Genomic DNA, 71,717 nt, shown 5'->3' on the forward strand with positions numbered 1-71,717 from the left:
CTGAGCAGAGAGCCCCACGAGGGGCTTGACCCCAGGATCCTGAGATTATGACCCGAGCTGAAGGCAGAGGCTTAACCTACTGAGTCACCCAGGTGTCCCATATTCTCAGTCTTTACCAAGAACAGAATTTCTATTCCAACAAAACAGAGAAATCACCTCAATGGCCAAAAGCAGCAACTGTCCAGATGAAATACACAGCGAGCCACCTCCGTAATTTAAAATTTTCTAGTAGCCTCAGGAAAGAAAGAGTAATAAGATACAGGTAAAATTAATTTGAACAGATTTCATTAACCCAATCTGTCTGAAATAACATCATGGCCACATGCTGTCAATATAAAACATGATTAATGAGATATTTTCTATTCTCTTCTTCATACTAAGAGTTCAGAACCTGGTGTGGGTTTGATACCAACAGCACATTTCAGTCAGAAGTCACCAGGTTTCAACTGCTCAGTAGCCAAGGTGGCAACTGGTTGGACATCCTTGAGTCTGTTTCCCTCTTTTTGTCATCCTTTCTTGTGTCTGTGGATGCCCTGCTTGGTCTCCATTGGTTCTGCATTTCTCCCCAATAGCTTTCATCTTAAGGGTCCCCCTACCCACGAGGGCGCCTGCGTGGCTCAGTGGGTTAAAGCCTCTGCCTTCGCCTCGGGTCATGATCTCAGGGTCCTGGGATCAAGCCCGGCATCGGGCTCTCTGCTCAGCGGGGAGCCTGCTTCCCCCTCTCTCTCTGCCTGCCTCCCTGCCTACTTGTGATCTCTGTCTGTCAAATAAATAAATAAAAATCTTTAAAAAAAAGAAAAAAGCCTACCGTGAAATGAAAGTATCTGAGTGACAGAGTATGCGCCACCATGATGGTTCTCGCTAAACCAAGAGCCATGACCTCCGACCAGCTCACCGTGATCACCTGCACGTCCCCTTCGCCTTCTATCTGCTCTCGTTTTCCTTTCTTCCCTTCCAGGCCATGCCCCCTTTGGGGCACCCAAAGTAGAGCAGGAAACCTCTTTCTGGATCTGCAGCTGTCTTAGCATCCAGATTGGGACAAATCAGTGACTTTAAACCTCAGTAAATTCACTTGAAAAGCAGGAAGAACCACAGTTGCAGTCACTGCCCACTGGAGGGATGTTGCAAGGGTCCTAGAAGTCCGGCTGACAGTGATTCTTTGCTTTGACTGTCTCCTCCCCATTCCTCGGCTTCTCCATCCTCCGTCCCAGCTGCCATGTGTCCCTTGTCTTCCTCAGCTCCCGAACCCCTCCCCATTCCCCAGCTCCACAGCGGCACTCTGGGGGCGAGGACGAACAGCCAGGTCCCAACAGTAGGAGCCCAGTGGGTGGGAGCCCAGAAAATGGCTGATGGTCTGGGGGAGGAGAAAGACTCCCCAGTCTTCTGTCCATTAGAAGAAGAAGTTTCTGCTCCAGAACAGAATCCACTCCAAAAACCCAAAAGGGAGAGTGAACCCTTCAGAAACAACTTTCACCACTGACTCAGAGTTGTGAGACCACCCCCCAGCCATATCTTTATGAGAACAAGGCAGAAGGGCGAGGCTAGGTCTTCACAGGCTGGCCACTTGGTGTGGAAAACCAAGTCCTCCTCTTGTGTCCACAAGTCCCCAGATCCTTCCCAACTAGAAACAGAAAGATGAGATTCTAACCCGAGGCAACTGCCTCTTTAACCCTGAGCTCTTAGTCATCAAAACATAGGCAGGGGTGCCTGGGTGGCTCAGTGGTTTGGAGCCTCTCTCTTCGGCTCAGGTCATGATCCCAGGGGTCCTGGGATGGAGCCCCACATGGGACTCTCTGCTCAGCGGGGAGTCTCCTTCCCCCTCTCTCTCTGCCTGCCTCTCTGCCTACTTGTGATCTCTGTTTGTCAAGTAAATAAATAAAATCTTAAAAAAAAAAAAAGGCAACCAAAGAATAAAATAAAACATAAAGCCAGGGGCACCCAGGTGTCTCAGTCAGTTAAGCATCCGATTTCAGCTCAGGTCCTGATCTCATGCGTTGTGGGACTGAGCCACGCATCAGGCTCCACACTCAGTGGGGAGTCTGCTGGAGATTCTCTCTCCCTCTCCCTCTGCCCCTCTGCTCTCTCTCTCTCCCTCGCCCCTCTCTCTCTCAAATAAGTGGATTAAAAATTTTTTAGTAAATAAAAATAAGTGGATAAATTTTTAAGATTTAATTTATTTGACAGAGAGAGAGATCACAAGTAGGCAGAGAGAGAGGGGGAAAGCAGGCTCCCTGCTGAGCAGAGAGCCCCACGTGGGGCTCGATCCGAGGACCCTGACATCATGACCCGAGCTGAAGGCAGAGGCTTAACCCTCTGAGCCACCCAGGTGCCCCAGATAAATCTTTTTCAAAAAAGCATAAACTCATACTGAGGATAGGGGAAAACAGGCCCTTTTCACATGCCTGGTGAACAATAATTTGGCAAAACCTATCGTAAGTCCTGAGACTTTGCATATCTTTGAATTCAGCAATTCCCCTGGAACTGAAGGACTGATACAAACTGCAAGGATGTCTACTACAGTATTATTTATAATAATGGGAAGTTATAACATACACATCTGACAGTAGAATTTGTTAAATCGTGCTACATCCATGTATTATCCCACAGCCACTAAAAAATATTTAATACTATGAGAAGTTCCTGACATATTAAGTGCATTGTGTAGCTCCAGCCTTCCTCAGAGCTATAGGTTCAAATACCTAGTTGTCTACCTGACACATGGAACATGTCCAGATAGGACTTGACTGTCGAGCCCAACCTACTCCACCTCTACTCCCCATATTTCAAATCGAGGTACCACCAGTCACTCTGTTCTTAAGCCAAACGCCCAGGCATAATCCTCCAACCTTTATTTTCCCCATATCTGATTCACAGGCACCTCCGTCCACCTGACCTTCTGGATCCAGCCACCTGCCCCATTCCCCCAACCAGCATAACCGTCCAAAGCACAGTCACTCCTGGCTTTGGTTTCCACACTAACCTCCCAAATTGTCTCCCTGCTCCCATTCTTACACCCCACAGTCTATTTTCCCTGCAGCAGTCTGAAAGATCTTTTAAAAACATAACTCAGGGGCACCTGGGTGGCTCAGCGGGTTAAGCCTCTGCCTTCGGCTCAGGTCATGATCCCAGGGTCCTGGGATCGAGCCCCTCGTGGGGCTCTCTGCTCAGCGGGGAGCCTGCTTTCCCCTCTCTCTCTGCCTGCATCTCCGCCTAATTGTGCTCTCTTTCTCTCTGTCAAATAAATAAATAAAATCTTTTAAAATATAGATAGATAGATAGATAGATAGATAGATAGATCAGTCACCTCCCTGTTCGTGCTTAGAACAAAATCCAAGTATCTTATCAAAGTCTTTTATGATCAGGGCCCTGCTTCTGTCTCCCACGGTGCCCTCACCCCTTCCCTGCCCACCCACTCCACTCCAACCACAGTGGTCTCCTTGCTGTTCTATTAACATTCCAAGCACGTTCCCACCCAAGAAATTTGCATCCGCTGTTCCCTCTTCCTGGTGCATTTCCCAGATAGGTCTCGGCTTGCTTCCTCAAGTCAGTAAAACCTCCTTGAGGGGGGCCCTTTGCAGATGATGCCATGACCCTCCCTCTTTCCCATGCTATTTTGGTTTTATTTTGGGTTTGGGGGGGAGGTTTTCCCATAGCAACGCTACCTTGTTACATTAGATTGTTCACTGGCCCCTCTGAACCACACCTCCTAGAATATATGCCCTTAGATAGTAATTTCTACACTGACTCTGGGCTTACCCACTTAACCTGCTTTGGCAAATGGGACACCGGCCAAGGTCATGGAAGCAGAGCCCTGAGAGGGGCTGCGCGACAGGGTGTATTGTCTTGGAACACTGTTGCTTCCACCAGGGAAGGAATCTGCCTGTCCTGCTGGAAAGACCATGGGGAGGGAAACCAAGGCACCCCGACCAACCACTGGCCATGTGAGCAAGGCCGTCTTGGACCGTCCAGCACAGCTGAGCCGCCCAGTGATGGCAACCACATGAGTGATCCAGGAAAGATCAGCAGAACTAGGCCGTCCACCCTACAGATCAGAGATCAGCAAGCTACCTATCGTCCATGGGCCAAATCTGACCCACCACCTGTTCTCGTAAGTCCCCAAATCTCAGAATAGTTTTTACATTTTTAAATGTAAAAAAAAAAAAAAAAGTAGAAAATAATGTTTCTAGGACATGGGAAAATTATTTCAAGTTGGGATTTCAGGGTCCATAAATGATACCGCACGGGGAAACGTTCATTTGTGGATATAGCTCATCCATGGCTACTACGCGGGACAAGAGCAAGGCTGAGTGGCTGTGATGGGCCGTGGGTGTGCGTCACCCACAAAGCCTAAACTATTTACTCTCTGTCCCTTGACAAAAAAGACTGTCAGGCCCTGCTTGCAGGCTGCCATCGGACTAACCTTTAAACAAATTTTTATCGTATTTACTCCGAAACCTTTGAAGATTTCTACCTCCATCCTCAAAGGAGGGAAGCTTTGTCAGTCTGACTCCCTTGTCCTTAGTCAGATCTCAAGAGCTTGTGATCTAAATTCATTTCCTTGGACACTCTATCAGGGACTCTCCATTCTGGACCCACTGGTCTCCCTGAAGCCCCACGAAGGCATCAACTGGCACGAAACGCCTTCAGCTTGTTGTCTTGCTGCAGGCTCTCCCAACCTACTGTGATCTAAGCCTTTCCCCATCCTTCTCTCCATTCAGGGTCCCCAGCTCCCCAACCAAGAAAGCTACCCTAACTGCTCTGCCAAATGTTTCCCTGGGTGTATTCTATGGAACATCAGACCCAAGGGATATCCTTGGAAAAAGGACCCAACCCTCTCTTGGAGTCACCATGCCCATAGTTAGTATAGTAAGACTCTGAGAAGACTCTGAGAAGTCTGTTTCCCTTTGTTTAACACAACCTTTCTCGGGTGTTAGCACCCAAGGAATTCATCTTGTCTTCAGAGTACTGGTTGACCACCAGCATCTAGCACAGTGCCTAGATCACTAGTATGTGCTAGAAGAATGGAAAATGCTACCAGACCACAGAACTAAGGTTGCACAGAACATACTTTGAAAATGCTGCTCAAACTCTTCCTTCTCTCCCTCTGATCTGAGCTGTTCCCTTCCATGTCATCTAGCCCACACCACATAATGCTAATCATATCATCATCATAACTATGATTTATTCAACCCCTGCGGGCTGTGCTAGAGATAGCACTAGACCCTTGAAAATGTCCTGTCTTTCAGTCCTCATAACCACTGAAGTGGGTAATGTTATCTTTTTTTGCCATTGTGCCAAAAATTAAACCATGGGTCAGAAAATTTAAATTACTAGCCCAAGATAAAGTAAAGCAGAAAAGCTACAATTTAAAACTGTATTGGTCTCACTCCAAAGCTCATGGCCTTTCTTCTCTGCCAGAATACCTCCTGATAACATGCCATGGCCAGTCCTGTTGGCTGTCCACCCAACGTCCCTTCTTGACAGAACCTTGACTGTGTATGGAGTGACAACAGGTCAACCAAGGCAATGGACCACGACCCATCTAAACCACTCACGATGCTGTTCCCGCTTCCCCACCTCCCAGCATTGCAGCTGGGACTACCTATCCGACCAAGTTTCGGCCAATAAGACATTCTTAAACATCACTGGGTGGCTCAGTGGGTTAAGCCTCTGCCTTCAGCTCAGGTCATGATCTCAGGGTCCTGGGATCGAGCCCCGCATTGGGCTCTCTGCTCAGCGGGGAGCCTGCTTCCCCCTCCTCTCTGCCTACTTGTGATCTCTCTCTCTCTCTGTCAAATAAATAACTAAAATCTTTAAAAAACAAAATAAAACATCATCTGTGGGTTAGGTAGCAAGAGGTATTCTGGGGAAGCAAAAAAGAAAAAAAAAAAAGACATGAACCCTTTATATCTGCACACTCCTCACCTGGCGCCCCCCATCCCTACCTTGAACCTGGGTGTGATGGCTGAAGCTTGCAACCATTAGAAAAAGGCCACTGACAGCTCAAAGAGACGACAGCCCCGACGTTACTATCTTACTTGAGCCAACTCAAGCAGCCACATCCCTCCAGACTTGATGCCACACAAGGAAAAGAAGCCACTGTTCCCTTGAACATGTGGTTGCAATTTCCATTTCATGCAGTTTGAAAATATTCTTCACAGACCCACATGCTGCCCTCCCGTATCATTTGCTGTTTGGACTTGATCATTATTTCTCACACCTATACTGTGAGCCTTGTCTCCCTAATCATGCAGGACCCTTCTGGAAGGCTCAGTCCACGCTGTATATTTTTGTTGTCATGGGGTCATAGGCATGCTACCAAATTTTGCTTATTATCATAGTTTTCCAGGACATTCCATGTACTGCTTACTTCAGTGTTTGTGAGCAGGGAGTTCTCACCATCAAACTGCAGAAATATGTCCTAATCGGTGGGTATTCCTCAGAGTGTCAATGTGAAAACATGCATCGAAACACTTGGACTGTTTCTTAAATGCAGATTCCTGGGCCTTCCCTCTCCCCCGGCCCCCGACCCCCAGTCCCACCTGAATTAGAACCTCTGGGGTTAGAGGCTGAGAAGGCACATTTTTAATAAGTTCCCTTGGGCGGTTTTGATATACAGAAATATTTGGTTGATAAAGAACCTTGGTCCAAAACCTAGGCGAGGTTTGGCAAGATTTGGCTGTACCAGGAGTCACCAGCGCTTCCTCGGTGCCCCCCCCCCTCGCCCCAGGGACCCGGGAGAAGCATAGAGCTGGCAAGACTGCTGGAGACCCTTCCCTGCACAATATGTGTAAAGCAGTGGTGGGCATGCTCTTTGGTGTCCTGGGACCAGGAAACTGACAACCAGATGCGCTCCAAGTAATTGCAACCTCTTGCAACTCCACCCCCGGTTTTCAAAGAAAACCACGGTGCAGGAAAGAAGCCACAGAGGCCAGGGTCCACTGGGACCATCGTCATCATTCCAGAAGCTATCAGAGGATGGGCCATGTTGAGAAGAGTTGAAAACTAAACCAGGGGAACTTACACAGGGATACATAAATGAGCACTTGGGACTCCTGACTCAAAGGACCAAAGAGGACTGAGGTGGCCCTTTTGGGTTACTTATTTATTTACTGCCTGCCGTTCTGTGAGTTCACTGCTCACACAGAGACAGAAAGGTGGGCCAGGGCATCCCACACTTTTTCTTGCAGCCACAAAGTCCTAGCCTAGACTATTCTCCCAAAACTCCGAGAAAGCAACTACCTGGTCTCCCAACAGAGTCCCCACTCCTCTGATCCCTCTTGACACGTATTTTATTTCATTTCTGAGGATCATTTTCCCACATGACACGTGCACACAGACATGTATTCTAGGGGACCAAACAGCATATCACACACACACACACTCTCTCTCTCTCTCTCTCTCCTTTCAAATTGATGACCTTCCAAACAGCCAAAGTTAAAATCATGGGGCGGGGGGGGGGGGGAACAACTTTAAAGTGAATCAGAGAGTGGAACTTATCCAGGCAGGAACGGGGGCACAGGGCTCAAAGATTCAGCAGGGACGGAAAAGTTCGGGCCTTGGAAACTCCTGGAGTAGAAACATAGGGAACCTCCAGCACCACACATGCCCACTTCTCCAGAGGGAGAACCCCTTTCCTATGCTCCCAGCCTGCACAGCCACTACCCTCAGCAAAGGCCAGCTAATGGGAGTTCCCAAATTTAATTAAGCCATGCATACAGCTGTTTTGAGGGAGAAGTAGAGGAACCCTTCAGATGTTTCCAACGACGTGGATGCCCAGTGGTTACGTGCACACCAGACATTTTCTAAAGCTCCTGAAACCTTCCTCCTTTGACCAAGCTGCCTTGGGAAGAAATAATTTCTGCCATCTTCTTTCTGAGTAACTTTGCATCCAACCCCATCCCCCAAAACTGCTTCAAACTCGCCCTCAAGTTCTGTTGGAGACAATGTTACAACTCGCCAGAGATGACTCCTCCTCCGACCCCTTTCCCCGCGGTCCCACCACGGATTCAAGAGTATTTTCCCATACCGCTTGCGTGTGCCGATGCAGGCACATTTTCTCTTATCTTTTTACACGTTTCAGGCCTGCAACAGCTCCCTGCATCAAACGGTTTGATTGGAAACTCAATGGGGATTTTTTTTTCCTCTTTACCCCTTGACATGGATACCACTGAACTAAAACAAAAACAAAAACAAAAGAACAAAAACAAAATCCAAGGGGCAAAAGCGAGCCAGGGAAGGAGGCTGAGCGCTGAAGAGGTCTGTATTTATAGGCAGCCCCATTCTGCGAGCAAAAACCACCTTTGACCACCTGCAGAATGCGCAAGGTCACGTGGGTTCTCTGCAGCGCCTTAATGCCTTACCCAGCACTCAAGCCCCCGTGGCATATAAACAAACCCACAAGCGGAAAAAAGAGAGAACTCCCTCCTCGGAGGGGAAGCGAATGATAATAACAGCCGCAAGAATAATAATACATAAGGAATCACAATTACTACTACTACTACCACCACCCAGCCAAGCGTAGACGACAGCGGTACAGTAAAGGGACACCCAGGGCAGGCTTTGCAAAGAAGATAAATCACAGAAAACCAAATCCTGCCCACCTCGATACCTTCCCACACCCTCCCGCCCCCCAACAAACAGAATCAAAGGAAAGGGGGGTTGTGGGGAGCAAGGAGAGGGAAGGAAAGATTGCTTTTTTTTTTTTTTCCACAGGCAACACCTACCTCCAGGGTCCGGATCTCTTTTTGTGTGAGGTCGTTGGAGGTGGCACATTTGGTCCTAAGCCCTTCCAGGTTGGAGATGCTCAGGTCTATCATGTTTTGGACCAACTCGCACTGCTGTAAGGCTTTTTGCAAACTCAGAGGCTGCTGCTCCTCGCTTTTCGTCATGTTTTCCTCATCCATCGCTTGCTCGGCAAGCCCCCTTCCCCTCCTCCTCCTCCCAGAGAGAAAAAGGGGGGGGGGGGCGTAGAGGTAGTCTACCACTGCGACTTCTCAACAATGTCTCATGAAGAAGAAACCCAACATCTCACACAGGGTTGAGGGGGTGGGGTGGGAGGAGGGGACAAGAGCCAAAATTTATTATTTTATTTTGGGGTATCAAGCAGACTCCATTCGAATGTCTCCTCTTTTTGAGTCTCTGGTCCCTGAAAAGGAGAGATGCTGTTTCTCCGAAGCAAACCAGGTGATGTGATGCTGTCTGTACACTTAGGGAGGAGGAGGAGGAGGGGGAGGAGGAGGAGGAAAAAGAGGAGGAGGAGGAGGAGGGAGAGGAGAGGAGAGGAGGAGGCGAAGGAAAACAGCGCTCACTCTTTACACACCGGCTCCGTGAAGGACAAATGTATATATTTTTGGCTGGCTGGCTTTTATGTCAAAAAAAATCTGCTTTGCCCCCCTCCCAATTGCAGTGACAGGGCATTGTCCACCGTTTGGAGTGCTTTAGCGCGTCCTCAAGATGCTGTCTGCATTGCTCCCGCGGCTGCGGCGGCGACTGCGGCTGGCTGCTGTCTCCTCCTCGCGCTGCTGCTGCTGCTGCTGCTGCTGCTGCTGCTGCTGCTGCTGCTGCTGCTGTTGCTGCTGCTGCCGCCGCCGGGCTCCGGGGGTGACGGCTGCTGCATTCGCTCCTGCCTCGCTCCACACCGACATCTTGCCTGTCAATCAAAGGGCGGGGGGGAGCGAGCGCCGGCGAGGGATGGAGAGCGAGCGAGGGACCTGCGGGGAGCGGGTTGGTGGAGCGGCGCCGTGCGCGCAGCCGCCCCGGCCCGGCGCGCCAGGGACCCGCCGGAGGAGGCGGCCGCAGCGCGCGCAGGCTCGCGCACCTGCCCGCCGAGGGGCCGGCGGCCGGCGCGGGCCGGGGCGAGGGGAGGGGAGGGGAGAGGGGAGGAGGGGGGAAGGGGAGCGGAGGGGGGGCGGGATTCGCGGGGATGCGGAGCTCGTGTGGCGGAGTGCAATTACTACCGGGCGTGCGTGCGAGCCGGCGGGCGGGAGTGCGGGGGAGGCGCGCGCGGCGGGGGAGCCGGCGGGGAGTGTGCCCCGGCGCGGGGGCGGCGGTGGGGGGAGGGGGGTGGGGGGGCCACTACTACGGCACGCTCTCGCGAGACGAGGCCGGAGTGCTGCTCAGCAGGTGCGCTCCGGCTGGGAGCAGGTGTGCACCCAACTTTCTTTTTTTTTTTTTTTTTAAGATTTTATTTATTTATTTGACAGACAGAGATCACAAGTAGGCAGAGAGGCAGGCAGAGAGAGAGAGAGAGAGGGAAGCAGGCTTCCTGCAGAGCAGGGAGCCCGATGCGGGGCTCGATCCCAGGACCCTGAGATCATGACCCCAGCCGAAGGCAGCAGCCCAAACCACTGAGCCACCCAGGCGCCCCTGCACCCAACTTTCAAACCCTTAGTGCGTGCTGGGGAAACGTCAGCGTGAACCTGGGCACGTCCTCTCTGGCTTTCTGGCTCGGGGATGTGTGTGTGTGTGTGTGTGTGTGTGTGTGTGTAAAACGAAACAAACCTGATCATCTTTCGTGAGCCCTGCGTGTGTGCGTCTGTCTCTCTGTCTCTTGTCCTTTCTTGTTACTGGAGAAAAATAGAACAAATCTGATAATCTTCCATGAGCTCTAGGCTGCTGCTTCCCAGGGTGCGTGCGTGTGTGTGTGGTGTGTGTGTGTGTGTGTGTGTGTGTTCCTTTGTCCTTTCTTGTTACTGGGGCAAAGTAAAACAAACCATGAGCCTTAGGACGCTGCCCAACCCCGGAATTGGTACCCCGGCCTGCAGTTACCCAGAGGGGTGGCTTTTCCATTTGGAGGGGGAAAGGGGCTTTGCCTTAATCTGACTGTTATGCCCTAGGTGTCCTGCACTATCTGATCCCCACCTACCTAAAGGACCTTAGGCCAGCAAACTGTGGCTCCAGAGCTAAGAATGGTTTTTATATTTTTAAATGGTTGGGGAAAAAATCAAAAGATTTTGTGATGTGTGGGAATTATAAAAAAATTTTAATTTCAGTGTCCATACACAAAGTTTTATTGGACCACTGCCACAGTGGTCCACAGACATTTTTCTATGTCTGTTTACTGCTGTGTTGTCACAGCAAAAGTGCGTAGTTGCAACAGGCACTGTATGACTTGTAAAGCCTAAAATATGCGTTTTATGGCCCTTTCCAGAAAAGTCTGCCCACCCCTGACCAAATCACCAAACATATTTTTGCCTCAGAGTTCTTTGCTCTCTATATCCACTCTGCCCAGACCACATTTCCCTCAAATTCTCTCCTGGTTGGTTCCTTGTCACTCAGTGTCGACTCAAATGTCATCCCAGAGAGCCTTCGTCTTCCTGATCATCTTAACTACTGGCAATCCCAATACCCACTGCTCAAAGGATGTGTTCAGGATAATTAGCAAAAGGCTCCTCTTTCTCCCGGTGAACAGAGCTCCATGCCAGGCAACTGGGTTTATGGAGCAGAGTGACTCAGAAAACATGGTAAAATATGTGTCCCTTAAAGGAAGCCACTTGAGGGGCACCTGGGTGGCTCAGTGGTTTGGGCTGCTGCCTTTGGCTCGGGTCATGATCTCAGGGTCCTGGGATCGAGCCCCGCATCGGGCTCCCTGCTCCGCAGGAAGCCTGCTTCCCTCTCTCTCTCTCTCTCTGCCTGACTCTCTGCCTACTTGTGATCTCCGTCTTTCAAATAAATAAATAAAATCTTTAAAAAAAAAAAAAAAAAAAAGGAAGCCACTTGAAAAGTAAAGAGAACGACAGCCAGTGATGGCAAGCTTTTTTTTTTTTTTAAGACTGTGGACCATGAGGTTTTACAGCTCATATAGAGCTGAATCAGCATTTTCTTTTCTTTTTTTTCTATTTCTTTTCTTTTTTTTTTTTTTTAAGATTTTACTTATTTATTTGACAGACAGAGATCACAAGTAGGCAGAGAGGCAGGCAGAGAGAGAGGATGAAGCAGGCTCCCTGCTGAGCAGAGAGCCCGATGTGGGGCTCAATCCCAGGATCCTGAGATCATGACCTGAGCCGAGGCTTTAACCCACGGAGCCACCCAGGCGCCCCAGAATCAGCATTTTCAAAAGCCCTCTGTCGATGAGAAACTCAAGTGAGTTCTCTATGTCCTAGTCTTTTGAACTAGGAAGTTCATGGATTCCAATTCTCTGGTAAAATTCACTTTTCAACTCTTTTCTCCTTCTTTGGCTTTGCGTCTCTTGAACATATTAATCATGGTTATTTATTTACTTATTTATTTAAATTTATTTGACAGACAGAGACACAAGTAGGCAGAGAGAGAGGAAGGGAAGCAGGCTCCCCGCTTCACAGAGAGCCTGATGTGGAGCTCAGTTCCAGGCCCCCAGGATCATGACCTGAGCCGAAGGCAGAGGCTTTAACCCACTGAGCCACCTAGGTGCCCCAATCATGGTTATTTTAAAGCCCTGATTTTATTTCAGGGCTTTGATCACCTGCACACTCTGTTTCTATAGCCTGTTTTCTATTTGTTTTCAGGGATTTGTTCCTGTCTCTTGGCAGACCTTGTAATTTTTGTTGCATGCCATACAACATCTGTATATGAAAAATATATACCAAGTCTCTGGGTGATCTCCAGGAGTCCTGGAGAGGGCTCACCGTTTCTTTGCAACCAGATGGCATGGGGACTGAGCACTTTAATGCAGTCAGGGGCTGAGCTGGGTGGAGGCAGGGCTGCAGTTTTTTGTTTTTTGTTTTTTGTTTTTTTTAAAGATTCTTATTTATTCATTTGACAGATAGAGATCACAAGCAGGCAGAGAGAGAGGGAGGAGGAAGCAGGCTCGATGCAAGGATCAATCCCAGGACCCTGGGATCATGACCTGAGCCGAAGGCAGAGGCTTTAACCCACTGAGCCACCCAGGAGCCCCAGGGCTGCAGTTTTTATAAGACTCCTATGTAACTCTGGTTCCCACCGCTAAGGCTTTGCCTTTCAGAGATTCCAAATGAGAACTTTAGGTCTTCACTGAGGTCCTTCCCCTGGTCCTGTGCTCTAATCTTTGTGGCCGTAGCATGGGAAGAATGCTGGATACACTGCTTTTCTTCAGGGGCTTTCTGTTTGGCTTCTAGCCTCTTGGCCTGCACTGTGGCAGAATTGCCAAATATCTTAAGAGGAAAACCACTTTTCTACCTTTCCCTTCTCTCTAGGATAGTCCCTAATTTTGTCTCTCCAGCCCTAAGACACCACCAGAATTCTGCCGGTTTCTCTGGCCCCCAGCAGCAGCATCCTTGCCTGGGAAAAGTCTAGATTTCAAGGCCCAAATTTGCAAATGCCCCAGGGAAAAAGTGGCTGCAGTTTGTCCCCCCACGTCAACGTTCCAGAATCTTGGCCCCTCTAGTTCTGGTTGCTTTGGCAGCTCTCTGCACGCCTTTAAGTAGGTGATGATGATGATGATGATGATTTGACTTGGCTTTCCTAGTTGTTCTCGGAGGAAGCAGAAGTTTTAAAAATGGAGGTAGCCCATAGTTCAGAAGTCATCAACAGGCAGGGCTGTAAGCAGCACACAAAGGCATTCCGTTTGCCCCCGCTTTCCCCATCTGATCACCACCAGCATGTCTTTCCAATTAGTTGCAAGAGTGGACAATTGTTACACTTCATATCCATCCAGCCCCCTTGAAGACCTTCCCTGTGTTTGAAAATGCCCACCTTATGAGTCCCACCTCTCCGTAAGAGAAACCAAAGCACTCTTCGAGAACCTTCCTTGCAACCAAGTTTCATGTGATCTGGACTCTACCATTCCATGCATCACATGAGATTTTATACTTGAAAGCGAACGACAAAGAGGAGCCTGCCTATCTGATAGTGAGCGTGGCAGCCAGTGCGTCGGTGTCGGGCTGTTCGGCCCCTGTGTAAGCATGGGATCTGTGCTGAGGGGCATGGCCTGGCATTCACAGGGGCCGTCTGATGGAGCGGTGTGGGCATCACTCCCAGCTGGACAGTCCGAGCCTAACCCTCTCTTCCTGGAGATTCCTGGAGATTCCGCCACCTGTCTTAGGCTGCCTTGGCTAACATAACAAAATACCATGGTTGGGTGGCTTCCATGACAGAAATTTATTTGTCTCCCAGTTCTGGAGGCTGGAGATAGTGGTGCCGGCACATTCAGGTTCTGATAAGAGCCCTCTTCCTGGAGGTCAGAGGGCGTCTTCTTGCTGTGTCCACACAGCAAGTCCACACAGCTCCCATGGTTCCTCTTCTTATAAGGCCATCGCTCTTTTGAATTAGGGCCTCACCCTTTGGCTTCACAAAACCCTAATGACCTCCCAAACATTGTAAAGGTCCATTGAGGGGGTTAGGGCTCGAGCGTGTGAATTTGAAGGGGACCCAATTCAGTGCAGAGTACCCCCGTTAAACCACTTGTACTTGATCCACCTGGAGTAGTACACTGTGTCCTTTGCAACAAAGAACCCTATATTCTTACCAATAATGTTGACATCAGGAGACACTTTCAAAAATGGATCTGGGAAAACAGAAAGATGTGGCCTCATTGGGCAACAACTGGTAGATCTGAGAGATAGCTGTCTCTCTCCCTGGGACACAGACTCTCCAGTTCACCATGGACCCCACCTAACCCCCCCCCCACCTAACCCCCTTCATTCATTGTATCTCCTGCCTGGCCCCTGTTGGCATGTGCATTGGTTGCCCCTGGGATAGCGTACAGTGGTTTGCACCCCAGAGCAACAGAAATCTTGCGGATATCAAGGTCGGAGAACAGGAGCGGACGGCTGCACGTTGTGCTATGGTTGCTGGGACTTCATTCTGGAAAGTGCTCGGCACTTTGGATGCTGCATGTCTCACAGCGCCTTTATCCCCCCCCCCTTTTTTTTTAAGATTTTATTTATTTATTTGACAGACAGAGATCTTAAGTAGGCAGAGAGGCAGGTGGGGTGGGGTGGGGTGCGGGGAGCGGGCTCCCCGTCGAGCAGAGAGCCCGATGCGGGGCTCGATCTCAGGACCCTGGGATCATGACCTGAGCCGAAGGCAGAGGTTTAATCCTCTGAGCCACCCAGGCACCCCCCTCACAGTGCCTTTAACAATAGTGGAAATAAATTCTTCTTACTGGGCTATGAAAGGATCTGAGCTTGGAAATATCACATCAGACCCCATAGCTCTGAGTTTCAGCTGTAAGAACAGGCCATATTAAAAGTGCAGTCCAGTCCGATCAAAACTGTACTCTCATATGCGGTTTAATACCTCTTGCCCACCCCCTCAGCTCTGATCCACAGGTGGCTCAGGAATCTGCAGTGGAGATGAGCGCAGGTGTGTCCTCTCCTGTCCCTTCCCAACTCACCTTGCCGGAGCATAGGAGCAGGAGAGCAAGAGGAAAAGGGACCCTTTGCTGAGAATGGGTATAGTTCTCTTGGGTGTCAGATGCCCCCCACTGCTTGCCTTGGCCTGACAAGGGCTGGTTGCACTGGGAGATCTTTGGAGAACCCTGTCGGGACCTTGTGAGCGCTCAGTGCATTGCTGGGTGACCTCTTGCACACCTCGTTTCCATTCAGACCCTGGGAAGCACCCCCACATTCTTTTTCTGAGGTCCTGGCTGAGTCCTCTTGGGTGAGTCAGGATGACTCAGACCTACACACATATTCGGGCCCCTGGGATATAGGGTGCACCTTTGCCCTCTGCCCTTGCTTCTTGCCCTATTGTCATGGACAGCCCCAGGCAACCTTCAGGTGGCAATGAGGTGCCGGTCACCGCCCCCCCCCCTTGGTGTTCCCAGTCTCATGAGTGATTCTGCTTTGAGCTCTCCTCTCCTGGCTTGGAGATCAGAGGGGAGAAGAAAACCACCTACAAAGACCTGTCAGAGAAACATTCTCTGGATAAAATCTGACCTTGTTTTATATAGGCTGGAAGCTGATGGTTACTGACGGTCAAGGGACCGGTCTGGTCACCTCTTGACAGGAGGAAGTATTGTTACGCATTGCCCTCAGCTTTGAAGCTTTAGCTGAAGTTCTGGGTCAACAGGAAAAGTCTCATTCCACATCTCGTTATATTAGCGATAAGCTGTCCCCAATATTTTCTAAGTTGCCTGGTGAATAGGGACCCAAATTGGAAAGTAGCGCGTTAGGAAGTAGGGGGGGTGGCCGACGCCCCTGAACATAACAAAACTGACATGACTTCTCCTTGAAGGGCTCGACACACCGCCTTCCCAGGGCATTTCTTTCTTTTTTTGCTTTTCTTTTTTCTTTTTTCCTTTTTCCTCCTGATTCTTTGCTGGGGGATCAATCTCAGGACGCCAGCCCCCAGGATACAACCGAATCTTCCATAGCTGTGAGAGGACTATTATTGTTCTGTTCTAACTCAGTGATCCCCAAAACATAAATGGCTTTAAAAAAAAAAAAAAAACCTTTGAGGAGTGCCGGCAGAATGCTCCTATCTTTAACCTTGTGAAGTCTTTCCAACATCAGAAAATGGACTTTTTCTAGAGTTCTCCTCCTTTTGGCCTTTTGCCTCTTTGTTTCTTAATTTTCCAGTGCAGGCAAAGCAACAGGATCCCTCACTTGATGGCAAGATAACTTGAGCTCTCGGTAATGAACAATTTAGTCCGGTGATTTATGCTAGCTTTACAAATTAAGCACTCAACAATGCAGTGAATTTTTCAGAGACAGCACCCTCAGGATGGAAGACGATGTATACTGTGACACCGGCCAACTCCTTAGTGTACATTGAAGGATTTCGCTGAAAGTTGCAGTAAAGTGAGGCCATTGACCAAACTTGCTTCCTTTTTTTTTTTTTTAAGATTATTTATTTATTTCTTTCACAGACAGAGATCACAAGTAGGCAGAGAGGCAGACAGAGAGAGAGGGGGAAGCAGGCTCCCCATGGAGCAGAGACCCCGATGTGGGGCTCGATCCCAAGACCCTGGGATCATGACCTGAGCTGAAGGCAGAGGCTTTAACCCACTGAGCCACCCAGGTGCCCCCCAAACTTGCTTACTTCTTACACCATCTTGCACTCCAAAGAAATCATCTGCTCTGGGGCGCCTGGGTGGCTCAGTGGGTTAAAGCCTCTGCCTTCGGCTCAGGTCATGATCCCAGGGTCCTGGGATCTAGCCCCGTGTCAGGCTCTCTGCTCGGCAGGGAGCCTGCTGCTTCCTCCTCTCTCTCTCTGCCTGCCTCTCTGCCTACTTGTGATCTCTGTCTGTCAAATAAATAAATAAAATCTTTTAAAAAAAAAAAAAAAAAAAGAAATCATCTGCTCTGCTTGGGTACTGGGGGTCACGGCTTGTGGGACAGATTGAGGCCATGGCCACTGCCCCCAGTCTGGGCCCCTGACAAAGGAAACAACGCACACGCATCCATCTGTGGCAGCCCCGATGAAGTTCCAGATTCTTTTGTTTGGTTTCTATTGCAGCTGAATGTACATAACATAAAATTTGCCACTGGTGACATTTATTACACTCAGGATTGTGCAACCATCACCACTCTATACTTCCAGAATGTTTTTGTCACCCAGAGGAAAGTCCCATCCACATTTAGCAGTCATTCCACATTTCTGCCTTCTTCGGGCCTCTCGGGACCACTAATCTTCTTTCTCTCTCTGTGGACGTTTACCTCTTCCGGATTTTCCGTAGAAGTGGAATCTTACAATATCAGCCCTTCTGTGTCTTGCTTCTTTCACTTAGTGAATGTGTTTGACCTTCATCCATGTTGCAGCATGGATCGGTGCTCTGTTCCTTTTTTACAGCTGAGTAATATTCCACTGTATGGAAGACCATATTGACACCTGGCCATCTGCTGGTGCATATTTAAGTTTTTCCATCATCTGGCTATTGTGAATAGTGCTGTTACGGACTTTGTGCACAAGTTGTTCCAACAGTGTCATGCATTCTTTTGGGCATACAAGCATCCCTTGGAGATGGATTTGGTTCCAGACCACTACAGTAAATATTACAAATGTTGCAATAAAGCCGGTCACGTGAATTTTTTGGTTTCCCCGTGCATATAAAAGTTATGTTTACAGGGGACTGCAGATATTAAGTGTCATAGCATTATGTCTTTAAAAAGCAATGTATATACCTTCATTAAAAAATACTTTATTTCTGGGATGCCTGAGTAGCCCCGTTAAGCCTCTGCCTCGGTTTCAGCTCAGGTCACGATTTCCTGGGTCATGTGATTGAGTCCACATCTGGATCTGTGTTCAGTAGGGAGCCTGCTTAAAGATTCTCTGCCTCTGGGGCTCCTGGGTGGCTCAGTGGGTTAAGCCTCTGCCTTTGGCTCAGGTCATGATCCCAGGGTCCTGGGATCGGGCCCCACATCGGGCTCTCTGCTCAGCGGGGAGCCTGCTTCCCCCTCTCTCTCTGCCTGCCTCTCTGCCTACTTGTGATCTCTCTCTGTCAAATAAATAAATAGAATCTTTAAAAAAAAAAAAAGAAAGAAAAAGAAGAAGCTTGAAATATTACAAGAACTATCCAAATGTGACTCGGTGACACAAAGTGAGCAAATGTTGTTGGAAAAATGGCACACACAGACTTGCTCAATGCAGCGTTGCCACAAACCTTCGATTTAGAAAAAAGCACAATATCTGCAAAGCTCAATAAAGGGAAGGATAATGAAACGATATATGCCTGTATATCCAGGAGCAGGGATGATGGTCATACGATAATTCAGTTTAACTTTTTGAGAAACCGCCAAACTATTTTCTATAGCTGTTTGCACCATTTAACATTCCCCCAGCAACGTGGGAGGCTTCCAACTTTTCCACACCCTCCCCTCCTGACTCTTCTTGCATCGACAGCATCTCTTGAGAAAACATAGCGACGGGACACCTAGCAAAGTCTGCACGCACACACGCATTTCTTGAGTGCCTATCACGTGCCAGGATGGTGCAATAATATAAGATTTAAATATTAATTAAAAAAAGAACAGTGCATTCTTCAGTTTTCTTTCAGTTGGAAGAGATGAAAACCCAAAATGAGCAAAAAAGTGATTCACATCACCAGGAAGTTGAAGGGAGGAAACTCGCTGCAGCCTGGCATTGTTCCCATTCTGTCCCTGTCCCTCAGTCCTGCTTTCTTCCAGGGAGGCTTCCCTTCAAGGCGGTTTCTCCCCCAGGTCGTGGCTAAGATGGCCACCGAGAGCTTAGCAACCCTATCAGAAGTAGAGTTCCTTCCTCCTTATTTCTGGTTTAGTTCCAGTTAACTTAAGTTGCAGGACTGATTGCGCACTAACCTGGTTCAGGCCACGATTTCCTGAGCCAGTTGTGTCAACCAAGGAGATGGAATGTGCTGACCGGCCACGTCTGGGTTGCCGAGGACTGGTATCCACTCCACCCAAAGTGTGTTGTCTGAGCTTAGGGGACGGCTGGCGCCCCTAAAGGAAAAGAAGAATGCTATTGTCAGAAGAGGGAATGGATGTTGGGCAGACCAAAGCCTTGACCACATTCCACTATCCTTGAGGGGGTCATGGTCTAATGGGGGAGACCCATGCAAATGCATCCTGTAATTATACGATGCTTCTGGAATAAAGGAGAGGAATCCATTACCCCTTTGCAAGGGAAGAGACTCTGGGAATCTCTGTCGTGGGCATGAGTCTGAAGCTGCGACTGAATAAGGAATAGGAATCCTCCAGGCGACATCAAGGAAGCTTGTGCCAAAGCCCAGCTTCCTGAAGTCACTGCCATTAGACACAATTGCAAGAAACAGACTTGTCCCAATGATTTTTGAAGTCGGTCAAAAATACTAAAACTATTGGCCTTGCCTTGAGAAGGCTTTTGCTGGTGGATGAGACCACTGCCAGACCTCCCTCTACTGGTTTACTAGATGTGTTAAAACTGGGACAATCCAAGGCAAAGTGGGACGGTTTGGTCCCCCTATTCTTAAGTCCCTGCCTCGTGGACACGTATGAGTGGGCTCAGAGTTGGGGTTAGTGCTGTGGGGGCAGCTGTTATGTAAAGATGATCCCTCTGTTGAAACAAAACATGTCCACAAAAGTTCACAGCAGCAGTAGTCACAATAGCTGAAAGGTGGAAACCACCCAACTACCTGTCACCTAAAGAGCTGGACAAACAGTGTGTGGCATATCCATACAACAGAATTGTATTCAGCCGTAAATAGGAAGGAAGCACTGAGGCATGCTACAATGGGCAATGAACTTGAAAACATTATGCAAAGGAAAGAAGCTAGACACAAAAGGCCTCAGCCTGTAGGATTACATTGATAAGAAATATTCAGAATAGGCAAATCCACAGAGAGAAAGCAGGTGGGTTGCAAGGGGGGGTGGGGGAGGGGATTCAGAGGTATTGGTTTTCTGTTTGGGGTAATGAGAAAGTTCTAGAACTAGATAGAGGTAATGGGTGCACAACATAGGAAAGGCTATTCAACTTTGGGGCCCAGAGTCTCCACCCCACTCCAGTCTCTGCTCCTCAAGCTTTCTCCTGAGGTCCTCATCTGCTCTACCTGCTGGTCCCAAGGCACTAGAGGGCAGGACTTCCAGTACTTGCACAGAACAATGAGAAGAAAGGCAGATGCTAAAATATGGAAATCAGGCAATTGATGTGGTGATTTCCATTTTCATTCCTCCAGAAATGAGAGGTCAGTGAATTCCGTTTCCCAAAAGTCTTACACGACTTTCCAAAGGGTAAGGAAATTTCCCCTTCATGCAATGTCTATGAGTAGGAATCACCTGGGAAACTTTTTTTTTCTTAAATGTTGGTGCCTAGATCCTACCCCCGCCCCCAGAGATTCTGATTTATTTGGTCTGGGGCGGCATTGGGATTTTTAAAAGCTCCCCAGGGTAATTCTGATGTTGAGCCCAAGTTGACACCTACGGCTTTACATCTTCCTTTTCAAGAAGGGCCCCTTTTCTGGCCTCAGACATCACAGAGCAAACGACACACACACGTTGAGAATCTTTACAGCTTTTACTTTAAAGTAAGTGTCTTTTGTTGTTGTGGATAGCTACCCCGGCAAACATATGCTACCTTCAGCTGCTCCGAAGTTATCTTGACGGAGACAAAAAAGCAGAGGAATTAAATAATCTACGTTTTGGTAGGGGACTCCTTGGCCTCCTTATCAACAACAGCATCGAAAGCACCTCATAAAAACCTGAAAGTGAACCCTGCCTTTGTGTCACTGACGTGAAGGGCTCCTGCCTATACATAGTGTGCCATAGACTAAGGAAACAGTCTGATAAAGGACACATGCTGGGGCACCTGGGTGGCTCAGTGGGTTAAGCCTCTGCCTTTGGCTCAGGTCATGATCTCATTGTCCTGGGATTGAGCCCCGCTTCCGGCTCTCTGCTTGGCAGAGAGCCTGCTTCCCCCTCTCTCTCTGCCTGGCTCTCTGCCTACTTGTGATCTCTCTCTCTCTCTCTGTCAAATAAATAAATAAAATCTTAAAAAACAAATTTAGGAGCTCCTGGGTGGCTCAGTGGGTTAAGCCTTTGCCTACAGCTCAGGTCATGATCTCAGGGTCTTGGGATCAAGCCCCACAATAGGCTCTCTGCTCAGCTGGGGGCCTGCTTCCCCCCTCTCTCTGCCTGCCTCTCTGCCTACTTGTGATCTCTCTCTCTCTCTCTGTCAAATAAATAAATTAAAAAAAATTTAAAAAAATATTTTTTTTTAAATTTTAAAAAAGAACACATGCTGTTTACCTGGGCTGGAGTCTTAATGGCTTGTCACATGAACCTGTGTGCATTGTTCAAAGTGATCACCCCTTTCCAGAGTGCCACTGTGAGGCTGTCACTGACATCCTGGCCGTGCATTTTCCATGGGCCCCTGCTTGTGAGCGGTCCACCAGGCTCTCCCAACGGGACGAAAAGCAGCTGCTGGCAGGACAAACAAAACCTGTTCCCTAGTCTGGACATCCTGAAGGTGTGCTACCTTCCCTGGCCCATGCCATTCCCGCATTCCGCGGTTCTCCCAGCCAGAGAAGAAACCCACGCCCGCCCGGCCAGCTCAGGCCGCGGGCCACGCCTCGTGCACCTGCTACGCACACTGTACCACAGCTGGTCGGCTGCATCTCGTGGCCCAGGGTTGGCCCGTGTTCTAGCACCCATCTGTGACTTCGGGTTGGGGGGGTTGGGGGGGAGGAAAAGAAAAAGAAGAAAGAAATGACCAAAATTGCTCGCATTGTCCTGGACGAGCCTCAAATCCTCCACAATTCGATTGCCTTCTGGAAGGCACAGACCCTGAGTTCATTGAGCCTCTTTTTGTATTTGAGTCTGAACACGGGAGCTGATGGCCCTTTAGAAGTCTCCTCTGTGATTTCTCGACTTTCCTTTTCTTTGAAGAAATGGGGAAAAAATGAGAAATGCTGAGTGGGGCAGATCATAAGTTTTCCCCTGTCTTGGGCTTTTGTGCACAGAATCAGATAAATCAGTACCAGTTTAGTCTACCTGGTAAATTGAGAACGTGTTTTATTTTTGTCATAGGAAGTACAAATGTTGGCTTTTTGTTTTGAAAGACAGGCCTAGTCCACGGTTTCGACTGAGCAGAAAGGTTACAGACCTCGGACCAGGGACCCTAACCTCGTCCGTATTCTTGTATTCATTTAACTCAATGATCAATTAATTTCTGATTATAAGCAAAGAGTCTGATCTACTGATAGGACAACAGGAATCTGCAGAATTGGAGGGGGTGCAGGACCTTCATCATCACACATAGAGGTGGGTCCAGGGGAGGGAACTTCCCCTGCAGGGAAGAATGTGAGCTCTGAGCACGAGCTGATGGTCAGGTTTAAATCCCAACTTTGCCACCTCCCAGCCCTGTGACCTTAGGCAACTGATTTCACCTCTCTGTGTCCGGGTTTCCCCACCCTTAAAATGAAGGTAACAGTATCTGCCTCCTCGGATTGTGCTGAGGATGAAATGACTCAATGCGTGTGAAGTGCCTAGACCACCGCCTGAAAATTAGATGTGACTGCTTCTGCCCGGGAAACCAAACCCACTGGAGTCCCACAAAGGCAGAAGCACACAGTGTCCTGCCAGACTTAGAGGCATGTGGCATTCTTCCTCATCTGTTTCCAAAAAATCTATAGTTTGGGCTCCTGGGTGGCTCAGTGTGTTAAATGGGGTGTCTTGGTTTCCACCCACGTCATGACCTCAGGGTCCTGAGATTGCGCCCTTCATGGGGTTCTGTGCTCAGTGGGGAGTCTGCTTCAAGACTCTCTTTCTCCCTCTGCCCCCCCAAAACAAACAAATAAACTTTTTTTTTTTTTCTGATATTGGGTTAAAACGGAAAGATCCAATTCAGAATTTCTGCAAGTGCCATGTGCTGACTAGTTCGCATCAGAACCACTTGGATTGCTTAATCAAAATTACAAAGCCCAGGTCCTGTCTCAGACCTACAGAGGCTCTTTGGGGTTCAAGGCCTGGCTATCTGAATTCTTAACAAACATCTCATGTGATATAATGTACCCTCAAGTCAGGAAAGTATTATTAGAATCAACAAACAGAGATACCCGTGGAGCCTAGAGCCTGCTCTCATGAATCTAGGAAAGCAGTGTCTCTGAAACGCCATTCAAACGTTACGTTTTTTCACAATTTTGCCCAGTTATTTGACAACTGGTAACAGCGTATGCCTACAATTTTCTCTTACGTGACTCACTATTTTTACGAAAGCAAATTCATTTTAAAGGGGAAATTTATTTCATTACTGCAAATGAGAAACAGACATCTTGCCATAACTAGATGATAACCGCAAGAGTAAATATCATTTTTTAAAATAATGTTATTAAATTCTACCTAGACACTGTTACTGGCTGGAGCTCTGAAATCTGCTGCAGTATTTGTTAAATAGGAAGAAATCAGCAAGCACCAGAGAGGTGTTCCAGAACTAGAAGCTCCGCTTACAGACTTTCTCCTTGATGACATGATTGAGAGGGACTCAAAGGAGAGTAACTTCCTCACCGGGTGATTCAGTGCCATTGAACGTTGTGTCTAAGCACCACCTAAAGTCATTTCCTCGTGAGTCATGGCGCACTTGGTACAGAACTCCAATAAAGCCTTCTCCTGAAGTCTACTGACTCTGGATTTGCAAGAGTAAGAACAGGGAGCCACTGGGTGGCTCAGTGGGTTAAAGCCTCTGCCTTCGACTCAGGTCATGATCTCAGGGTCCTGGGATCGAGCCCCGCATCGGGCTCTCTGCTTAGTGGGGAGCCTGCTCCCCCACCTCTCTCTCTGCCTGCCTCTCTGCCTACTTGTGATCTCTGTCTGTCAAACAAATAAATAAAATCTTAAAAAAAAAAGAGTAAGAACAAAAACAAACACAATGACCCAGGCTACTTGAGACACCAGTAAGCATGGTATGCGCAGTCCGTGAGTCTCCAGGACCTCCCTCAGAAGGCCCTCTCAAAGGGTGAGGGTGTCACAGATTTGGATTCGGATCCACCGACCCACTGCCTGTGGTTTGTGACCTTGGGCTAGTCTCCAGAAACTGTCCTTTCTACAACATAAAATGACATGATACTTGCTCACACCAAGATGAAATCAAATGGTGTTTGAAAAGCCTTAACGCAGAGGATGACGCATGGTTGCTGTTCAATAAATGGTAGCTTTCAGAAATTACCAAGACTTCATATTTTTAACCATTTTTGATAGAACTCTTTGAAGAACGCTCTTCTATTTCCTAAATACAGTGAAACTTGATGACTCAAGGCTATCATTTTGAACGTCTCTGCAGTCGTTTTATTGTCACTGGATGCATTTCTAACACCTTCCCATAGTCACCTCTTTGTTCGGGCATTCCACATGTGCAGTGGGCTGATAACCAAGCTAAATGTCCCCCAGTAGAGAACGGATTAAAACACAGCAAAATTACACGGGTAGCCAATCAAAGTGCAAAAAGATACTCTAACAGTCATCAGAAAAATACCGAGATGCCCGGGAGGCTTGGTCAGTTCAGCAGCTGCACGCAGCTCAGGTCAGGATCTCAGGTCCTAGGATCAAGTCTGCTTCTCCCTCTCCCTTTGCCAACCCCGCCACCGCCACTCAGGCTCACTCGCTCTCTCTCTCCCTCTCTCAAATAAATAAATTAAAAGAAAAATACAAATTCACACATTGAGGTATTTCTGGTCCATCGGCATCACAAATATTAAAGAGAGCAGTATTATCTAAGAACAAAGAGAGAATAGCAGATAAGCACTTTCATACTCTAATGAGTGGTAGTATAAGTGGGTACAACTCTTTTGCAGGGCATTTACTCTTTGACCTAGCAATTCTATTTCGAAAAATCTATGCAACAGGGGGACCTGGGTGGCTCAGTTGGTTAAGCGTCTGCCTTTGGCTCAGGCTATGATGCCAGGTTCCTGGGATTGACTAAGTCAGCCAGGCATCCTTACAATTAAAAAAAAAAAAAAGAATGTAGACCTAAGCCAACAATTGTCACTTTTGAATAGAACTTTGATGCCATGGCGACTTTTTTCTGTTTATTTCAGGTTCAAGACTATGTGTAATAGGGGGACAGGGGATATCACCAATCTAGTCTCAGAATAACCAGAATGTTCCCGAGTTTTTTCATTGTTTCTCTTATTAGTCTTCATTCCCATCAAAATACTAACAGAAAACTGCTAATGTTTATTGAGTAATTAGTAATTAAATAATTAGGTATTATGATACAAATCTCTTCATAAAATAGACAGGTTATGAAGATTCAATAAGTAATATGTAGATATTCAATAAGATTCAATAAGATAATAAGATAATATGTACAGGGGCATCTGGGTGGCTCAGTGGGTTAAAGCCTCTGCCTTCGGCTCAGGTCATGATCTCAGCGTCCTGGGATTCAGCCCCAAGTCAGGCTCTTGACTTGGCAGGGAGCCTGCTTTCCCTCTCTTTCTCTGCCTGCCTCTCTGCCTACTTGTGATCTCTCTCTCTCTGTCAAATAAATAAATAACATCTTTAAAGAAAAAAAAAAGATAATATATACAAAGTACATAGGTTCCTTAGTTGTTATTTTTGTTATTTTTATCTCATTTAATTTAATTAAATTTAATTATGAAATCATTCTTATGACATAGGTATTATTGATATCCCCTCTGTATTGTCAAGAAAAATCAAGGTTCAAGAAGTTAAATAATTTATCCAAGATCACATAACACATAGCAGTGTTGAAGCTAAAAAGCGGTTTGAGACTCCAAAGTCTGTGTGCTTTACCACTAGGCTGAGAACACTTTGTCAAGTCTTCAGTTTCATGAGATGATTCTATTCCTAAAAGTGCAAAAAAGCAAATTTTAATTTTTTAATTGTTTTAAATTTCAATATATCATTTACTCATTATTATAATCAAATACAGTATATACTACCATCTTCAAATTATTTAATGATTTATTCTAAAGAATAGAGTTGAAAAGCACATGGTTTAAAGGACCCCTGTATCTTACCCTCCTCTATCTCAGCTTTCATGTCCTCTTCCCCAGAGGCAACCACCCTCAAACCATATAGTTTTTCCCCTGGTACTTATTACTGTCCTTCTAGATAGAAAACTAATACTACAATTTCTTGATGTATCAGTTTTAGAACGCCTATTGATTCATTTCTTGTACATTAACACCACTCCTTACTTACCCTCCTCGGATCTCTCCAACATCATTATACAGCCATTTGGGAGTAGAAATGTTTATATTATGACCAGATAAATTTTGTTTTCTACCAAACCAAGTAGATGAACTGTGACTATGTTTCCTTTCTTATAAAACCCTTTGTTTTTTTCCTAGAGTTTATAATTGACTTGGTTTTTAATTTCTCCAAGTATTGTTTTATACATATATATATATATATAATTTTTCAAGGGCTCCAACATCTCTGCTATAGGCCTGTCAACAATATTTCCTACATTCTAAGAATCAGTTTCATGTTTTTCCTGGGGATCTCCTCTCAGAGTCTGTTTTCTTGCTCCAATCAAGACAAGTTGTTCTCTAGGGCCTACTGCACAGCTGTCATTTTGAATCATCTTTTTGCCATTGTCCTCTGAATTTCCTTTGCCTATTGCCCATTGTGAATCTCCTCTTCCTTCAAGTCTTGTCTCACTCTTTCTTATTTTACTCTCATTTTGTTAGAGTACATTTCCAAAAGCTTATTGAAAGAGGGCAAATGGAAGGTAGTTTTTTTAAGTCCCTGAATGCCTGAAAATATTTTTTTTGAAACAGAAGACCTTTCTGTTTATTTTTTTAAGCTATTTTTATTAACATATAGTGTATTATTTGAAAATTTTTTTTTCTGATGTTAATCCCCAGTGATAGTTTGGTTAGATATAGAATTCTAGATTGGAAAGCTGGTGACTGCTCTCCCCTCAGGTATGGCACATCTATAACTAACACATATTTTTTTATTCCTTAATTTTTTAAAAGATTTTTTTAAAGTAATCTCTATACCCAACATGGGGATTGAACTCAAAATCAAGAGTTGTGTGCTCTACTGATGGAGCCAACTGAGAGGCCCAACATTTTTTTGTCAGACTCTATGTTCAGTGGGGGGCATGACTCCAAGATCAAGAGCTACATACTCTATGGACAGAGCCAGCCAGGTTTAATATTGTCTTAGTAAAGTTTTTGGAAAAGGCAAAGTATTTAGCCTTTCGTATTTAACTGGAAATCCCTCCAACAACCTTTTGTCTCCCAATATTTGTTGAAATCTCTTATCCACTATTGTCTCCCCTCATTTTATTTATCCTGGTGAGTTAGTACATTCTCATCCCTTTATTGTGTTTTAGCCAGATTTGGGGAGGAAAAGGAAATAAAGGTGCCTCCCAATATGCTGGTTTTAATTGGAAATTCCACAATGGCTTATTTATAAAATACTATACTATAAAATATTCATGCATATGAACAGAGGTGAGGTCTCCAAAGGATGAATTTTGTACTCTCTTTTCTCTTTGTCTGAGGAGAGAAGACCACCTTTATACTCTCCTGTGAGGGCTATACTCCTCAGCTTAACTTGGCTAACACCTAAACAAGGGAAATTGCTTCCTATGCACATAAAATTACAAACACAATTAGACTTGGTTTTCCTGTTTATAGACAAAGGTTTAAAAAACATTATGAACAAAAAACATTATAAACAAAGCTTTAAAAAATATGCAGGATATGTGGTCCCTGCTCTAAATCAGATTTTTGCTTTTATTTCTATTTTAGTTTATTTTTAAGAAAGGGATAGAAGCGTAGTGAAATGCATTTGTGAAAGGATTATGGATAAAATACCAGTATTCTGTATTTTTATTTGTTTACTTATATTTTTATTTTTAAGATTTATTTATTTATTTGAGAGAGAAAGAGAGGTACAAGGGGGTGGGTAAGAAGCAGAGGGAGAGAATCTTCAAGCAGACTCCCTGCTGAGCACAGAGCCTGACACAGGGCCCAATCCCACAACCCGTGAGGCCACAACCTGAGCCAAAACTGAGAGTCTGAATGCTTAAACAACCGAGTCACCTAGGTGCCCCTAGTAGTCTCTATTTTTAAAGAAATTTAAGAGTTAAAAAAACAAAACAAAACAAAATCCAGACAGTTAAATAGTGGTCTGTAATCTCAAAGGCACTGTCCTTCACTCTCAGATGGGTTTCTGCTACAGGTGGATTTTTCTGGAAGAATACGGAAACAGAGTTTGAAGAACAAGAGTTAGCATTCAACATCTGTGAAAAGAAGCAGGAGGAAGGGGCGCCTGGGTGGCTCAGTGGGTTAGGCATCTGCCTTCAGCTCGGGTCATGGTGCCAGGGTCCTGGGATGGAGCCCTGCGTTGGGCTCTCTGCTCAGCAGGGAGCCTGCTTCCCTTCCTCTCTCTCTCTGCCTGCCTCTCTGTCTGCTTGTGATCTCTGTCAAATAAATAAATAAAATCTTAAAAAGAAGCAGCAGCAGAAGGAAGCTTGTGAGATAATAGAACATATACATGCAAGTCTCTCGCTCAGTTCCTGACATGGGGCTCCTGAAACCCTTGTTATTTCCTAAATGATGAGCTCTTGGAGCATTTTTTGATCTAATGAGGTGACTCTGGCCTCCTGGATGGGCTCCTGGATTGGTGCTGGTCACTGGAAAGACCAAGCCAGGATTAGAAGCTTGGAATTTTCAGCCCCACCCCCTATTCTCTAGAGAGGGCAGAGGGGCTGGAAATGGGAGTTAATAATTGGTCATGCATGAGGAAGCTTCCATAAAATCCCAATACTCTGAGGTCTGGAGAGCTTCCAGGCTGGAGAACACATCGACACACTGGGAGAGTGGCATACCCCAACTTCCTGAGGACAGAAGGTCCTACACTCAGGAACTCAGGACACTTCCAGACCCCACCTTATGTACCTCTTCAGCTGACTTGTCTTCTGTATCCTTTATCGTGTCCTCTCACAAGCTGGTAAATATAAGTAGCTGTTTCCCTGAGTTTTGTGAGATGTTCCAGCAAATTAATTGAACCTGAGAAGGGGATTGTGGGAACTCTGATTTATAGCTAATCAGTGAGAAGTACAGCTGATGAGCTAGACTTGCAGCAGGCATCTGAAGTGGGAGTTGAGGAGATAGTCTTGTGGGACCGAGCTCTGAACTTGTGGGATCTGATGCTATCCGCAGATAGTGTCAGAACAGAGTTGAATTGTAGGACACCCAGCTGGTGTTGCAGAATTGCTTGGCGCGGGGAAAACCCCCACATCTCTGGTGTCAGATGTGTCGTGAGTGCGGTAGTCCTGCGAGAGTCAGTGAGACACACTGGAGGGAGAACTGGTTTTTTTCTAAACAAAGCAGAGCTGGGCAGAGAGAAAGGCCCAACTGTGACATGCACCCGATAACGCCCCCGCCAAAACCACGGGACACTCTACAGTGATGATTGCCTGTCGGGGTTGGTGGGAGTTGGACCAAAGTAACAAGTTCCTGTAGCCCCATCCCACTCTTGCTTCCCTTAGTCACTCAGTATGAACTGTCCCAGAAAGGACGTGACCTTGGATGAACAACTCTCCACAGCTGTGGCTTGAAGCCCAAGGAGCTGGGAGCAGAGCCCATCTCTTGACTGTACTCCCAGCAATGGGACAGCAAGTCTTTGCTTGAATAGGGTCTGGGCAGCCCATCTCTTTGTCCATCATTACTGTCTGAGTCTCCTATAGCTGCTATAATAAATTAGCATAAACACTGTGACTCAAAGCAACAACAAATTTATGATCTTACAATTCTGGAGGTCAGGAGTCCAAAATCATCTCGTTGGGCTAAAGTCAAGGTGTTGGATCCAGAGGAGAACCCACTGCTTTGCCTTTCCCCTCCTCAAAAGACTGTTCACGATTCCTGGCTCATGACCCCCAGCCAGCAACACATTACTCCAACCTCTGCTTCCACTGTCACACTTTCACTATTCCCCTGCCTCCCTCTTTCCCTTATAAAGACTCTTGTGATGACACAGAGACCACTAGGATAATCTAGGATAATCTCCCGTCTCAAGATCCTTAACTTAATCCCATCTGCAAAGTCCCTTTTGCTCTGTGAGGTACCATATTCACAGGTTCCAGGGATTAGGGTATGGATATCTTTGGGGACATCATTCTGACTACCAAAATTACCAAAGAGACATTCTAGAGTAGCTGGTTAAAAGTAGCACCAACCAGATACCCTAGTTTGATCCCTACATTTGTCTACAATAATATCTCATGTAAATCCAGAGATTCCTCTGACTCAAGTACTATGCTAAGTGCTTGATGTGAATATCTCACTTATTTCTCTCCACAGTTCTGAAGTAGGTACTATCATTATAATCTTTATTTTGCAGATGAGGAAGTGGAGGCCCATCGAGGTTAAGCTATTTGCTTTTGGTCAAACCACTAGTAAATGGAAGAATCCTGATTTAAACCCTGGTCTGCCTGACTCCAAAGCTGGTACCCTTAGACCATATCTTTCTAACCCTCCTTTGCTTGTTGCTAAGATTAGGTCTTTAAGCTGCTCAACACAACCACCTCCCCTCACCCTACATGCCAGCTCAGGGTGGCACACGACAAAGGCTCAAATAAATACTTGTTAGATTGAATTCTCCAAAATTTAATCTTTCCAGTTTCCACACAACCATTAGGGTATTCTCCAATTCCCATATTCTTATTCTCACATCCAATAAACTTTTATTGGGCATTTATGTGCCAGGCACTGGAGAAATTCAAAGATGAATAAAACATGTGGCTCATTTCCAGGGAGCTCACTTTCCAGTGAGGGAGTCATGATTTTGACCTTAGAGTAATTTTTTATTTCCCTCCTGTTCCATCCCTTTGGACCATCAGCAATGAATTTGAAAACAGGAAGCATCATTATTATTGTTTCTGGACAATTATCTACAACAGGAATCTGAAGAACAAGAAGAGGAGGCTGGAAGCTCTTTGGGGCTTTTTTCCATATTAATATATATTTACTGTGCACACACACATATGTAGGGGTGATTTTAGGTTTTGTTTCCATTTTTTAAAAATGGAAGCATGTTCTATATATATTCTTATGCTTGTCTTTCCACTTAGGAATGCACAGTAGGGTGCATTTCCAAACTGGCTTCCTACTAAATGTTTTGTTCCCTTACTGACACTCATCAAAACTAGTTTCAAGTGTTTTCCCCCAAAACTTACAGGATAAGAACTTCCTTTTGTTTTGGTTACAACAACCTTGAGGAGTGACAAGTCTACCTTGTACTAAACTATCTGGCACTCCATCCCCAGAATAGTCTTTCCAAAGCCTAAATTTTCTGGTCTCTTCTCTCCAAAATTTCCCCATTGCCTGAAGGATAAACTCAGATCTGCTCTGGTTGGCCTAACAGACAAGGATTTTCAGAATCTGGCCCCTAGAGCTATTCAGCCTCCCATGGTGGTCCTACACATACAAACCGGACCTCCCACTGGCTTTCTGTACTCTGCCATAGTGGTCTTCTTGCAGGTTCTGAACTGCACCAGCCTGCCTTGAATCCAGGCCTTCCAATATTTCTCTTCCCTTTCTGGACAGCATTCTCTCCTTCCTCCATCAGGATAAATTCTAATCACTCTTTGAGTCTCTGCTGAAGCCTCACTTCCTTAAGGTTTTCTTAGGCCCTTCTCAGCCTGCATCTTTCTTTTCTTTCCTTCATCCTGGGTACATACGTTATGCTAGAATTTAACTGCAAGTCTGTTTTGCCTGCAATTATCTCTGCCCCACTGGAAGGTCTGTCTGCTTCACCTGCTGAACAACCCCCCCCCAACACACCCCCATTTCAGGCATCACACAGTTGGTGGCACATTGCAGGTGTTGATAAATGTTTGCTAAACGAGTGATAATGAATGACTCATGGGGAAATTTTACTGCTTCTGGTTAATATACAATGCGTAGGTGCAGTCTCATGTTGAATATTTGGTTCCACTGATAATGATAAAGAGAAAAAATCACCAAGATGAAGACATCCTAGTTTCTTTTTCAAAAGCACTTCATCTATTTTAAGGATTGTTCTTTTCTTGTGTTTATTCATTTGTGGCTTTAATCATTGTGAACCAGTTTCTTTTAAATGGGTCTTTAAGAAACCAGTTATCTGAAGCATTTGGGATCTGATCTTGTGGTTTGTTGTTTCTGTTGACTCTTGCTCATGGTGGATTGTTTCCTTGTGTGTTTTGTAATTTCGAACACAGAGATCTTTATTTGTGGGAATCCAGGACATCTAGACTGAAGGTTTGCATTTAAGAGTTTGCTTAGCTCATTTCTTGGCTTAAGGGTTTCCCAAAGTAAATTTGAACCCTAAACCTTACATGAGTAGAGTCCTACTGTGAACAATTCTAAGGGGGCGTTTCTTTCCCACTCAAGGTCCAGAGTAAAAGAAATAGGCTTTCTTGCTATCTCCCTGTGTTGGCTGGATGACTTTTTCTAGTCCTTCCACCCTTTCCCTTAAGGGTATAGCTCTTTGAGGGTCGTTGAGTGGAGGCCACAGTGCCCTTCCCCCAAAGTTCTGTCCCCTGTCCTTTGGGACTTTTACAACTGAAACCCCTCCCCTGCTCCATGCAGATAAACCCTACCAGTTTAGTTTTCACCATCTGTTTTTCTGACTCCTTGAGATTATTCCTGTTTTCTGGTGGTGTTATATTTTACCCAGCATTATCTAGACGACTATTAACCGGGGAAAGTTTTTACATTATCTAGTCCAAAATAATGCCCAAAAATAGAAACCCAGTAGACTAGTTTATAGACCTTGCCCTCCATCTGTGAGCTTGAGTCTGTTTTTTATTTTTTTAAAGTCACGTTGTTCTCCTGCTATTTTCTGTATATTTACCACTCTTCTCTTATTCTCTCCCTACTTTTACAACAGTTACATTACAGAACAAAATGCCTTATGCTAATAATGTCTCATGTATAAACTAGACTTTTCTCCCCTTAGTATTTGGCTCCTATTACTGGTTCTTTTTCACCTCCTTTCCTAACTATCCTTTTATGTAATTTTCTAGTGAACAGACACCAAATATAGCTAGTATCTGATCCATATGTCACCTGCTAATTTAAATGTTCTTTTCTTAAAAAAAAAAACAAAACACTATCCTAATTTTGCAGATAAAAAAAAAAATCCTGAGGTCGACAAAACTGCTAGCAATGTTTCCATACATACCATTGTCAAAACGCTGGCAAATTTGGTAACATGAGGTGGCCAAGTTTTTTAAAATTCAGTACTAGTACTGCAAGACATATTTCTAATTTGAATAAAAATTCTAACTTGCTTAAAACATGGTCTAGGCCTAGATAAATTTCCTTTGGCCTTAGGTCTAGGAATACATGCGACACAAGTATTTCTACTGATATGCAAGTACATCAAGTGTACTTTATACAGATAATATTTGCAGCCCTGGAGTGCTTCACAGAGGGTCTGGTTTGTAAGGCTGTTCCTCCTTACTCATAGCTTCCTTGGAATTTCTCATTTACATAACAACCAAGTAAAAATGAGATGAGTATTGAAGAAACTACTTTTGTCATTGTTCTAGTCAAGGTTACACATTAGCTGACTTATAAATAAATCACTCTCTGTGACAGAAATATCAGCAACTAGGATAGTTTATAAGCATAACCACAAAACTTTTTCAAAAGGACTTTTAAAAAACTCCCTTAGTTATGACAGCTTTGGTTAATGAATATTCTACTTGTCTCTTCCTTTCAACCTCTAAAATGTTTTTAGAGTTGGTAAATCCCAATTTTAAAAACTTGAGAAAATTGTTGCTGTGATGGTCCCTATTGCTACCGCGTAACAGACCTAACAGACCACAGCTAAATGTAATGGATTAATATAACAATCATGTTATTTGCTCGTGAATCTGCAGGAAGTAGGGCAGGGCTCAAAGGGACAGTTCACCTGTGTTTCACATGGTGTTAGCTGAGGTGGCTTCGTGTGGGACTGGAGGTTCCAAGATGGCCTCACTCGTAGGGTTTCCGTTGAAATGGCTTGAACAATTGAGGACTGCATAGGACAGCTGGGCCTCCTTCCTTGTGGTGTTGGCTGGACTCTTTTATGTCTCTGGGGCCCTCTGCTGTCACCTGAGTTCCTGGAGTCCCCTTTCTCCAACAGAAAAGCCTGGACTTCTAGTCATGGCAGATGGTATTCCCTCTAGCTAACGTGTAAACTTCCAGGCCTCAGCTTGAAAGTTCTGGAACAGCATTGCCGCCAAGTTCTTTTGGTAAAAGCAAGTCAAAGAACAGCCTCCAAGGAGTGAGGAAAAAGACTCCAGCTCTTGGGAGGGGAAGATGCATGCACCCCCTAGGGATGGGAGAAATGGGCAGCAACCATCTTTGCAGACAATCTACCATGGTTACTTTATTAATGCATTTATAAATAACTGGCACCCATTCTGATTAGAAAGTCAAAACAAATCAAAGGAGAAGTTTATCAACTATAGCTTAGTATCAGTATTGAGACAGTTTATTGTAGTTGAGACTAAAGACGTCAAGGTATTTTCCCAATATAAATAAGCTTAGGGCAGAGCTTGAATGTCACTATTCTTTATCTGCACTTACAATTTCAAGTAAGAAGGTCTTGCTTGGTTAAAACAGTAAAGCTTAAGCTAAAGTCACCTAGTCCTTAAGATCTGGGGGGGATCTTTAGTTCACTGCCTCGGTGCATGTCTTCTCCCTGGCGGTCACATTGGTGGGGTACAGGGAGACATGAATAAATGCTGTTGTTTTCTTGTTCTCAAAACACCATATTGCAGGCTTGGACCAACTTTCTAATCCCACTAATTGTTTTTTAAAGAAATAACACGATTTTGATTTTGCAAATTTTATCACACCAAGTTCTCCACAATCGGGTACACCAAGATCTTACCATTGAAACCCTTCCTGGTGTTAAGCAGATGGATAATTTTGAAATATGTACGTATGGAATTAAGTTCCATGACTATCCAAATACGCCAACTATTTCCATGGCATTTGGAATTATGCAATGGAAAACGTTTCCAGTGATGCCTTTTTATGTGTTAATTTTGCAAAATTTATTCTCAATTATAATTTCAAATCACCTGAACAACAGAAGAAAATTAGAAGCTATATCAAAACCAAGAACTTATTTGAATTTAGCATTAAGAAAACATCTTAAGTTAATTAATTGGCACAAACTGAAGATAACCCATGTTTAACAAGCCAGTTCTGGTTGACATTTGCCAAAATAGGACATACTGAATATGTTGTTTTTGTCCAATATCCCTTAAAATTTTAAGAAAAAAATTAAAGCAGAGGGTACAAAATAATTTACTCCCATGAGATTCAGGAAACTTTAGATAATCCTTTAAGAAGGAAATTTGCTTTCATTATTTTTTTAAAAATCTGTACTTTGAACAATCTTTAAATTTTAAGACTTTTTCAAGACACAATTGTCCAATCTTCATACTGATGAACATGCCAGATAATTTAATTTCCTGCACATCTGCCAAGATTGGACATCTTCAGATTGGAATAAGACTGAATTCTAAGGTGTGTCCTTTAAAAAAAAAAAAACAACAAACAATTTCTCTTAAGTTGAAAGATTCATTAAAAGTATATTTTGAGGGGCGCCTGGGTGGCTCAGTGGTTTGGGCTGCTGCCTTCGGCTCGGGTCATGATTTCAGGGTCCTGGGATCGAGCCCCGCATCGGGCTCCCTGCTCCACAGGAAGCCTGCTTCCCTCTCTCTCTCTCTCTCTCTCTCTCTGCCTGCCTCTCTGCCTACTTGTGATCTCTGTCTGTCAAATAAATAAATAAAATCTTTAAAAAAAAAGTATATTTTGAACATCTATCTCTTTGAAACACTTAAAATATCTTCGAGTTTAAAAATTCTTCATGTTGACTTGGGATAGCCTTGGCTCTTCAGTTTTCAGTACTATTGTCTTTACTTTTCAGTATTGCATTTATTTAAAATAAGTGTATTTTTTAAAACACATTGCCATTGAACTTGGGCCAGATGCTTTGAAAGAGTGAGTTTAGGGGGGTTGGGGGAACAGGAAAAAATGTCTATAAATAGTTCTTTCTGTAGCATCTACTGTATAATAAAGTGTTGTGTAACTCTGCCATGCAACATAAATAATGATAGTAATTTGCATTTTCTTATTACTATTCATCCTCGAATTGAATCTGCAGTCTTTTGCCAATATTAAGGTCTATTTCTTACTTCGCTACATCCCCAGGGTCCCTGCTATGTTGAGAGAGGGGAGAGAAACAGTCCCTTTGTTTTGCACGCAGATTGTACAACAGGTAACACACCAAATGCTTTTTGCCTTGCAATTCTGTCCCATAGAACCAAAGGCAGTGTGGTCCATGCCTGGACCAGTACCGAACAGAGCCAGGGTAATGGAACTACACTTCCATCCCCTCCTTATTAACACCTTTTCCTCTTTTTCAATCAAGATGGTCCCAGAGTCTAGTCCAGGGCAATGATGCTGGGCTCAAACTAGAGGGAAACAGAGAAGACTCCAGAAGAAGAAATATTTTTAAAATTTCACCAGCCCAGAGGGCCTATTATTAGTGTGACAGAATAATGTGATGGAGAAATTAATGGACTTACTTTCCACTGCGGACTCATCACCAAAAACTAAGGGTTGTTTTTTATTTTTATTTTTTTCCTTTTCCCCAAGCAATTAAGCCTCAGAGTCCTGGAGCATTGGGTTTGCCTGGCTCAGGGGAGCTTAGACGCCTAGGAACTTTTGGACTTGGGGTTGAATGATCAAAATGCTAAGCCCCTAGCAGGGAGGAGGTTGGGAGTGTTATGTGAGAGGCCAGTGGTCCCGCTCCCTGAAGAATTCCATACTTAGTGATGCAGAACAGTGGTGAGGAACAAGGTGGTGGGAGAGAGATACATTATGTGGTATCTGGGGCTTCTCAGCTGAAATCTGCACACCAGCTGCTTGGAGACCTTGTTAAAATGCAATTCTGATTGAGGAGTCCTGGAGTGGGTCCAGAGATTCTGCATTTCTAACAAGCTCCTAAGGAGTGTTGATACTATTGGTTCTGGAACCTCGCTTTGAGTTAGTAAGTGGGTGAGAAGGAGAAGGTGGCAGAATTTCAAAGGAGGGGCCCAGGGAAGTCTAAGCCTCAAACTTGATGACAAAGAGCATCTATGCCAACAGACTTTAGGAACAGCTGAAGACTAAAAGCCCTTCCTCAAATATTCTGGCCTATTTCCCTACAACCTCTTTGCCTTCTTGACCCCAGGGTACCGAAGGAACCCAACTCCCACAGAATGAATTTCCACACTCCCTTGGTTTGAGGAAGAGATGGTGGAGGACCTTGAGCCACATTCTATGGAATTTAGAAAAATTAAAAAATGTGAAATTTTTTGAGCCCATGGAGCAAATTCATATGAATCACCCTTTCAATCTCAAAGTTAAAGAGCATCAGATTTGAGAATCAAAAAAGAACCATTCCTTAATTATTCAACGAACACACTTTAGGGGACAATGAATGGATTTCCCTAAACCCTGTCGGGTTTAGGGGCTTTCTGGGGCTTCCGACAAAGACAAAGTCCTTGAAGGCAGCGAGTGCCCCCAAAAGAGCTGAGGAATTTACAGTCCTTATCAGTCAATGATTTGGCTGTGGTCACCAAAGAAAATGGCCTTTCCTCTACACAAACTCTTCGAATTCCCCTTTGAGATTTTTTTCCTCCTTCAAGTCCTTGCTCTTCATTTAAACATGATTTCACCAGTACAAACATGCTCAGGAGAAAGACCCAGTTTGATTTTCTTCTGCCAGCATCTTCCAAAGATAGCCTCGCATCCCATTCTCTCATAAGAACAAATCTTAAAAATAAACTAAGGCAGTAAGTGCTGTGTCCAAAGCCAAGTTTGTTCCAAAGCTGAGAGTAATAAAATCCAGGGCTCCCTTCCCCTAAGTCAATTTTAAGAGCAAATGCTTTTCGTTGGTAATTTTGTTTGTAACTTCTGATCCTGCCATCTCTAGGACCTACGGTTTTATTAAAGCATTTCCAAATCTGGTTCTGATTACATAAGAAAAGTTTGTGCCCATGTTCATCAGTGTCACAATTCACGTGGAGCTACCGGCTTTATTTATCCTTATTTCTCCAGAAGGTCTACAATCTAGGCAGAGGGTCAGAAGGAATGACTGCGTCTTCTGCCTGATCATCTGTATTTCAGAAAGAAAAACACATGATCCAACATTTGTGCTTTACCAGCAGTTCTTTTTTTTTTTTTTTAATTAGGTGCCAATGTTTAACATACAGTAATTTACATAAAAATCTAAATTTTTGATGGCCCTTAAAAAAATTGTACACCCTGGCAACTTACAGATGCCATTCCTCATGGCTGAATATCGGCCTGCCCATTTCACAAATGCCAATACTGAGGACCAAAGACATATTAAGTAACTTGCCCAAAGGGCTATGCCTTTAATTAATTCAATTAATAACAAAACCAGAAACACACAAAACTGCAGAGACACACATTAAATGGACACCTCTGTTTTTCTGGCGTATGCGTGTGAGTACCCATTCTCTGTCTTAGAAAGAGATGGCAAGCTCCAGGACTGAGAAGCGGTGGGAGTGGAGGACGGTGGTTCTCAAACGCCAGTGCATCAGAATCCCCTTGAGGGCCTGTTACAGCACAGATGGCTGGGTCCACCCCCAGAGTTTCAGATTCAGTGGGTTTGGGGTAGGGACAAGAATAATTAACATTTCTAACAAGTTCCCAGGGGCTGCTGCTGCTGCCAGTCCAGGGACCACACTAGCTGAGCTCGCTAAGAATTTGGGCTCTTGTCCTGGTTAGATCCAGTTGTGACCATTATACCAAGTCAGAAAACCTACTAAACTTTTGGGCAAGTTACTTAGTCTATGAAATGGAGCTAATGATAGTAGCTTAGGCTTATTGCAACAACTGAGTGGGTATAATAAATGTAAAGCAAAGTACATAGGACAGTGTCCGGCCCCTAGCAACTCTCTAAGAAGTATTAGTTATTATTGTTCATTCCTTCATGGAACAATTATTGATTGATTGCTTCCTCTGAGCCATGCATCAGGCACTAGGAATATAGTGGCAAATAAATCAATGCTTTGCCTTCTAAGAAGCTTACAACCCACTGGGGAGGCACACAACACATGACCTTGTAAATATATAAGATAACGCCACACAGAAGAATTCTGCATTCCAAGCAAACCAAGTAGCAGCTGCACACAGAATTTTATGAGAACTCGGTCTAGTCTCAGTCACATCTTCCAGCTCAAAGAGGTGGTGGCACCGTGTTTCTAAGACAAAGGTCCCTTAGCAAAATGACTATATATACATCATTAATTTTTTATTATGTAGACTTACAATATATTTTACATTGTATATGTAATATTGATATATATGTTTTCTATGTCAATAACATTTATGTATAATAAAATATATTTTGTGTTTTAAATATGTTTTATATTTTTATATTCCTGTTTATATTTTATATATCCTAGGAATGGCTCCCATGATTATGGAGGCCAAGAAGTTCCAGAATGGGCTGTCTGCAAGCTGGAGACCCAGGAGCCAGAGATGTGATTCAGTCTGAATCCAAAGGCCTCAGAAAAAGGAGTACTGGTGTCTGAGGGCATGAGAAGATGGATACCCCAGCTCAAAAAGAGAGCCAATTCGCCCATCCTCTGCCTTTCCGTTCTATTCAGGCCCTCTGTGGACTGGATGATGCCCACCAGCACCGGTGAGGCCCTCCTTGCTCAGTGCACCGATTCCAACACCGACCACTTTCAGAAACACGCTCCGAGACACAGCCCCGGCGTAATATGTTACCGGCTCTCTGGGCGGCCAGAGTCCAGTCACGTGGACGCATGAAATCAGCCCTCGCGGGTATAGTCACACCAGCCGCCGATTCTTGAGTAGGTTTTGCCTGAGAGGAAACATTTGAAACAAGAACAGGGTGGGTGGAGAGTGTGCTAGAAGGGGAGGAGAGAGTAAGGCGGTTGCCGGCTGCTTTACACGGGTTGTTTGATCCTGGCAGGTACCTCTGGAGTAGAGATTACAGGACGAGGAGAGAAGCTGGTGGCAAAGGGGCAGACGAAGGATCTGAACACGCAGAGTCCGAGCTGGCCACCGTCACACCACAAGCCACAGATGACCCTTTCCGCTTCCGAATTCCCAGGCAGGGGCCAGCCTCAAGTATAACTTCCCTCCTGTGTTTGCCTCACTGCCCCTCTACTCTGCTCCTAGAGCAGCTGCCACAGATGTAATCAGGTGCAGGGAGCAGCCGCTTCTGATTCAGAACCCTTCTGACCCCAGGCCAGCCTCCTCTTTTCTCCCTATTGTCTTTCTCACAAGTTAAAAAAAAAAAAAAAGCTTTATTCTGGATAAAGTATGTAATCTGTAAGATGCAATACATACTCGTCATACTCATGGCTGGGAAATACAGACCAGCAAAGTAGAAAGAAATAAAAGTGGTCCAAAATCATCTCATTGCAGAAAAAGGCACTAAAATGTCAATACTCGTTCCCCTATCTTCCGATCCTAGGGATCCTGTCCTCTGTGCTTGGTAGCTAGCCCTTTCCAGTTACACGCTATTAAACTAACTGGGAGCTTGGTTTTGGTCTTCACTCTGGGGTTGCTCCTGGAGCTGGGCTCTCCGCATTGTGTTGGGTGAGGGGCACGGACTGGGAGGTAGACCGGAGCTGTGCGTGTTTGCAGTTGTTTATCCATTCGAAGTACTCACCTCCCAGCTTATTTCGAGCCTTTTTTTTCCCTAGGGCATCTATAGTCAAGACCTGGCCCCGTCATTTCGGGTTGTTTTCCCTCGGGCGGGGTTTTTCCGCGCTGGAGGCTCTCTGTTCCTTCGAACTCTAAGTGTTAACTTTGGGGGTAGCTGGAACTGGCTTTCGCCGTGGGACTTTAGTTTGTAACGATGACTGGCCGCTGCAGGGGGTGACCCGGCCTCTCTTGCTTCCCCCGGCCTCAGGAAGCCCCGTCGCACCGGCGAAAGGGCAGCGCTGGGCTGAAAGGGCTGACCCGGAGGGAGTCGGGCGCCCGGCGCCTCTCGGTAACCTAGTAACCGGCGCCTTGGCAACGGGGAGGGGGCGGGACCTAGGGAGGAAGTCGGAAGCTGGAGGCTACGTCTCGCGAGAGTTCCTTTTGCGCGCGAACTCTGAGTGCCCGGGTACCTGGGCCCGCTCGCAGCTGGTGACTGTGCAGGTCACCGGGGCCCGCGGCGACCCCGGCAGACCTGGACACCTTTATCACCCCGCCATGGAGACCTCAGCGCAGCAGGAGCAGCAGCAGCCGGTGGCGGCCAAGATCAGAAACCTGCCCTGGTAGGAGGAGGCCTGTCTGCCGCGGGAAAGGGGATCGGTGACCGGGGTGGGCCAGCGGCCAGGCCGCCGCCCGCCGGACCTCGTCCTGCCGCCCCCGACCTGGCCCGGACGGAGCCCCAGATTTTCTCCTTGACATCCCCAGCTCCTCAGCCCCCTCCGTTCTTCTAGGACGTTTGCCAGGTCTTCCCGCTGCCCTACTCCCATCGCCCCCATTCCTTTTACGCGCTGCGGGTGACAGCACTGGGGTTAGATCCCGCATCTTCTGACTTTGCATCGGCCTCCGTACCAAAATGCTCTCTACTCTTGCCGGGATTTTCGATGCAATTATTGCTCAAATCCTAAACTGAAATGATCATGATGATTATAAGGCTTCCCAGTTAAGTAGTATTTAAATGGCTTCTTATTAGATTAGCAGGGACCCTGTTAGACGTTCCATCTTTACAAAGACCCTAGAAGGGAGGTAGTTATTATTCTAGTTGTAAACCCAAAAGGTTAAAGGACTTGCCTCAGGTCCGGAGCTAGAAACAGGTTGGGATTTGAACCCAGGCGAAGTGAGAGCTTGCACTTGTAACCATCCTGCTTTCATAGTTGCCTCTGAGTGTTGTTTTAGAAACTGATGGGATCCGTCCTGATGTCTGTGAAAGCTCCAAGTTGGTCTTGTCTAAGAAGGAGATCAGTTTGTTTTTATCGTGGAAAAAAACACATAACATACCGTTTCCAGCTGTAAACATTGTAAAGGGTATAATTCCGTGACTTTAAGTACTTTGAGAATGTTGTGCTACTGTGTCACTCTCTAGTTCCCAAATTTTTCATTTTACCGCAGATGGAAACTCCATACTTTATGGGCAATTACTGTCCATCCCCACCGTCCCCTTCCTGCACTGCCAATCTGCTGTCTCTGAATTTGCCTATTGTGGCTGGTCATATAAATAGAATCGGTGTATGGCCTTTGGAGACTGGCGGCTTTCACAGCATCATGTTTTTGGGGTTCATCATGTTGTAGCGGGTGTGGTTGCTTCATTTCTTTTTATGGGTGAATAATCCATTGTATGGATCGACCACCACTTACTTGCCCATTCATCTTCTGATGTATATGTCTGATGTCAATCTTTTTAAAAGATTTTATTTATTTATTTGAGAAAGGGAGAGCAAGCATGAGGGGGAGAAGCAGACTCCCTGCTGAGCAGGGAGCCCAAGGCAGGGCAAAATCCAAGGACCCTGAGATCAGGAATTGAGCCAAAGGCAGATGCTTAACCGACTGAGCCACCCACGTTCCCCAGTGAGTCCAGTTTTTGATTTACTTTGAAATAGTAGGTGCCCATCCAGGTTGAGATTATTTATAGGCAGATAGCTGGAAAGGTAAAATGAGAGCAGTGCTGTGGGCATTTGGGCTATAACCTTGCTGGGGGCAGGCATGGTGGCTGTCCTGTGTATTGTAGGATGTTTAGTGACAGCCCTGGTGCCTATCCACTGGAGGCCTGTAGCACCCTCCACCCAAATGTGACAACCAAAAATGTCTCCAGATATCACCAAGTGTTTTCTGGAGGATGAAACTGTCCCTGGTTGAGAACCAGTGGTCTGTATTCAAAGTTAAAGGATTTTATTTCCCTTTCTCTTTTCATTAGGATATGAAAGGATTCTTTTGCATGTGACAGCATGTTCTGGCATTTGTGTGTATTGTAATCCATGCTACATTCTATTTCAGGGTTGAAAAATACCGGCCACAGACACTGAACGATCTGATTTCTCATCAGGACATTTTGAGTACCAGTAAGCATCCGTGTGTCAGTTGCTGTCATTCTAGTTGGAGGACCTGTATAAATTTCTTGGTGATGTCTCTGCTGAGTAATAACGTTGAAGTATCTGACTGAGCTTTATGGAATGTTGTTGTAAGAGCTGAGTCCCTTCAGATTTTTCATTGTTGCGTCTGCCTCTTATTTGAATGTGGACTTGAAGTGCGTTCGAGCCAACTCTAGGGCCCAGGTGAATAAGGCAACTCTTGGAAACTGATGGGCTCTCTCTTTCTTCCCAATCCTCAGTTCAGAAATTTATTAGTGAAGACCGCCTGCCACACCTGCTTCTCTATGGTCCTCCGGGGACAGGAAAGACCTCCACCATCCTGGCCTGTGCAAAACAGCTGTACAAAGATAAGGAATTTGGCTCCATGGTCTTGGAGGTAAGTAAGAGGATTCTTCTCACTCTGCAAAGAACTCGAGTCTCTTAGTTCTCTTAGATTTGTCTTACTTTACAAGTAAGTTGCTGTGCTGGAAGTGGGGAAAGAAACAGACAAAATATCTCGAGTGGCTTTTGTCTAGAGTCGACATTTGGGCCTGAGTTGGCATTAGCTAGAGGGCAGTGGTAGGGCTGGATATTTTTCTTTGCCTTTGCCAGCTTGCACGCAAACACTCTGGGGTGCCTCAGTGAGTGGTCACTTGGTGGCTTGCTGTCTTCCACGTGCCCATCCAGAGTTCGTCTCCATGTGGCTCCCTCCCGTTCTTGCCCTGGAAGGCTGAATAGTCTTGACTACAGGCTGCCTTGTCCTTTGGTTCCCCCGGTTACGTTTGGCCAATAGGGGCCCTGGCAGGAGTCGGGAGAAGGAGAGCGGTGCCTGGTTCTGTCTGGGGGGTCACCACAGGCTGACAGCATCCCCACCTGCTGGGCAGATCCCACAGCCTTCTCCAGCTGAGCACCACTCCCCCACTCACCTCTTAAGACCTGGGGTTGGTAGTGGGTCCCAGCAGTTGCAGAGGAGTTGCACAGCTCTTGTGGTTTCCCCATCCCCCCCGCCGTTTCAAATCTCTCTACATGTCATTCTTTTCAAATCCCTGAACTTGCGAATGCCATCTGTTTGCTCTGAGAGTGGACTGATACCCTTAGATTACAAAGTTGCAAATATTGTCTATTGCAAGAAAAAAATGTCTAACTAATTTTTTCATTATAGCTCTTAGAACCTTCCTGCCACCAGTGTTCTTCCTTCAGTATGTTAAAGACTGGTAACTTCTGGGTTGCTCTGGGTTGAGGTGGCTCAAATCAGCATGATTCTGTTCATGCCCGAGGTGCTGTTCACTTTGGTCAGGCCAATGAGTTACTCTGCCAGAGTATGTCAGTGGTTTTCTTCCAGTGCGGAAGGAAACACAGTCATTTGCCTTTCAGAACGTAACTTAATGGTGTAGTGAGTTGTGAGTTTTAAATACAGTTGTGATCTTGGTTTTTAATAGTGTTTATTTCACAGCTGTCGTTAGACCTGGAGACCTAGCCTGCCGAGCTGGGTGGATGAAAGGTAAATAAGTTCGTAGATAACATACAAACGTGTTTCTAATGGACTCTGCTTTCTCTCTCCCGCATTAGCTGAATGCTTCAGATGACCGAGGAATAGAGATCGTTCGGGGACCCATCCTGAGCTTTGCTAGCACAAGGACAATATTTAAGTAAGAATTATTTGCCTAATTTCTCTCCCTGGAGACTCTGATCAGTGAGAGGACAGAGCTTTATTTTTTTAATCCTCCCCTTTGCTTGTCTATAAAGGTACAAAATGACTTCACCAAAAGTAGCCATGAAAAAGAGGTACAAAGATGCTAGTAAGAAATAATTCCAGGGACGTCTGGGTGGCTCAGATGGTTAAGCAGCTGCCTTCGGCTCAGGTCATGATCCCGGCGCCCTGGGATCGAGTCCCACATTGGGCTTCTTGCTCGGCAGGGAACCTGCTTCTCCCTCTGCCTCTGCCTGCCTCTCTGTCTGCCTGTGCTCGCTCGCTCTCTCTCCCTTTATCCCTGACAAATAAATAAATAAAAATCTTAAAAAAAAAAAAAAAAGGTATAATGTCTGTTAAGGACCTGCTCCCTACTTTAGGGACAACTGCCTTCTTGCTGTGTCCTCAGATGGTGGAGAGAGTGAGAAGAAGCAAGCTCTCTGCTCTTCTCTGTTCACATAGGGGCTCTAAGCCCATCACAAAGACTCCACTGTCATGACCTCCTTACCTCCCTAAGGCTCCCATTTGCAAATATCATCTTATCGGGTTTGGGATTTCAACATATGAGTTTGGAGGTGGGGGACACATCCAGTCCACAGCACATCATTTTATAGCACATCCTACAACAACAACCCTATGAACTCAGTGCCATTCTGACCCCCATGCGAGAGAGGATGAGGCGTGGCTTAGGAATGGTAACTGACATGCCCATGTTCATGTGACTATTTGGTGACAGTGACAGGATTTGAACCCAGGTCTGGCTCCAGGTCCCACAGCCTCACTTCAACATAGTACTAGAGGTCCTAGCCTCAGCAATCAGACAACAAAAGGAAATTAAAGGCATCCACATCGGCAAAGAAGAAGTCAAATTATCACTCTTCGCAGATGATATGATACTAAATGTGGAAAACCCAAAAGACTCCACTCCAAAACTGCTAGAACTTATACAGGAATTCAGTAAAGTGTCAGGATATAAAATCAATGCACAGAAATCAATTGCATTTCTCTACACCAACAGCAAGACAGAAGAAAGAGAAATGAAGGAGTCAAGCCCATTTACAATTGCACCCCAAACCATAAGATACCTAGGAATAAACCTAACCAAAGAGGCACAGAATCTATACTCAGAAAACTATAAAGTACTCATGAAAGAAATTGAGGAAGACACAAAGAAATGGATAAATGCTCCATGCTCCTGGATTGGAAGAATAAATATTGTGAAAATGTCTATGCTACCTAAAGCAATCTACACATTTAACGCAATTCCTATCAAAGTACCATCCATCTTTTTCAAAGAAATGGAACAAATAATGCTAAAATTTATATGGAACCAGAAAAGACCTCGAATAGCCAAAGGGATATTGAAAAAGAAAGCCGACGTTGGTGGCATCACAATTCCGGACTTCAAGCTCTTAATTACAAAGCTGTCATTATCAAGACAGCATGGTACTGGCACAAAAACAGACACATAGATCAATGGAACAGAATAGAGAGCCCAGAAATAGAGCCTCAATTCTACAGTCAACTAATCTTCGACAAAGCAGGAAAGAATGTCCAATGGAAAAAAGACAGCCTCTTCAATAAATGGTGCTGGGAAAACTGGACAGCCATATGCAGAAAAATGAAATTGGACCATTTCCTTACACCACACACAAAAATAGACTCAAAATGGATGAAGGACCTCAATGTGAGAAAGGAACCCATCAAAATCCGTGAGGAGAACACAGGCAGCAACCTCTTTGACCTCAGCTGCAGCAACATCTTCCTAGGAACAACGCTAAAGGCAAGGGAAGCAAGGGAAAAAATGAACTATTGGGATTTCATCAAGATCAAAAGCTTTTGCACAGCAAAGGAAACAGTTAACAAAATCAAAAGACAACTGACAGAATGGGAGAAGATATTTGCAAACGACCTATCAGATAAAGGACTAGTGTCCAGAATCTATAAAGAACTTAGCAAACTCAACACCCAAAGAACAAATAATCCAATCAAGAAATGGGCAGAGGACATGAACAGACATTTCTGCAAAGAAGACATCCAGATGGCCAACAGACACATGAAAAAGTGCTCCATATCACTCGGCATCAGGGAAATACAAATCAAAACCACAATGAGATATCACCTCACACCAGTCAGAATAGCTAAAATCAACAAGTCAGAAAATGACAGATGCTGGCGAGGATGCGGAGAAAGGGGAACCCGCCTACACTGTTGGTGGGAATGCAAGCTGGTGCAGCCACTCTGGAAAACAGCATGGAGGTTCCTCAAAATGTTGAAAATATAATTGCCCTATGACCCAGCAATTGCACTATTGGGTATTTACCCTAAAGATACAAACGTAGTGATCCAAAGGGGCACGTGCACCTGAATGTTTATAGCAGCATAGTCCACAATAGCCAAACTATGGAAAGAACCTAGATGTCCATCAACAGATGAATGGATCAAGAAGATGTGGTATATATACACAATGGAATACTATGCAGCCATCAAAAGAAATGAAATCTTGCCATTTGCGACAACATGTATGGAACTAGAGCGAATCATGCTTAGCGAAATAAGTCAAGCAGAGAAAGACAATTATCATATGATCTCCCTGATATGAGGAAGTGGTGATGCAACATGGGGGCTTAAGTGGGTAGGAGAAGAATAAATGATGTAAGATGGGATTGGGAGGGAGACAAACCATAAGTGACTCTTGATCTCACAAAACAAACTGAGGGTTGCTGGGGGAGGGGGTTTGGGAGAAGGGGGTGGGATTATGGACATTGGGGAGGGTATGTGCTTTGGTGAGTGCTGTGAAGTATGTAAACCTGGTGATTCACAGACCTTTACCCCTGGGGATAAAAATATATGTTTATAAAAAATAAAAAATTATATAAAAAGAAAAAGAAAAAAAAGAGATGTTGTTTGCACATAACACACAAAGGGGCTCACCAGCTTGGAGGGGGTTCTTACTAAGCCTCCAGCCCAGACCTGACCAACCTGCTGCAAATGCCCATCAGCCCTCACTCTCCCAAGAGGAAGGAATGATTTGCTGTTTAACCACACAGTGTGTGCCATCAGCAGCCACCAGCTGCTCAGTCCCATCTGAACCACTTGCTCTGAATTTCTGTTTAAAATGCAACAGCGTCCATGGATTATGGCTCGTTGGTTTACATGCTCATGATGGATCTTTTAATCTAATTAAGGGAAGGCAAAGATTTTCCCCTGGTGCTTTCAGCGGCAGAGAGCTCTGATTTTTTAGGATAGCACACTAACTGAGAGCACTTGTTTTAAGAGCAGGAAAACCAGGGTCCTAATGCTGGCTCTGTGTCCCTGAACATGTCACTTAACCTCTCTGAAAAGCCAGCTTCTACCTCCATGAGCCAGGCTTTGGGCCAAGCCCTTTGCATGTATGGGAAAATCCCCCAACAGCCCGTGAGGCCAGTGTCTTCATGATTCCCATTTTGCAGATGGGGAAACTGAGGCTCAGAGGGGCTAGCTAAGTTGCCCAGATCACACAGTGAGTAAATGGTGTGAATTTGATAAAGCAATAATATCTGGCTGATGGATTGTTCAGAGGATGAAGTAGTTGAGTGTCTCTGGAGAGTTTAGCATGGCTGTTACCCATCAGGGGTACCGCTCACAGTTGTAACACTAGCTGATACGTTATTGTCATGATTATGTGGTTGTCACCAATGGAGGTGGCGTGGGAGCCAGGGAGCATGGAATCATGCATGGAAAGCAGCCTTCCTATCCAAGTGGAGGAGCACAGGAGACAGAATAAGATCAGTGGTTGGGTCCTACAAACTCACAAAGCTGTCTGTCCTGGTCCAGATATGAGCTAATGGTTCAAGGGATGGATATCTCATTGGACACTGTCTCTTGACCCTAAGAGGTCTTGGTGGTAGAAATTCTGGGTTTTTTTGTGACCACTTTAGTCATTGTGTTTGTTTGCATTCCAGCCACACTTGGATCCCCCAATGTGCCTAAAGCCAGATGCATCCTTTTTGTTATTTCTCTCTGAGTCAGGAGTCTCAGGAAAGGAGAAGAGAAATCAATGAACCATCAGGCATAAACCCACCACCTAGAATCTACCATTAGCACCGTACTGTGCTTGCATTATCATATCTCAGATTTATGATGTATTTCAAAGGAAATTGCAGACATCAGTACTAAACACCTCAGCATTTTTGTAAAGTTTTAGAATCATTTGTGCCATGGAAACCTGTCCTGGCAGTCCCACATATGCGCTTCAGATGGATACAGGGTCCCTGAGGAGGAAGCAGAAGTGGGGATGTGGACTCCTGGGCCCCAGAACCATCCTCTCATCTGAACAGATACCCAGAAGCTTGGGGCTATGAAAAGTAGCATTTGAAAGTCATTACTGCTAATTTACAGAAGAGGAAGCTGAGCCATGGTTGGGGTAAGGTCACTTATTCCAAGTCACTCATTAATTCATCAAAGTCTGTTAAACCTTACTGTAGGTTTCTTCCATGGTCTCCTTTGGTAAATTGAGAAATGTTAATGGGTCTTTCCCTGGAAAAATATATGTATTATATAGGGGGACGGGATTCACGGATTCCCCCGTCTATTTGTGATTGTCTATGGGACACAGTGGACTGAGACTGGACCCTTTAGTGAGGTGGCCTCCCCAAGATGCTTGGGCAGAACGTCCTCTGACCTGGAGGTTTCTCAGATTGTCGGGCCACACAGTACCACCTTGTGGAAGACAACGTGAGACGGTAAAGACATGGGAGGACAAGGGACAGTAAAGGAGAGAGATCAGAGATAATAAGAGATGAGAGAGGCAAATGAGAAAGCCTGATCAGAGCAGAGAGATACTTGGAAAGAATGTGGAGGAGGAACCATAATTTTCCCTCTACCCTTCTAGGTTCTTGGCTGAGATGCCCACTGTAATGAAAGACAGATTACGAAGAGAAAAACAAAACCCAATGTTTATAGTAGCAATATCCACAACAGCCAAAACATGGAAAGAGACCAGATGTCCACCAATGGATGAATGGATAAAGATGTGGGGTGTGTGTGTGTGTGTGTGTGTGTGTGTGTGTGTGATAGAATATTACTCAGTCATCAAAAAGAATGAAATCTTGCCATTTACAACAATATGGATGAAACTAGAGGTATTATGCTAAGTGAATTCAGTCAGTCAGAGAAAGGCAAATATGATATAATTTAACTCAAATGTGGAATTTAAGAAACAAAACAGATGAACTTAGGGGGAGGAAAGGAAAAATGAAATAAGATGAAAACAGAGTTGAAGACAAACCATAAGAGACTCTTAACTATAGAAAATAAGCTGAGGGTGACCAAAGGGGAGGTGGGCAGAAGGATGGGGTAACTGGGTGACAGGCGTGAAGGAGGGCACGTGATATAATGAGCACTGGGTGTTACATGCAACTGATGAATCACTGAACTCTACCCTTGAAACTAATAATACACTATATGTTAACTAAATTGAATTTAAATTTTTAAAATTTAAAAACACAGAAGTTTAATAACATACATACCTCCTATATACAAGGGAGAGACCTAGGAGAGCTAAGCAACTCCCCCAAGTGGCCCCAGCCACCACCTTAAATAACATCTCCCGCTAAGCACAAAATGGTGAGGGGAGGAAGGCTGGTTATGGAAGGTGACCAGAAAAGACACAGTAAACAAGGGTGAGGTGTTTGTGAAGATTTAAATCTCTGCTTTCTCACTGATAGGAGTTTCTAGAGATTCTGAGTCACCTTTCTTCTTCTAGTACTGAGAGGGAGACACCCTTACAGAGATTTCCCTTGTCAATGTTGATGTCACCCATGGAAGAATAACTTCTACTCTATTCGGTTTTCAGAACTTTTCCTATGTCCACTGTTTTTTTAAAAACAATCAAGTGTTAAATAACAAAAATTCAACTGAGTACATTCGAAGATCTAATGGGCTTTCCTGATTCAGGCAGCATCCCATTCAGCAAACAGAAAGGAGCTCTGCTGAGCTGTAGGAAAGGACAGGTTTGTAAAGACTGATAGGAAAATAGTAGCAAAGAATGAACGATTTTAGGTAAGGTTGCCCTTCTAAGGGGAACAGAAGGGGAACAGTACTGGTATGATCCCAGTACTGACCAGGAAATTCCAGGTGGACTTGTCAAAGGTCGCATTCCTATAAAACTGAAACTGTGGGTCAGGTATTAAATCTTGGTTTGCTAATGTGGGGCCTTAATGTTAAGTGATGCCATTTTGGGCCTATGCCTTTCTTTTTAACACAACCTGAAATACACTGCATTTTGGGAGGCAGTTACAGTCTACTCCCCTTTAAGAGCAAGAGAGACCCTCCTTCAGGTGACTCTGGGCTCGCAGGGAGGAGCTGGACTCACTTGGAAAGTAGCTGCCTATTGGCCCTGTCCTTCGGGAGCCTTCTGTGGCCCTTTCTTGCTGCCAGCTTCCTGCAGATGGCAAAACCAATATTCCTAGAAGAGTCCTTGGAGTCTAGAAGGAGGAAAGAGAATGCCATATCCAGTAGCAGCCCAGCCATTGCTGAGGTCTCAAAAGCATCCTCAATTTCACTATCCTTCCCCTCTGCCTCCCACATCTCTGAATCTAGAGGCCCTCATGGTGAGGGGTGAGGGGGCTTCTCAGTGGGAGAGGTACTGGCCTGACTCTTAAAGTTTCTGTTCCAGGGGGCAGGGACTGGAGCAGCAGAGGCTGCTGGGCAGCCCCAAGAGGACACATGGAGTGAGAAGGTCGGGCAGATTGGCCCATGATCTGAGAAACTGGAACCAGACCTCAAACTCAGAATAGCAGTGAAGACAGGGGCAGTATACAGGTCTCTGGTCTGAACTCTTTTGCCCAATTAACCTGCAGAGCATGGAAAGGGTGGGACAAGAAGATGGATTGTGAAAGACAATAAGAGAGCAAGAGAAAAGGAAATATGAAGGTCAGGGAGGTAGTTAAGAACTTGGTCTGGGAAGTTCTTCCCTCCCTCCACCCCTCCCTCCCTTCCTCCATCCATCCATCCCTCCATCTTTGCATTTCTCCATAACCACACCTCATCCTTCTCTCCATCTCTCCATCCCTCCATATCCCTCCCTCCCTCCCTCCCTCCCTCCATCCATCCTTCCATATCCTTCCATCCATCCCTCCATCCATCTGTCCATCTCTCCAACCCTCCATCCATCCCTCCATCCCTCTCTCCATCCATCTCTCCATACACTGCTCTCTCAATCCCTCTCTCTCTGCACATACATCAACAAACATTTATGGGACATGTGCCAGGTGTGTGCCAGGGCCCTGGGGACATGGCAGAGAATATGACTAAACAAGTGCCTGCTCTCTGAGACCTGACAAAATTCTAGAGTGAAGATAAAAAATCAACTAAATAAAAATTTTAAAAAAAGAAACAGTGACAAGGGCTTTAATGAAAATAAAACAGGAGAATTTGGTGGAGATTGAGAAGGTGCCTGATATTTTTTAGATTAATTTTTTAATAGAGAATGCAAATACATGATGCAGACTTTAAAATACACATTGCATTTCTATTTTCGTCAAGACAATTTGCGAACATAGTTTGAGCATCCAAATAATGCAGGGAAGTGGGGAGAAGAGATGTTTGTGCCTGTAGCCTGTTTCAGATTCCCAAAGCAATTTTTACATGTTATCTTATTTGTTCCTCACAGCAGCCCTGAAACTGAGGAATTAACAGTCCCATTTCCCAGATAAGGAAACTGAGGCTCAGGTTAAATTGATTTCATAAAGTCACCTTCTTAGGATATGCTGCGCTGAATCCCTCAGGCCTCAGGTTTTTATATGATTTAGGCCATGACTCAGGACTCAATGAGTAATCCCAAGGAAATTATCTTGGATGTGTACAGAGACTTAGTTACAAGGATGTTCATGGTGTTATTTATAATATCAAAAAATGGAAAAGAACCCAAATTTCCACCAATGGAGAACTGGTTAGATAAACAGATGTATAGGGGAATAGTATATATAATCCTGAAATCAACCAATCAATCTATCTATCTATCTACCTATCGATCTACCTATCTATCTATATCTTTCTATATATGCTGGAAGCAATATAAATCTTTATTGGAGGGGCACCTGGGTGGCTCAGTGGGTTAAAGCCTCTGCCTTCGGCTCAGGTCATGATCTCGGGTCCTGGGATCCAGCCCTGCATCGGGCTTTCTGCTCAGCAGGAAGCCTGTTTCCCCTCTCTCTGTGCCTGCCTCTCTACCTACTTGTGATCTCATTCTCTGTCAACTAACTAAATAAATAAATAATCTTTTTAAAAAAATCTTTATTGGAGCTTCTCAGAGAACATCAAAGAAGACTTGATTTCACAATCCTTAGCAACCCTCAGAAAGTCCTATTTCCCCATTTTTATTTTCTTGCATCCTCATGGTTTTCCTGACATTTACCTCTGAATCACTCCCTTTCCACTGACACTCAGCCACCTTAGGATCCTGCCTCTCCTCCTCCTCTCCATTTCCTTCCACCTTTATTTTTTTCTCTAACAAGCTGAGAATCCCCTGTTCTCATTCATCCAGTTCTTTTTATACCCAATTTTGTACCATAAAAGCTCAGGAACCCAGATGGTTAATGCAGAATTCTTTCTACTGGTGTAGGGTAAAAGAGGGAATGCTAAATAGGCAACCACATAATTATCCCTAGCAGGTGGAAGAGGGTTAAAAGATGTAAACAATCGAATATTAACATATTTTTCCTCCATCACACTTAAATTTTTAAAGCTTTGTTATTTTTGGACAGAGCCCCTTTCAGAGAATTCGTGTCCACCAGCAGGCCCACAGTTGTGTATGAGTGTGTCAGGAACCCTCACTGATTGTGAAGTTTCTCAGAATGAATGTTTGTGAACTAGGGAAAGAATTCTGGAAAAATCCAAAGGCAGTTTCCCAACAAGGGCCACTGGCTTCCAGAGAGGCATAAAGAAACACACCCCTCCTTTATTCCCTCCTCTGAAGAATTGGAACTGAGACAATGTCCTGATTTGGGCCTCTAGATGAATGAAAATAAATCACTTTCCTTTGGCACCTGCTCTGGGTGGGAGGGGCTTCACAGCTCTGTCTCTATTTAGAGTCAGTTTAACACAGTCATGGCATCCCTAGATAGAAGAAAGTGACCGAAGACAGATGCACTTAGCAAGCCCCAGGAAAGGTGGGGTCTGTATTTCAAGTAGGTGCTGGAAAAGGGGTGTTCAGTGGGGTCCCCTACATCTGTGGGAAAAGTCTGAAAAGTGAAATTCCGAGATGTGTTCCTGCTGGAAGCTTCCAAGCTTTCTTCTCCTGGAGTCTAAACTCCTCTTTCTGGGGTGGTGGGGAGTGGATTTCATGTGGCTTGGCTGGGCTGACCCCAACTCTGGCCAGCCACAACTGTGGACATGTATACTTAATCAGACTACCTCCTCCTTCTGACTGCAGTAATTGGTTCGATGGTGAGTTCAGGAGCCAGGCTGGCCAACCAGAGCCCTTCTGAGGATTTTTCTAATGGAGTTCTTGGGAAAGATAGGTTTCCCACTGAGACAGCTTAACAGGACAGTGTGAATCCAGTGTTGCCAATGGTTGTCTCTCATTGTATTGTGAGAGCCAAACATAGAAGAGAGACAAAGACTCAGAGTTCCCTGGATCCAACTACATCTGAGCCCCAAAGGTCAGTCTGGAATTTCCAATTTCATGAGCCAGTACATTCCAATTTTTGTTGAAGTCATTTTGGGTTGGCTCTCTACCACTTGCAACTCAAAAGAATCCTGGCTGATTATAGGTCCAATATGCAAAAGGCTGTAGCATTTTCTTAGGCTTCTCTGCTCTGTGATCTCAGTCTCCACCTACTTGGCAAGAGTTCGATTCAATGCAATTCAATTCAATTTCGTTCCATTCAATCCCATTTGATTCCATTGGCTCCATTCAGTTAGATTAAATCCACCTTAATTCATTTCACTTGTTTTGGGTTTCGGTGGTTTTTTTTTTAGATTTTTTTTTTTTTTAAGTAATCCCAACACCAAATATGATGCTCGAACTCACAACCCTGAGATCAAGATCCACATGTTCCACCAGCTGATAGTCAGGTGCCCCTCATCCAACTTGGTTGAAGCACCTACTATGTCCTGGACTTTTTACTGAGTTCTAGGGATTCATCGATGACTAAGTGCCCATTTTTCACTTAAGGAGTTGAAAGTGATTTATAAACAGTCTGTGTGAGGGGTACCTGGCTGACTCAGTCAGTAGAGTGTGCAACTATGGATCTTGGGTTTATGAGTTCAAGCCCTATAATGGGTGTAGAGATTACTCTAAAAAAAAAATGAACGGTCAATGTCATAAATATTCTTCTGTTCCAAGCACGGTGGAACCAGAGAGAAACAATGATTCTTACCATTCTGATATTAGGTAGTTAGTTCATTTACTATAATGGAAGCCAGTGCCATTTATTGCCCAAGAGCAAGGACCTTGGAGACAGACTCATTTCCTACTGTTTGGTAGCAAAGTGACATTCAGTTAAAAGGCTTCACCTCCCTGAGCCTTACTTTCCTTATCTGCAAAATGGGGATGGTAATGCATCTATGTTGATCTATTATGGAAAGTCGATGGAAGAATGAACCAGTCAAGCACACAGCATGCACCAAGTACTCCATACGTGATCCTCTCCGTATGGATTACCTCCGTCCTCTCCTCTGCCTATGGGGAGTGCTGGGTGGGTGGGAGTGGCAGAACGCAGAGTTGGGGGTGGGGTCCGTCAGCAACAGAATTCTCTCTACACTCTCCTTAGACACCAAAACCCTAGGACCTGGCACAGAAAAGGCACTGAAAACACATGTAGTACAAGTGTGTGGCATGAAAAGTGAAGAATTGTTTGTAGACAGGGAGGGTGAAGGTCAGAAAAAGCCTTCAGCAGGTGGTCAGTGTTAATGCCAGGATTTCTCTTTGGGAGGGGCTTAGGGGCAGATTTCCTGGGGCTTGACTTGAAGCTGCATGATAAGCCAAGCTCTTTCCCTAAGATTTAGAAATGGAAGCAGGTGATGGAGACGATGGGGAGGAGAAGTGTTTAAATCCACTGGGAAGGGTCATTCTGACCCTCCCCAAGGCTCAGAGACCCTCTGGTTACTCAACCTCCATCTTGGGACAAATAACAAGGAGCTGGGCAGGAAGCTCAGAGGTCAGTAACCCAAGACAATGACTTCATTTTCTAGAAGTGGAAACCAAAGCCCTGATGGTGAGTGACCCATCAGGTTCATGACAGATCCCGGCAGGACCCATTTATCCCATCACTCATCCAGGTGTGCATTCTACCCTATCCCCACTCTTGGAGATTCTCACCAGGTCTGAGCTGGAGGGAGAGAGAGGTGGGGGTGACACAGGGTCAGGGGACAACTTGAGCATGTCCCGTCCCTCTGCCAGGCTTTTCCTTCATATCCCAAGAGACTTTTCTCACCCCATCTTCATCCTCCTCCTCTTCTCAAGGAGCAACCCTTTGGGTCTTACTTTGGAAAGGTCTAGGGGCCACTGATAATTTCCTGCCTCTCCCTTCAATACCTCTTGTAACCAGTCCCGCCTCCTTCAATTCAGCCCATATAAGAAGTGACAAAAACTCCAGCTTTCACAGGGGCCAGGGACATAGCAGTGGGACAGCCAGGCATGGGACAGTAGGCACTGGTGGGGACTGTGACACATTGGAGAGTCCCTGCCCATCCAAAGACGGCCAGCTGGGTGTGGCCTCATCTTGGAGAAGCCAGAAATGGAGACTTTTGTGTACATTATTTTTTTCTTTTTGGTCTAGATGAACACATCTGCTAGGGGAGTCGGCCCTCCATTTACAACTCAAAGTTGTAGGCACTTCCAGGCCTCGGAGGGGGCAGATCAGCCCCACAGATGGAACGGGGTAAAATGGAGTTGATCAGGGCCATTGGCACGAAATCAGCAGTGGAGGGAAGAAGCCTTGGCGAAGTTGCTGTTTCTGAAATCCCAGGCACTCCGTGGTGGGATTTTTTTTCTGCCGCACGGAACAACCTTCTGCCAGGCTCCTGGATGCTGACAGCCCAAGATGTGGAATTTACTTTGAAATGCAAATCACGGGGAAAAAGTGATATTGATGTTGCCGACTAATTAAGAGCTGGCCTGGTTTAAACTTTGGAGGGCTCCTGACAGTCTCCGGCCTTGGAGGGAGCCCGGGAGGACGCGATTTTTATTAAATCGAAGTCCAAGTGGATGGAGAGGCAGAGGGGGGACTCACAGTGGCGTTGGGACTCCTGAGTTCTTCACAACTCACTTACAGAGACAGCAGGGCCACGGGTCTTAGAACATTAGCCCCAGAGCCATTTCCCTTCCAGGGTCACTGATCACGGAGAGGGGATGGAGGCGTGGGTCCGGCGACAGGGCCTGGCTTTATTGGAACTGAAAGCAACACAAGGCAGCTGATTGGATGGTCAGCTGTGATTTACGGGAGGCCTCATTTGCAGATTCTCTCTGCGAGGTCTGAGTTATGCTTGGAGACCTTCCAGAATTAGTAGCTGCCAAGACAGGGACATTCACAGCCTCTCAAGGCCAGTGCCCTGGGGGCAGGGAAACAGGAGCTCAGGGCTGCCTCCCCACTGCCAGGGTTCTCCAAGGACAGCTGATGCATACAGCAGGCTGAGAAGCTAGTGCTCTCATAGTTTTCATTTTACCAAGGAAGAAACAGAGCTGGAGAGGGTCATGCAGCAAGCGAGTGGCAGAGCTGGGGTTTAGACCTGTATAGTCTGACTCTTGGTGTCAAGGTCTTACCCCTTGACTCTGTAACCCCTGGCTCTCTGCCCAGTGCTTGGCCCATGGGCGATCCCGGATATATTCCATTAATATTTTATTTTCTAGAATGGGATGTGGAGCTTACAGCCTGTTAACTGACCTGTACCCCTGGGGGCGGGACTCACAACTCGGTCTCCAGACCCAGTAGTATTTCTACTACTCTAGTAGTAGTAATATTTCTACTACTCTAGAGCTCTACTACTGTAGAGCTCCTCAAGGAAACTGAGCTTCCTTGAGGGCAAGCAAGGGAAAATACATTGAGCTTTCCCTGCTCAGGCTGCCCAGTGCAAAGCTAAGCACACTCCTTCGCTCATTCCTTCAGCAGGTGTGTACCTGGAATGCCTTTCGTAGCTATGCTGGGCGCTGGGGCCCCAATAGACATGGTCTTCTCCTTGGGAACCCATGTCCTTGTGGGACCAGTGGCAGGTAAAGCAACAATAACCACAGCAAGGGATGGAGGTGGGAGGGGGCTCTGAGACCCCAGAGAAGGGGCCTTTAAATTAATGTTTAAATTTAAATTAATGTTTCTGCCTCTTGCACCCAACGAGAACTGAATCAGGCCAATGGGAACCCGAGGTGGAGGGGTGGGCTCTGAAATTCAAAGAAATCCCCCTGGTGTATTAGGGTATTTACAGATTCAGCCTTTGGATCCAGACAAGCTTGAGTCGGGATGCATCTACATGATTTAATCGCCCCATGTCCTCAGGAGACCCACCTCACCCCAGTGACCTGGTTTCCTCCTCTGAAGAACACCTGTCTCCCAGGACTAAATGAGAAAAGGCAGATCATACACCAGGGATGGAGGCTGGAGTGTCAGAAGAACTCTAGAACCCTAGCTGTTCTTACTGTCACTGTCACCACCAGGACCACGAAGCTCTCTGTAGACTCGGAAGGCTGCCGGCCCACATGTGCGGGGCTCAGCCCCTCTCCCTTCCTTCCCCCGACTTTCTTCCCTCCACCGAAGAGCCCTGAGCCCAGAGATACAGCTCTGTGTCTGGTTCCAGGCAGGGGCCAGTGCGGACTGGACAGAGCAAGCCGAGGGTCTCGATCTTGGCAACCTTCTATTAGATCGTGCCTCAATGATTTCTGGGTCCAGCACAAAGTCATCCTGAGCCAATGTGTATTGCTGAAAGGAAAATGTGAAACACATGAAACATCATTTTTTAAAATGCCAAAGGGGTTCTCTGACCCTACTGGGTAGAGTGAGAGATTCAGACTCTAGAATACAGCCAGTGTGCACCTCTTGGCAGCCCCCAGGGAACCACACTCCCAATATTTACACCCTAGTGTTGTTCTCTCCCATTCAATGTGGCTAGCCCTGGGGCTCCTTTGACCACTCGCCTGTGGCAGAGGTGAGGCTATACCATTTCCCCAAGAAAGTTCCTGAACCCTGGCTGAAGACCACTGCTGGCCTAAAGGTCTCCCCCTTGGGGCTTGGTGGCCCTTTGTGTCATCAGGACAGATTAGCAGGTGTTAGAAGTTAGAAACAAGTTATCACCAAAGAGAGACTTCCTACGTGACTGAATCAGGAGGATGGGATGGAATTAATTGAAAAGGAAATGATTTGCTCACCACGATTTAGACTCAAAAGGGAATGGATTTTCTCAGCTTTTGTTCCTGCCCTGATGCCAAGCCTCCTGGCTGTGAGCGCTGCTTTCTGAGAAATGCCAGCTTGGGTGACCCATGGTTTCTGTAAATTCTGTCCACTCCTTCCATCGTGCTCCCACACATGTCCCTGACCCCCGGGGCCCTGAGAAGGGCAGACAGTCTGTCCATCATCCGAGCTTTCCATCTGGAATTCCGTGCCCTCCACGGGGACGTCTGGTCAGGAAGAGAGGACAGTATTTACAGCCCAGCAGCCAGATGGAGCTGGAATGTTCTGTAACAGAACGTAGTGATGAGTGAAAAGTCAGTGGTTCTCAGATTGGAGTTAGTCAAGTACAGTGCAATTGCAGGTTTTGCTTTTATCTCAGAAGGGATATTTTTTCAGTTTTGTGCTAATCACCTCGGTTTCCTGTGAACACACCCCCTGGCTTCTGCAGGCAGGAAGCCAATGGTCCTAGAGAGGGGGCGCCCTCGGGACGCTTTCAATCCAGGGATGTCACCAACTATAGCCCCGGGGGGTGGGGGGAAGGATAGGGGCATTCTGATTTGTGTGGCCCCTCCTTCCTCACCACCAATTTCTGACCATTTTCTCTTGAAATTACATACAGGGTATTAATAATGATGCTGACGGCTCCCTATCTTCCCGCTGCTTGGGCCAGAAGCCGTTTTAGATTTCAGCAGTTTGAAAGATGTTAACCCCAAATGGAAATCTAATCACGAATCATGGGGCCATCGGGGACGTGCTAGGGGTCTGGCCCAGGCTGAAGCGTGTCTGTTTCCAGTTCTGATTCCCTGACATCCCCTCCCCTCAGTCATACCTGGGATCGATTGGTGGCTTATTTTCCTATAAACAAAATGATATCCTGTAAACATGGATTTGAACATGATTGACAAGAAAGGGTTGGGTCTGACCCTAGAATATGACCCCTGTCATCACTCCGGGAGAGAACTCGCCCTAAGGGAAGAGATGGCCCAGTGCGAGGACATGAGTCCAACAGCAGAGGCTGAGTCATCCTAGGGACAAAGGGATTCGAGTGGAAAGATGATGATGTTATGAGCGTTGCTCAAATGCACCCTTGGACCAGGCCAGCTCTCTGGATGCGTGCATCACAGGGCAAAGCAAGGGAGAAGCTTCTCAAAGCTTGAGAGCCAAGCAGCAGTGCTGAGATCCCTCTGATGGGTTGTACAGCAAGGGGAAGAAAGCCCCTCACACCACGCCCTTCTCTTCATCCTGGATTAACGGGTAACACCTGCAGAGGAATTTCAGCTCATGGAAATGGGCTCCCAGTGGGGCAGTGGGGGAGAGGATGACACCTGGGAAATAGTGCCTGGTCCCTGCTATGCCATCTAGGGGAAGTGCCCTGTCCAGAGGGAAACGCTGGGGCACAGGACTGTCCCACACAGTCACTCTGGATTCCCGAGAGAGGCTGCACAAAAGCACAGTGACCTGAATATTTGAACTAACCTCAAAGGAGAACAGAAAAGGAAAATGAAGAAGCTCTTTGAAGAACGCATACCTGCTTGCAGATCAGGAAACAGGGTTGGTTGCTCATTGTCAGGAGACAGCTGAAGAGAAGAACATCAAAGGACCCCAGAGAAGGCAAGAGGAGGCACTTACCTGCAGGGAGTAGCCAATTAAGAGGGATTTTTTTAAGCCAGCAAGTTAAGCCCTGGTGAGCAATCCACCTCCGGTCGGCCTGGAGCTGTCCCAGACCACAGGCTGGCCTAGAGGGATTATTGGTGGGCAGGCTCCAGGTTTGACAGGCCCATCAGTCAGTGTCATGGTTGGGCACAACTACCTGGCCCTCAGGTAGTTAAGCTGGTGAGCAGCCTAGAGAGCATTGCTTCCCCAAGAGTGAGGACTCCTTAGTAAGAAAGGAGCTTCCCATTTAGAGATCTAGAATTCAGAGGAGGAACTCCACTTACAGCTAGAGACAATTGAAATGGGAGAGAGCTTGCACCAGTAATTGGGGGCCCTGACCTGGTCCGTGCTGGGGGAATGGTTTCTGCCCTCTAAACGGCTGGATGATTGATCATATGGTACTCATAAGGAGGAAATCCCACAAGGAGGATGTAGCCTGTTAGATGGTCGTTCAGCAAATATTTGTTCCCTCGCCCACCTGCAAGGAGCACCAGGCATCCCACGCCTTGCCTTGGGTTCAGTTGTGCAGTCTCCTGCGACCAATAGGATGTTAGAAGAGGTCACTCAAAGGAGACTTGAAATGCATTCATGCCGAGGAGGAACAGATGTGGATGGAAGCTGACCTGAGCCCATCCCTGCTGAGCCCAGCCTTGGTCACCCAAACCCCAGGTGACCCCCAGACAACGGGAGTGGAAAAGCAATCCCGGGGTGGGGGGTGTAGACGGAGAATCTTGTCCTCTTCAGGCCCCAAATGCTCAGAACTCTTTCAAAACCCTGCCTTGCTGCTAAGTGTGTAGACAGTGCTCTTATCCCAACCCTCTCCTGGGGCTTTACGGGTAAGAGTCATCTGCCTGGCTTCACTTCCTCATTCCAGCTCTTTCTAGCTTTGCGTCTTTGAGCTTTGATTCCTTTATAGAATGGAACAGATGATTCGCTACTTAAAGGGGTAGGAGTTCGGTTTTGTTTTGTTTTGTTTTTTAGATTGATTTATTTATTTTTGAGAGAGAGAGAGCACATGAGAGCATGTGCAGTGGGGACGGGCAGAGAGAGAGAAGGAGAGAATGTCAAGCAGACTCTCCACTGAGCATGGAGCCCAGCTTGGGGCTCGACCTCAGGACCCTAGATCATGACCTAAGCCAAAGCAGAGGCTTAACCCCACTGAGCCACCCAGGTGCCCCAAGGGGTATGAGTTTTAAATGAGGTAGTGCAAGGGCGCCTGGGTGACTCAGTGGGTTAAGCCTCTGCCTTCAACTCAGGTCATGATCTCAGGGTCCTGGGATTGAGTTCCACATCAGGTTCTCTGCTCAGCGGGGAGCCTGCTTCCCTCTCTCTCTCTCTGCCTGCCTCTCTGCCTACTTGTGATCTCTGTCAGTCAAATAATAAAATAAAATCTTTAAAATAAATAAAAATAAATGAGGTAATGCTTATAAAATAGGTTGGACATTATCTGTCACATAATCCATCAGTCTTTCCACAGGTAGGGTTGATAACTATACTTGGTCATGGTTGGAATTTGACACTCCAGACCCATTATGTTTGGAATTCACCTTTCAAGCCCAGTCAGACTTGGGAGCTAGAACGCCTCCATTCATGCCTGCCTCCTCGCTGGTGAGCCCGGCCTACAGCATCAGCCTGTTTCTGGCAGAAGGGCACAGTTCTGAAAAGCACACACTCTTAGATTTCCCACCGGAGAGGCCTCAGCAGATTCTGGAAGGTTGATGTCACGCGTTGAGAAGGAGGGCATGAATCATGTCTTTCCAGGGAGGTTAAAACTCCAGACCCTGGGCAGTTGCCAAAGATCACAGAGAGTGGGGTCAGGTTCCGAGTGTCTTGTAAGGCTGGATTCTTTCCTGAATGCGACAAGTCTGAATCCTGTAGGATGAATACCAAAAACTCAGTGAGCCAGCCAGGTTTGTAAACACAGGCTGTGTGGCTAGAAGATGAGGGGTTCAGTCCGGGTCAGAGGAGAAAGTGTGCCCATTCCGCTTCTCCAGCTTCAGCCTCTGAGGGAACCCAGGGCCCTCGGCTCTCTCTACAGTGAGAAGGAGCTAGAGGTTCTATTGGGATCCTCACTCTGTAGTTGAGGGGTGTTTAAGAAGGACTCTGCCGGAAGGGCACCTGGGGGGCTGGGGGGATTCCGTTGGTTAAGCATCTGACTTCTGATTTCAGCTTGGGTCATGATCTTGGGGTTATGAGATCGAGTCCCGTGTTGGGCTCCGTGTTCATTAGGGAGTCTGCCTGAGGTTCTCTCTCTCCCTCTACCCCTTCCCCTCCCTGTGCTCACACACACTCTCTCTCTCCCAAGTATTAAATAAATAAATCTTAAAAAAAAAAAAGCCTGCCAGAGCCACAGAACTGTCCCAGAGAGCATAACTGAGAAAGAGATGAATTTTATCTTTATATTCGCTGGGTCTAACATGCCCATTTTCTCACACATTTTAACGTCTCTGAAATCAGGATGTTTCTTACCAGTGACGGACGTGAAATGTCATGTCACAGGGTAGCTGGCCCCACGGTCTCCCTGCTATAGTGGTTCATGAAATAACATGCGTTGTACCCAGTGGGGCTGTCGATGAGATGAAACGCAGTCCTTCCTCCGGCCACTCATGTTCATGTATGGAGTTGCACTGTGCTAAACTCTGATCAGTGCTTTGCATGTGTGAGCTCCTGAGTAAGACTCTGAAGTCATTCTCGTTCTGCAGCTGAGCACACCGAGGTCCACGAGGTGAAGTCCCTTGCCTCATGCCTCACTACCATGGAAAGCTCCCCACCTCGTTCTTCAATCTCTCGCCTGAATCCATTTCTCTTTGATCAACCCTCTCAGAAACACTCCGTCTGTTGATAAATCAGACCAGGGTTTCTTTTTAAGACCTGCCTCCCTGTCTATCTGCCTATTTATCTGTTGAATCTATCTTCCTCTCTCTCTCCCTCTCGCTCTTTCTCATCCTCGGTCCCTCCACCTTCCACCCCCCTCCCCCAACCATCCCTCCCTCCAGCTTTCCTCCCCCCATTCTCTCTCCTCCCACAAATGTATGCACATCTCCGGCATCCTTGAGTACCTGCTCCCCAAGTCTTTCTCTTAATCTAGAACACCCCTGAGAAATGGACTTCATTCCCTCAATCAGAATGTATTTATTGGGTATCCACTATTACCAAGGCTCTGGGGAAATTATTCTGTGCAAATGAGAGATGAACAAATCTGTCTCCTGATCTCATGGTGTTTACAAAATGGTGTTATGTAAAACTTTTGCTTTTTGTAGGCCAATTAAAACCCCATTTTAAGGCACTAGGAAAATCTATTGATCGAAAAGTGGTGGATTACACCCTTCTACCTTCATGGATATAACAGAGTGTGCCCTGCCTGATATGCAGGAAGGTTAAAAACAAAAACAAAAACAAAAACAAAACAAAAACCACTGGGACTAGCAAAGGTTGGAAAAACTCTCATTTCATAGCTGGAAAAAGCCTTCTGCTTGGCAAATACTGGGGATTTAAATGCCCTTTGGGGCAAGCTGTTCCTCTGTTCTGGAAAAACCACCTGAACGGGCCCTTGAGCTACACGAGAGCAAAGCAAGTGGATGCCAATTTTATCAGGGAAAGCTGTGAATTAGCTGTTATCCTGAACACAGATGGTTAGGCCAAGGTCCTCCTAACTCTCTGGAGACTTTGTTTCCTTTAGGGCGGTTAGGGGGATTTTTTTTTTTTTTCTGTGTGCTGTTCAGCCAGCAGGTGCGGGAGGCCTGGATCATGCTATAGGCCTTCGGGGCTTAGTGTGTGCTGGTGATGAGCATTGCAGATGCGGAGCTGGGGCAGAAGTCCTGGGAAGGAGCCATGGGAAGGAAGAGAAGGTCCAGCTTCCAAAAGAACCTGGTCCTGCTCAGGGGAGTCTAACTCTATAGTGGAGGGCATACAGATGGTGTCATCAAAAATATAGAAATGTGGGGGCCTGGGTGGCTCAGTCAGTTAAACGTCTGACTCTTGACCTCAGCTCAGGTCTTGATATCAGCATCGTGCATTCAAGCACTGCACTGGGCTCCACACCGGGCATGGAGCCTCCTTAAAAAAAAAAAAAAATTCTTTTTAAAAGTACAAATGCAAGAATTTACCAAAAACCACAAAACTGAGTCTGTTAACCTGTCATGCAAAAGAATGTCGGTGAGGAATTTCGCTGAGCAGATTATGCACAGAGGGGCTGAAGTCAGGAGTGTGAGGTGCTAGAAAGGGACTTCTAGAAAGAGATGGTGCTCTGCTAATTGTGGGTTGGAAGCTGATGAATGCATCCCGAGGTCTGTACACAGATCCAGTGGGCAGGAAAGAGTCTCCAAGTACTTCCAGTGAGGACTGGAGCTGAGGGTCACTAAAAGCTTGTGGCCCCTTATCAGCTGCAGCTGGTTGTAACCATTTGCCATGGGATACAACAAGCTGTTGGGCTAGGTAATACCAGTTTAAGTAAGGGCTGATGTAAGGAGAAACTGTCTTTCTCACAGTGCTATTGAAGACTGAGTTACTCAGACTTTGGGAAAGGTACAAAGATGCCGAGTGATTTTATTCTGATGCCATTGCCTTGCATTGGGACCAAAGGCCAGGCTTCCCCTTTTTGGTCCCCAGTGGGGCTTCTCATAGAGGGACAATTTGAGACCAAATTTGCTGACGGATAATGGCCAGAGCATATACAAAAGCAAAACTGTGGCCAGAGCATATACAAAAGCAAAACTGTGACTCACAAGCTCACCAGCCCCAGGACACAACCTTGGCTGCAATGAGCCCCATGTGGTAAGGACTTGATCGAGAACTACCAGCTTTAAAAAAAAAATAAAAGAAAAGAGAAAGAACAACCAGCTTCCCTAATTTTTCTGCTACTTGCAAATGAAAACCAGAGAAAGGAAAATAAACTCCCTAACCAATCAGGTAGAATGCCCTCTTCTAGTTCACCAGCCTCCAGCTTCCTGGACCAATAGCCTCTACTCAGGGCACACCTGAGGCTGTCCCTTGTTTCCATGATAAAGCTTTCTCATTCATCTGCCTGCCAAAGGCAAGTGATTGTGGCCAACTCCTTTGTTTTATGGCCAACTCTCAATAAATAGCTTTTGTTTATTCTTATTTGGGTGGTCCTCCTTTCTTGCCATGATTCCCATTGTTGGATTGCAGACAGGAAAGGAGGCCAGTTGAAGTGGCATTTTAGACAAGGAGAGATGGACCCAGGAATGTAGGCGTGGTCTCGGGTGCCCCTGGTGGGTGGGATCAGCTGCTCCACTCCCCATCCTTGGAGGAAGGACAGCAGCCAGGCAAGGGGCAGCTTGTGAAGGGCCCATAGGATGGGCTTGGAGCCTGAGAGAAGCCACCTCTAGCAGCAGAAATAAATTGCATCTTTGGTTGTAAATCCCTCTTGGAAGATCAGCAACTTCTTGGCAAACTCGACAGTCTAGTCTTGGCTGTGCCATGAGACTTAAAGTAAGGGTTTACTCCCAGATGCAGAAAGATCAGTAAAGGGGAAGGTAGAAGTCATGGTGGGAATTGCAAAAGCCCAAAACACCAGGAGGCATCAGGGCAGTGGCAAAGCCCCAGATCCCCTGATACCACAGCCTCTACCCTCAGCAGGTTTAAAGGAAAAGCATCCTATAGTCTTTTGTGATGATGAATGATGCTTTCTCTCTTCCTTCACAGGCACCAACTATGGTGTGGTCACCCTTGAGAAACCTCATAAATGTTTGGGGGAACAGAAAGCTCTTAAAAACACTAATTCTTGCTAGCAGTGCATTTGATAATAAAAGGGGGCAATGTATGAGTGCCTGGGTGGCTAGTCAGTTGAGAATCTGATCCTTGATTTTGGCTCAGGTCATGATCTTGGGGTCCTGGGATTGAGCCCCATGTCAGGCTTCGTGCTTGGCGAGAAGTCCGCTTGAGGACTCTCTCTCTCTGGCATTATTGGACAATGCCAATAACCAACAGGAGGTGGCTAAATCAGCCATCCAATGGACTATTACACAGTGGTTAAAAATATTTGAAACTATGCATCAAGCAGAAAAAAAGTAAGCCAAAATTTTGGCACAATTCCATGCCATTTTCATGATGAAAACCAGCTACAAGGATAGAAAAAGGAGCACGAAATTATTGACCAAAATCTTAACAGTTGTAACCTCTGTATGAGGGCCTGGATGACTTTTACTTTCTTCTATTTGTTTATTGGCATTTTCTGAAGTTGCCATCATAAATATGAATTTTAGATTTACACTGGAAAAAGTGAATGTTATCTTGCATGCTATTTTACCAATGGAGCTGCTCTGGATCTGAGTTTGCGACTCTACTCTCTTCCTGATGCTCCCACGTGCTCCTCCCTGGGGTCTGCCTGGCTGACAAAAATTCCAGGAAAATAAACCCAAAATGCAGCTTAAGGAGATCTGTTCAGGAACTAGCAGGGAGGGGAGCCAAATGCTCCATCCAATCCCTTGCCAGCCATGGTCCTTGGAAGAACAAAGAAGCAACACTTTCAGAAAGGAAGGATTTGGCGCTCTGGTGAGAGAATGTTGATCAGGGAAGCAGGGTGGGGTGTGGGGGTGGGCTGACACAGACTGAGAGTGGGGCTGGGCTTTACCTTCCCATCATCTCAAGGCCACACCCTGAATTACAGCATTCTATAATTCTTTTGGCTATAAACCATCAACATTTTCTCCATCCTCTGTAGGGTATGGGTAAAAGCATCTTTACACAATTTGGCTATTTTAGTGGATCATAATTTTTTATTGTTATTTATTTATTTATTTATTTATTTATTTTTATTTATTTTTTAAGATTTTATTTATTTATTTGACAGAGAGAAATCACAAGTAGACGAAGAGGCAGGCAGAGAGAGAGAGAGAGGGTAGCAGGCTCCCTGCTGAGCAGAGAGCCCGATGCGGGACTCGATCCCAGGACCTTGAGATCATGACCTGAGCTGAAGGCAACGGCTTAACCCACTGAGCCACCCAGGTGCCCCAATTATTATTATTTATTTGAGAGAGAGAGAGAGAGTACGAGGAGAGACGGGAGAGAAACTCAAGCAGATTCCGTGCTGAACGTGGAGTCTGATGTGGGGCTCGATCTTAAGACCCTGAGATTATGACCTGAGCCAAAACCAAGAGTCAGTCACTAAGCCAACTGTACCACTAGATCTATAATTTTAAAACTTATGTAAGAACAGTGTACTTGGAGCCCCCCTATTGAGGTTCTGAAGCTGCCACTGCAGACTTCAGAGTGGGGGGCAGCTCTGTTTTCATAAACAAGCAGTCAAGCAGCTGACAACTGGCCAGTCCCATAAGTCTCAGGAACCTGAGCTGCTCTGGCTTATGCTAACACAGCCATGTGAGCGCCCTGCCTCCAGCCAAGCATGGCTGAATTTTTTCCTACCACTCTCAGAGAGCATGAAAGGTGCTATGAAAGTATATAATAATGCAAAGCCAGTATAATTAATTCTGAATTCTTGTTTATTGTTTTTAGGGTAATCCATCTACTCCTCCATCCATCCATCCATCTATCCATCCAGTTGTCTACCCACCCACCCACCCATCTATTCATCTATCCATCCAGACTTCCGAACTTCCTTCCTTCCACTCATCCATCCACCCACCAGTCCATTCATGCACCCCAACCACTCACCCTTCCACTCATCCAAATATATATGGAGCCAAGCATTCTCCAAAATGGTTGCTGCCCCAAGTAGCCCAAAGTATAGAGGGAAAGGAAGACAAGTAAGTTGCTAATCATCACAGAACATCTCATTCATTGATGCGGAGTTTAATAGATATGACCCCTCTGTGCAAGGTTAGTAGAATTATAACTGCAAATTCCCTTGGAGCCCTCAATTCCACGTTTAGACAGGTAACCTGCAGGTGTAATCATCCATGTAGAAAACGACTTGTGTACTGAGCTATTCACTTCAACATCACTGGAAATAGCAAAAGTTTGGAAATCACCCAAATGACCAAGTGGAGGGGACCGATTGGACAAATGATAGCATATTTACACAAGAATATTGTGGAACTCTTTATATACTGATGATGGGAAGATCACTGAGATTTAGGGTTAAGTTAAAGAAGAATACAAAACAGTGTGTGTGTGTGTGTGTGTGTGTGTGTGTGTGTGTTTTACCACCTGTACTGAGACAATAACACTTATGTACATTACATTTGTCTGCAGACTGCTCCAATGCACACAGAGGCTTTTTCTAGAGGTCTGACACTTTCAAGTGACCCTCAATGAATAAAGGAGGGGCACTGGTGGATAAATACCTCAGCTCCCTCACCCCTCAGTGGCGACAACTGAGAGATGTGGATTGAGCCTCAGTTACCCACAGTCATGACCTGCTCATTCACACATGCTTAGATTTCCTCCCTTCTCTATCTCCTTTCCCCACTTTTTCACTATGTTGCCTGGGATAAGCTCCCAAATGAACTACTTGCACTGAATATTTACCTTGAAATCTGTTTTAGAGGAAACTTAAATTAAGACATTGTCACTGCTTGTCGTTAGATTGAAAGTACAATCACTGGCAGCCTCTGGGGAGGAGAGCTGGGTAGTTGAGGGTGGGGGTGACAAGGGGGCTTTTTCTCATAGAACCTCCGGTATCTTTTGAAAGGTGTACTGTAGGAAATATTATATTACCAACTGAAAAATAATTTCCCAGTGATACCAATTGATAAATGATGCAATTGGAGCAACACAAAGTGTTCTGGGAGCACAAATGGGGCATGCTGGAAAGCCCAAACTCAGCCAGTGAACACAGTAAACTGTGTTCCAAGGAGTAAACTCCCTGGGCTCCAGGAGCTAGCCATATAGGTTCAAATCCTGGCTCTACCTACCACTTAAAATTTGCATGACAGGCCAAGTTATTTGAATGCTCTGTGCTTCAGTTTCCTTGTCTGTATAAGTGAAGATTATAACCATGGTACCTACTTCATAGGGTTGTTGTGAGGGGTATTACACATTAAGTCTCTTAGTCCATTCAGACTTCTACAACAAAGTACCACAGACCAAGAGGCTTATAAACAGCAGAAATGTATTGCCCACAGTCCCGGAGGGTGGAAGTTCAAGATCAAGGGGCCAACATGGTCAGGTGAGGGCCCTCTTCTGGATCACAGGCTTCTGGCCATGTCCTCACATGATGAAGGAGCAAGGGAGCTCTCTGGATGGAGTTTCTCTTATAACAGCACTAATCCCATTCATAAGGTTTCCACCCTCATGACTTAATCATGGCTCTAAAGGCCCCACCTCTTGGCACCATCACCTTGGTGATGCATCTGGGAGGACATAAACAGACAGACCATAGCAATATGCAAAGGTCTAAGAGAGCTCGCTGACAACATTCCACCTGTGTTAACTGGGGTTACACAGCTTGATCAGTTTGATCTTGATCGAATCCATGTTTGTCCAAGGGAAGTGTTCATATTAGGTACCCCTCTCCCAGGAACCTTCCAAATGTCTCCACTCTGTGCATTTGCTACTTCCAGGAGGAGAGCACAAACATCTCTTAAGAAACTTCTGGATGGGTTTGCACCATCATCAGATTCACGCGATGGTCCGGCAGAGCCTCACAGAGCTATCAAGGACAGTAAAATCCCCAGGAACCAATCAGCAGCCCAGGCAAGTTGGGAAAAATCCACATTTTGGGCCCAAAACTGCACCAGGCAGCAGTTTTGACAAGAAGCTAAGGATGGGCGGTGGAGAGAGGAATGCAATTGGCTTTGGTTTATGTCATCTTACAGTTTTTATGTCTGCTCTGGAATGAGCTTCCTTTTCTCTCTCACTTAAAGAGACCTGCATTCTGGTAATTAAGCTCCAAGTGAGCCAACAGTATCCACCATGTCAGTAAGTACATTTTCAGTTCTTGGTCCTGTTATTTAGAGTGACACCATTATTTATCGTACAAGGTAATATGTATCTCTGTTCTCTGGTGTCTCCTAGACCCTAAAGCAGAAAAATGCTTTAATAAAAATTCATATATTGCCTCCTTGAAGCTGAGAGGCTGTATTATTAAAGATTGCAGAATGGTCTGGGTTTGGGATGTTTTAATGAATTACTGCCTAATATTTCTTTTCTTGTGACACATATATGATTAGTAAATGTTGTCTGCTCACTGATTAACTTTGTTTATTTCCTAATTAGGTTTAGGATCAGCTGTCTAGTGGTTATAGAAATAATTGTTTGATTAATGTGTGGGAATTTACATTTTCATTACACTCCTGAATAAGTTCCGTCCCAATTAGCTCAATGCCCTATGCCGATCTGGGGCACTGGAATTACAATTTTCACCCATTAAGTAATAACTGTTATATTGATTGGTGATAATTGGGTGTAGATAGTAAATACACATTAGCAGAATTTAAATTATATACCAACCGGTTCTTTTCATTTGCCTCTAGATTAGCAAAGTTCTAGAGATGGTTACCTGGGGTTTGGATAGAGTAGGACCTGACATACTTGCACACGTTTTTTGCTCAGTGAATTCCATGAAGTTTCCAGAAGAGCTGTGGAAATCAGCCATCTACTACAATTTGATCTCTGAACTTGTCAAATGAGTATACCCTTCAATTTCTCCCTAGGCGCCTCAGCTGGCTCACCCTAGTACCTCC

At 45.8% G+C, this 71,717-nt stretch overlaps 1 protein-coding gene and 1 long non-coding RNA gene across 2 annotated transcripts; one reads left to right on the forward strand and one right to left on the reverse strand.

Annotated features, from left to right (window-relative positions):
- Window positions 1-25,991: 25,991 nt before the first annotated feature.
- On the reverse strand, window positions 25,992-41,380 carry LOC309848479. Its single transcript, XR_014303065.1, has 3 exons — window positions 41,034-41,380; window positions 40,121-40,217; window positions 25,992-26,150 (listed from the first exon to the last, which is right to left on the reverse strand). It is a non-coding gene; the product is annotated as an uncharacterized lncRNA (long non-coding RNA).
- Window positions 41,381-41,424: 44 nt separating this feature from the next.
- Window positions 41,425-45,080, forward strand: LOC309848477 (replication factor C subunit 5-like). The gene is made up of 4 exons (XM_082700129.1): window positions 41,425-41,628; window positions 43,334-43,398; window positions 43,668-43,804; window positions 44,977-45,080. Exons 1-4 carry the CDS (start codon window positions 41,564-41,566, stop codon window positions 45,058-45,060), a joined length of 351 nt encoding a protein of 116 aa, XP_082556255.1. The 5' UTR covers window positions 41,425-41,563; the 3' UTR covers window positions 45,061-45,080.
- The last annotated feature ends 26,637 nt before the right edge of the window (window positions 45,081-71,717 follow it).

The sequence above is a fragment of the Mustela nivalis genome (genome assembly GCF_964662115.1).
Source record: "Mustela nivalis genome assembly, chromosome: 14".
NCBI classification, from domain to species: domain Eukaryota; kingdom Metazoa; phylum Chordata; class Mammalia; order Carnivora; family Mustelidae; genus Mustela; species Mustela nivalis.

Excerpts from the sequence above, each read along its gene's own strand:
- LOC309848477 (XM_082700129.1), top strand. The coding sequence starts at position 41,564 with ATGGAGACCTCAGCGCAGCAGGAGCAGCAGCAGCCGGTGGCGGCCAAG. Across the intron at positions 41,629-43,333 it reads AAGATCAGAAACCTGCCCTG|GGTTGAAAAATACCGGCCAC; the intron begins GTAGGAGGAGGC and ends ATTCTATTTCAG. Across the intron at positions 43,805-44,976 it reads TTGGCTCCATGGTCTTGGAG|CTGAATGCTTCAGATGACCG; the intron begins GTAAGTAAGAGG and ends CTCCCGCATTAG.